Source organism: Mustela nigripes, chromosome 17 (assembly GCF_022355385.1).
Source record: "Mustela nigripes isolate SB6536 chromosome 17, MUSNIG.SB6536, whole genome shotgun sequence".
NCBI lineage: Eukaryota > Metazoa > Chordata > Mammalia > Carnivora > Mustelidae > Mustela > Mustela nigripes.
In genome coordinates, this window is record NC_081573.1 from 16,848,625 (window position 1) to 16,920,247 (window position 71,623).

General features: G+C 38.9%; 4 protein-coding genes across 5 annotated transcripts; 3 read left to right on the forward strand and 1 right to left on the reverse strand.

The window, feature by feature from the left end:
• Positions 1 to 1,821: 1,821 nt before the first annotated feature.
• Positions 1,822 to 24,005, reverse strand: ZNF461 (zinc finger protein 461). Of its 2 annotated transcripts, none has more exons than XM_059382925.1 (5): positions 23,804 to 24,005; positions 22,710 to 22,794; positions 14,774 to 14,900; positions 13,811 to 13,906; positions 1,822 to 3,897 (listed from the first exon to the last, which is right to left on the reverse strand). In XM_059382925.1, the coding sequence occupies exons 2-5, from the start codon at positions 22,716 to 22,718 to the stop codon at positions 2,507 to 2,509; spliced, it is 1,623 nt and encodes a 540-aa protein (XP_059238908.1). In that variant the 5' UTR covers positions 22,719 to 22,794; positions 23,804 to 24,005; the 3' UTR covers positions 1,822 to 2,506. The 2 variants fall into 2 exon arrangements, with proteins under 2 accessions (XP_059238908.1, XP_059238909.1); XM_059382926.1 differs by having other exon boundaries at positions 14,774 to 14,921.
• A 531-nt stretch (positions 24,006 to 24,536) lies between these two features.
• On the forward strand, positions 24,537 to 38,551 carry LOC132005948 (uncharacterized). Its single transcript, XM_059383468.1, is given in 15 exon segments — positions 24,537 to 24,566; positions 26,360 to 26,389; positions 26,392 to 26,531; positions 26,533 to 26,550; positions 26,552 to 26,786; positions 26,788 to 26,884; positions 26,887 to 26,924; positions 26,927 to 27,114; positions 27,116 to 27,223; positions 27,881 to 28,460; positions 28,462 to 28,716; positions 28,718 to 28,854; positions 28,856 to 28,929; positions 28,932 to 29,362; positions 38,246 to 38,551. Coding segments are annotated over 15 exon segments (2,667 nt in total).
• Positions 38,552 to 38,641: 90 nt separating this feature from the next.
• Positions 38,642 to 60,407, forward strand: ZNF567 (zinc finger protein 567). Its single transcript, XM_059383536.1, has 6 exons — positions 38,642 to 38,751; positions 39,283 to 39,340; positions 40,105 to 40,436; positions 53,851 to 53,977; positions 54,236 to 54,322; positions 58,040 to 60,407. The coding sequence occupies exons 3-6, from the start codon at positions 40,413 to 40,415 to the stop codon at positions 59,758 to 59,760; spliced, it is 1,959 nt and encodes a 652-aa protein (XP_059239519.1). The 5' UTR covers positions 38,642 to 38,751; positions 39,283 to 39,340; positions 40,105 to 40,412; the 3' UTR covers positions 59,761 to 60,407.
• A 6,036-nt stretch (positions 60,408 to 66,443) lies between these two features.
• LOC132005986 (small ribosomal subunit protein uS10-like) lies at positions 66,444 to 66,996 on the forward strand. The gene has a single exon (XM_059383555.1). The coding sequence runs from the start codon at positions 66,582 to 66,584 to the stop codon at positions 66,939 to 66,941; it is 360 nt and encodes a 119-aa protein (XP_059239538.1). The 5' UTR covers positions 66,444 to 66,581; the 3' UTR covers positions 66,942 to 66,996.
• The last annotated feature ends 4,627 nt before the right edge of the window (positions 66,997 to 71,623 follow it).

The window sequence follows — 71,623 nt, forward strand, 5'->3', positions numbered from 1 at the left end:
AATTCACAAATATGTGAAAATAATAAATTTTCAGGAGTACACACTCTTGAACAATCAATGGATCAAAACAGAAACCAGGGGCACCCAATGGCGCAGTGGGTTAAAGCCTCTGCCTTTGGCTCAGGTCATGATCCCAAGCCCCACATCGGGCTCTCTGCTCAGCAGGGAGCCTGCGTCCTCCTCCCTCTCTGTCTGCTTCTCTGCCTACTTGTGATCTCTGTCTGTCAAATAAAGAAATAAAAATCTTAAAAAAAAACAAAAACAGAAACCAAAGAGTACATCAAGAAAAATGAAAATGGAAACAAATGTATGGTACAAAACAAACACAGGTCTAAGAGAGGAGTTTACAGGGATAAAAGCCTATATTAAGGAAAAAACAAACAAACAGACCTAAGTACCTAACATCAGACCTCAATGAACTAGAAAAAAAGAACTAAACCCAAAGTTTGCATAAGGAAGGAAATGATAAACCTAGGAGCAGACATAAATGAAGGAGACTTAAAAGACAATAAGGGGGCACCTGGGTGGCTCAGTGGGTTAAAGTCTCTGCCTTTGGCTCAGGTCATGATCCCAGGGTCCTGAGATTGAGCCCCAAATTGGGCTTTCTGCTCAGCAGGGAGCCTGCTTCCCTTCCTCTCTGCCTGCCTCTCGGCCTACTTGTGACGTCTGTTAAATAAATAAACAAAATCTTAAAAAAAAAAAAAAAAGATAATAGGAAGATGTGGTCCATATATACCATGGAGTATTATACCTCCATCAGAAAGGATAAATACCCAACTTTTGTATCGACATGGACGGGACTGAAGAGATTATGCTGAGTGAAAGAAGTCAAGAGAATTATCATATGATTTCGCTTATTTGTGGAGCATAACAAATAGCACGGAGGACACGGGGAGTTAGAAAGGAGAAGGGAGTTGGGTGTAACTGGAAGGGGAGACAAACCATGAGAGACTGTGGACTCTTAAAAAACAATTTGAGGGTTCTGGAGAGGAGGGGGGTGGGGGATGGGTAAGCCTGGTGGTGGGTATTATGGAGGGGACGTATTGCATGGAGCACTGGGTGTAGTGCATAAACAATGAATTCTGGAACACTGAAAAGAAATTTTAAAAATAAATAAATAAATTTGTAAAAAGACAATAGAAAGGATCAATAAAACTTAAGAGTTGGTTTTTTTTTAAAAGACAAAGTTGAAAAACCTTTTGCTTGTCTGACTTAACCAAAAATAGAGAACTCGAATAAATAATATCATTAAAGAGAGTTCAAATATCGCAGAGCTGAATATGAAGGATTTGGAGCAGAAAGGAAGTAAGTTTGTAATTGGCACAATGTTTGTAAATCCCTGAATAATATTGAAAATAAGTGAAAGAGGGCTAAATTTGGAATAACAATGAGAATTTCATGAGTAAAAGATTATGATTAATCCACTTTCATCCAAAGAATTTTAAAAGTTAATCCCTAGATTGCTTCTCGGCCTTTTGGCTAAGATCGAGTATAAAAGTTAATCCCTAGAATATATAAGAATTGACAGCTATGGTTGACCTTGGGTAAGTAAACCACGTGGCTATAGAACCAGATATTAAGGAAGCTTCAATTTTTACTTGTTTGATTACTTTTGAATTTTGTAGCATGTGCTTTTATTACCTAAACTTTTTTTTATTTGACAGAGAGAGAGATCACAAGTAGGCAGAGAGGCAGGCAGAGAGAGAGAGGGAGAAGCAGGCTCCCCGCTGAGCAGAGAGCCAGATGTGGGGCTCGATCCCAGGACCCCAGGATCATGACCTGAGCTGAAGGCAGAGGCTTTAACCCACTGAGCCACCCAGGTGCCCCCTAAATTTTTTAATTAAAAAAATCAATGTAACATCAAAACATACTTACACTGTACATGGGTGGTAATCTACCCAACGGAAATGAAAGAATGATGTAAGAATGTTTTTTAGTCATTTGTGATAAAAAATAGAAACAACTGAATGTGTAGAGCAGGAAATGGCTTAAAATACAGATATATATTCCATACTAGAAATATTCTGAAGCTTTAAAAACAGTGAGTTAGATCTATTATGTATTCACCTGAGAAAATGTTTGCAATTATTTGTGCAAAAAGAAAGCGCCATGAAATATAACATTCTAGGTGGTATAACCTTCCACTGACATCCAATAAACCCTTCATCCTTGCAGGTATGCTTGAGCAGGAAAGAGCTACACACCCATACTAGCTATCTCAGGGATTTGTGAAATGAGAAGAAACTGTTTTGATTTTATTTCTGCCACATTTCACTAGTTTCAGTAAAAACACTACTTTATAAAATGATCTCCAATACTGGGTGTTATAACAACCCAGAAACAGCAATTGAACCAGAGCAATTAAGAATTTTTACCTGTTAATTACTTTTTCATTTTTCCACTTGAAGTTTTTTCCCAAGGATTACTGAAATAAATCAATACTAATAAATTCGGTTATTTTACCAACTTTTACATTAAAGGAAAACCAATATTTCTAAAAATGATATCATGATGTTAGACTAGGATGGGGAGAAAGGAGAGGAAATCTTACTGGCATCTCAACAGTATGAAGTCCCTGATGTAGATTAAATTGCAAGCCATGATTAAAGGCCTTTCCACACTCGTAAGGTTTCTTCCCAGAATGAATTCTCTGATGGTGTGAGAAGCTTGAATGATAGCTAAAGGCCTTCCCACATTCCTTACATTCATAGGGCTTCTCACCAGTATGTATTCTCTGATGTTGAATAAGGTGTGAATGAAGTCTAAAGGCCTTACCACATATCATACATTCATGAGGTTTCTCACCAGTATGAATTCTCTGATGTCTTTTGAGGTGTGAGCCCTGTCTAAAAGACTTCCCACATTCCTTGCACTCATAGGGTTTCTCACCAGTATGAATCCTCTGATGTAGACTAAGTTGTAAGCCATCACAAAAGGCCTTCCCACATTCACTACATTCATAAGGTTTTTTGCCAGAATGAATTTTCTGATGGTGAGAGAAGCTTGAGTGATAGCTAAAGGCCTTCCCACATTCTCTACATTCGTAGGGTTTCTCACCAGTATGAATTCTCTGATGTATGGTAAGGTGTGAGCGATGCCTAAAAGTCTTCCCACATTCTTTACATTCATAGGGTTTCTCACCAGTATGGAGTCGAAGATGTTCAGTAAGTTGAAAGCCACGAATAAAAGCCTTTCCACATTGTTTACATTCATAAGGTTTTTCACCCGTATGAAGTCTCTGATGTTGAGTAAGCTGTGATCGCTGCCTAAAGGCCTTCCCACATTCCTTACATTCATAGGGTTTTTCACCAGTGTGAATTCTCTGATGCAGAATAAGTTCTGAGCCATAATTAAAGGCCTTTCCACATTCTTTACATTCATAGTGTTTTTCACCATTATGGATTCTCAGGTGTTGTTTAAGTTGTGAACAATGAAGAAAAGCCCTCCAACATTCCTTACATTCATTGCCCTTGCTACTATTTTGAATTCTCTGTTTAGTAAGATACAATGTATTAATAGTTTCTGCACATTCCTTACATTCAGAAAGTTTTTCTTTAGAATGAGTTCTTTTGTGATGACTAAAAAATAAATGGTAACTGAAGTTTTTTCTACATTCTTTACATTCAAAAATTTTCTCTCTATTATAAAATTCCTGAGTGAGTAAAGTATGTTGGTTAAATATAGGCATGGGTTCATGGTTGATAACGAATTGCCTGAAATAGCCCTCCTGTTCCTGTTGTGTCTCAAAGTGACTACTGCATTCCCAAATATTTCTGAAACTGGACTTCTCAGGGATGTGACTTTTAAATTGTTCCATGACAGCCCATTGGGATGGCTCTGTCTCATAAATGTCTCTTTTTGGAGATAACTTCTTGGTCTCACACCTGGACACCAACTCTGAAAGATAAGAAACACATTTTAATTGCTGGCTTTGTGTTAGAAAATAAGTATCATATCTATAGTATAAAAGAGAGGTAACTGAAAAATAATTCACATAAGAAATGAAAGGCTTGGAGAGCTCTTCAATACCATCGTGCAACTGAATGAAAAAAAAAAAAAGGGTAAGGAGAACACAGAACACAGAGAAAGGAGAGCTCATAGGAGAAGGTGAGAGTTAAATAACAAGTCAAGTCAGGGGGTGTGAATTTTTTTTTTTTGAAGATTTTATTTTTAAACAATCTCTACACCCAAGATGGGGCTTGAACCCACAACCCTGAGACCAAGAGCCAAACATTCAACTGACTAAGCCAGACAGGCGCCCCAATGGTTCTGAAAATGTGATCTACCTCAGAGTTTGTTGCAATTATGGATGTTTAAGAAATATTCTGAATCAAATCAATCAGTATCTACCACAGTCAGTGTAGAATGAGAATAATTTAATAAGCATGTACAAGAGTGTATTTTAACAATTTCCACCAGGCCAAAGAATTATGATATGGAGACTGCTAATTGCCCACAAATGTATATTGTATATTGACTGAACCCAGTTTTTTAGTTGAGAACAAGGCTGCTCAATATAAACATTGCATTTCCCAGACTCTTTTACAGAATATGCGATGTAACTAAATTCTGTCTTAAAAAGACAGAATACTGTATTATATATAATACTGTATTATACAGTAGCTTCTGAAAGGTTATAAGCCAGGTGGCCCATGACCTATGTCCTTTATTCTCCCATTTCCTCAGACTGCAATGTGGATGTGGTGTCATGGTTTTGCAGAGCAGAGCTTACACTTTAGCCTGGACTTCAATGCAAGAGAAAATTAATCTTCTATATAGTTTAGCCATTATTATTTTTTTTGTCTCTGTCACATGCAGCCAAAATTATAACCAAACCCAAATAGCTTCCTATGGAACTGAAATTTAAAAATCCAATTCTTTGTCATGAGAACATAAGGCCCTCTGGTACTTATAAGGCCTCATTTTGAGTCCATTTCTGTTTTATTGGTGTGCTACAATACTAACCTCCTTTCAACCATTAGGACATGCCAAAGTCATTCTTTTTTTTTTTTTTTTTTTTTTGCCAAAGTTGTTCTTATCTTAGAGCTTTTAGGAGGCTGTTTCAGAAGAAAAAACTTTAAGATTGACAGCTGTATAAAGCATTCTGTTCTAACATAATTTATTTTTCTATTAGTTTTCTATTTTCATAGTGATGGACTTTCGGGCTGTTTTCAATTGTTAGCTACTGTTATTAGTACTGCTATGAACATTCTCGTAAATGAAATTGTTGCATCATGGGATATACATTTGTTCAGAGTTCGTTGACACTATCCAATAGTTTCCTCATTTTCTCATCAAACTATAAAAAAGTTCCAGTTCTTCACATCCTCACCAGCACTTGTTATTGTCAATCTTACATTCATTCAGGCATCCTGGCAGATATGTCATGATACTGCACTATGGTTTGATTTGCAATTTCCCTGATGACAAGTGAGGCTGAACATTTTTTTGTACGTTTATTGGCCAACTGCATATCTTCTTTATTTTTTTAAGATTTTATTTATTTATTTGACAGAGAGATCACAAGTAGGCAGAGAGAGGGGTGGGGGGGAGAAGCAGGCTCCCTGATGAGCAGAGAGCCTGATGCAGGGTTAAATCCCAGGACCCTGAGATCATGCCCTGAGCTGAAGGCAGTCACTTAACCCACTGAGCCACCCAGGTATCCCTGCATATCTTCTTTAATAAAGAAGATTGGGAACTCAGGTCTTTTGTCCATTTTTACTGATTTTGTGTATGTGGTAAAGCTCATATGACACAAAATCTACCAGTTTCATGATTTGGAAGTGTACAACTCAGTGACTTGTTAAAGAACTCAAAACCAAGACATCCATTTCTAAAAACTAGATAAAGTCTTTAAAATAAAATTCATATTATGGGCGCCTGGGTGGCTCAGGTCATAATCTCAGGGTCCTGGGATCGAGTCCCGCATCGGGCTCTCTGCTCAGCAGGGAGCCTGCTTCCTCCTCTCTCTCTCTCTCTGCCTGCCTCTATGCCTACTTGTGATCTCTCTGTCAAATAAATAAATAAAATCTTTAAAAAAATAAAAATAAAAAATAAAATAAAATTCATATTATATATTGATGATAAACACCATTTCAAAAGACTAGATTTTTCATTTGAAACCATGGAGATCAAAAGGAAACAGCACAATAATTTTCAAGTAGTAAAAGAAAATAACTGTTAACCTCAAATGCTATACCCATTGAGACTGTTCTTTTTCTTCTTTTTATAAAGACTTAATTTATTTTAAAGAGAGTATGTGAAGGGGCGAGGCAGAGGGAGAGAAACTCAAGCAGACCCCAAGTTGAGCGCAGAACCAATGTGGGGCTCAGTCTCACGCCTGAGATCATGCCAGAGCTGAAACCAAGAGTCAGACGTTCAACCGACTGCACCACCCAGCTGCCCCTCATTCAAACTATTCTTAAGGAATAAAGAAGAAATACAGGCATTCTCAGATGAAGGAAAACTATAACAGAATTTTGTTGCACACATGCCCTTAAAGAGTGGCTAAAGGAACCTCTTCCAAAACAAAGAAAATAATAACAGAAGAAGGCTCAGAACTTCAGAAAGGAAAGAATAATAGAATGAGCAAAAAGAAAAAAAAAATACCAGGCTACCCTTTACCCCATGAGTTCCTTTAGTCCTACTTTATGGTAAAGCAAAAATTTTAACACTACCTCTTGTGGTGATCAATGTATATAGAAGAAATACTTAAAACAATCATACTAAAAGTGTGGGGAAGATAAAGGGATCTAAATGGATGTAAGGTTTCTATACTTCACTTTAAGTGGTAAAATATCAAAACCAGCAGGCTGTGAAAGGTATGTACATATATGCTAATACTCAGAACAAACAATAAAATAAAAATAAAAAAACAAAAACAACATATTAAAAAGCATAAGTCAAAATGGTACTCTAGAAACCTCTGAGTAACTCATAGGCAAGAAACAAGAAACAGAAGAACAAGAAATGGAAGAAAACAACAAAATGGCTGGGGAGCCTGAGTGGCTCAGTCAGTTAAATGTCCGTCTACCTTCAGCTCAGGTCATGATCTTGGGATCCTGGGATTAAGTCCTGTATCAGGCTCCCTGCTTAGCAGGGAGTCTGTTTCTCCCTCTGCCCCTCCCCCCACCCACACATCACTCCCCCTACTTGCACTCTCTCTAATACTCAAATAAAATCTTTAAAAGAAAACATAACAAAGAAAAAGGTAGATATAAGCCTTCATATATCAATAATCTTTTCGATAATTATTTTAAAGGTAAATTTAAAAATACTTCACGTATTTTATTATTTTATTATATACCTTTAAAGTACTTCACAATACCTTTAAAATACTAAATCACAATTAAAAGACTGACACTGGCACAATGGACAGTGTGACTACCAACACTGTGACTATAAGAAACTCACTTCAAACATGACATAGGTAGGTTGGAAGCAGGAGTGGAAAAATGTGTATCATGTACACCTTAATCAAAAGAAAGTAGAAATTTTTAAAAAAGTAGAAATAGCTATATTAATATCAGATAAAATAGATTCAGAATAAAGAAAACTAGTAAGTACCACTGACAGAGTTTCGAAATACATGAAGCAAAAACTGATAGAGCTGAAAAGAGAAAGAGACAAAGCACTATTATACCTGGTGATTCAAATGCCCTGCTCTCAGCAACTGATACAACTACCACACAGAAAATCAGCAAGGATATAGAAGAACTGAATGGAACATGTCACCCAACAACAGCAGAATACACAATGTTTTCAAGCACACAATGAACATTCCCCAAGACAGACCTTCTTTTTTTTTTAATGTCTCATTTTGAAGCTTTTTAAAGTTTATTTGACAGAGAAGAGACAGAGTGAGAGAGGGAACACAAGCAAGAGGAGTGGGAGAGGGAGAAGCAGGCTTCCCACTGAGCAGCGAGCCTGATACGGGGCCAACCCCAGGACCCTGGGACGATGACCTGAGGCAAAGGCAGACACTTAATGACTGAGCCAGCAGGCGCCCCAAGGCAGAGGGGCAGAGGGAGTGGAGGGGCAGAGGGAGAAACAGACTCCCTGCTAAGCAGGGAGCCTGATACAGGACTCAATCCCAGGATCCCAAGATCATGACCTGAGCTGAAGGTAGACGGTCGTTTAACTGGCGCCCCATTCTAAGTTGTAAAGCAAATCTTAAATTTAAAGGAATCAAAATCACACAGAGTATATTCTATGATGTATAGTAAAGAATTTAAACTTCACCAAAGAGAGATCTGTCTTTTGTCTTCATCTCCAGGGAGAAAATCTCTACATCTTTGTTTAGGACCATAGCTACCAGACAGTCTAACAATGGGATTTATGATGTAGGCTTTGAGCTGTGTGGTATCAATTCTCACTGAGCAGCGAGCAGAGAGGCAGGAATCTAAAGGTATCTAAAGGTATCAGCTCTACCTCTTGAGAGGCTGAAAATAGAAAGGCCAACCACTTGGGCAGCCAAACCAGAGCCCAATAAAGTTCTGGACACCAGTATTCAGGTTAGTTTCCCTCTCTGGCAATGCTACATGGTATAGTTACACACAGTTGATGGGAAAAGTTAGTATTGTCCATGACTACACTGGGTGAGTGCAACTGGAAGCTCCATGTCTGGAAATATCCTGGGCTCTACCTGTAAGGGCCTGGTTAGCCAGAGGAACTTAGTTGCAAACCCCAGATATAGGGGCAGGCCAGGTCGGATGGAGACATCCAATCAGTGGGGCGCACATATGTTTACTGTGGAGAGTAGTAGGAGGAGTCAGAATAGCCGTTAGAGTAGTAGGGGGAGTCAGAACAGCCGTTGGAGTAGGAGGAGGAGTTAGAAGAGCGTTATTATAGCTGTTAGGAAAGCCATTAGAATAGCCGTTAGAATAGCAGTTAGAATAGCCGTTAGGATAGCTGTTAGAATAGCTGTTAGAATAGCCGTTGTTATAGCCCTTAGGGTACTTTGGGAGAGTCGGAGCGTCGTGGTCATCATGGTCGTTGGGTGCGTCGTGATCATCCTGGTTACCGTAGTCGTAGGCAGTAGCGCCACGGTGAACAGCCTCGCCGTCAACAGCCTCACCGCCAGCAGCCTCGCCACAGTGAGCAGCCTTGCCACCACTGAGCCGCGGCCCGGCCACAAGTGGCCTCGCCCCCGCCAGGCCCCAGCCACACACCCCCAGGCCGAGGCGCCAACGCAAGCGGCCTCGCTGGAGTGGCATCATTATGGGGAGCGGCCCTTTCCGGGGAGTGACCTCGTCAGCAGTGGCCTCCTCCTGGGAGCGGCCTCCTCCAGAGTGGCCTCTTGAGAGCGGCTCCGACCTGGGAGGGCCTCGTCCTAGGAGCGGCCTCCTCTGGAGTGGCCTCATCTGCGCAGCGGCCTCGTCCAGAGCGGCCTCATCCGAGCGGCCGCCTTGGGAGTGACCTGGTCGGTGTCATCGTCATTGTCTCTTCGTAAGAGATGGCCCCTACCAGTCAGTTTGATTTTTGATGCTTGGCTGAAATAAAGCTTTGTTTGATTTTTGCTTTGTGTCAGTCTCGTTCCTTTGATCACGGATCCTAACATTCTACCCATGTGTTTCTTCCCTTGGCTGACTTTAATCTGTATCCCTTTGCTGTAAAAAACTTAACTGTGGGGGCGCCTGGGTGGCTCAGTTGGTTGGACGACTGCCTTTAGCTCAGGTCATGATCCTGGAGTCCCGGGATCGAGTCCCACATGGGGCTCCCAGCTCCATGGGGAGTCTGCTTCTCCCTCTGACCTCCTCGCTCATGTTCTCTCTCACTGTCTCTCTCTCAAATAAATAAATAATCTTAAAAAAAAAAAAAAAACAACTGTGAGGATGACAGCTTTCAGTGAGTTCTGACTTAAGTGAATTATCTAAGGGTGGTCTTGGGAACCTCTGAAATTGCTGTTGGGATCAAACATAAGGGAAGACTGTGGACTGTTCCCTCTTTCACATGAGACCATAATGGAATTAAAGTATAAATCAATAAAAGAAAGGCAACAGGAAAAACTCCAGACATCTCCGAATAACACACTTCTAAGTACTCTATGGGTGAAAGAGGAAGTCTCAACAACAACAAAAAAATTAAGGACTATGAGGACATACATATATGGATTATATACATATATACACACAATTATAAGGTTAATAACCTATAACCGGGGTGCCTGGGTGGCTCAGTGGGTTAAAGCCTCTGCGTTTGGCTTGGGTCATGATCCCAGGGTCCTGGGATCGAGCCCTGAATCAAGTTCTCTGCTCAGCGGGGAGCCTGCTTCCCTTCCTCTCTCTGCCTGCCTCTCTGCCTACTTGTGATCTCTGTCTGTCAAATAAATAAAATCTTAAAAAAAAAAAAAAAGAAACATATAACCTTACATTCACAACCTTGAAAACTTAGAAGAAATGGACCTAATTACCTGAAAATCTGAAACTACCAAAACTTAGCCAACATGAATAGGTCATCTGAGTAGTTTGGTAACTATTACAGAAATCAAATTTGGGGTGCCTGTGTGGCTCATTTAGTTAAGCATCTGACTTGGCTCAGGTCATGATCTCAGGGTCCTGGGATTGAGCTCTGCATCTGACTCCACACTCAGTGGGGAATTTGCCTGTCCCTCTCCTTCTGCCCCTACCCCTGCTCATGTTCTCTGTCCTCTCTCAAATAAAATCTTAAAAAAAAAAGTAATAAATCAAATTTATAATTTAGAAGATCCCAAAAAAGAAATCTCCAAGTCCACATGGCTTCACTGAAGAATTTTACCAAACATTCCCAGAATCTTGTAACCAGTTTCTTCCAGAAAACAGAAGAGAACACTTTCCAAAGCACTTTATGAGGCCATGATTACTCTGATACCAAAACCAAAGGCAGCATACACAAAATAACTGCAAACCAACACCCCCCATGAACTTAGATGAAAAAAATCCACAATTAAATTTTACCAAACTCAATGATGTATAAAAACAATGATATACAATGACTAAGTGGGATTTATTCCAGGTGTGAAAGACTGATTCCATACTTAAAAATCAATATAATCCATCATATCAACAACTAAGGAAGAAAAAAATCCCATGATCCTATTAATAACCACATGATTAAAACAACTCTCAATGTAAGGGAGATAAACCGTAAGAGACTCCTACTCATAGGAAACAAACAGAAAGTTGCTGGAGGGGAGGAAGGTGGAAGGATGGGGTAACTGGGTGATGGACACTGGGGGGGGTATGTGTTTCAGTGAGCACTGGGCATTGTGAAGATTAATGAATCACAAACCTGTACCCCTGAAACAAATAATACATTTTATGTTAATTAATTGAATAAAAAAAAAAAAACTCTCAGGGCATTAGGAAGAGAAGGGAACTTCCTCAAATTCCTAAAGAGCATGAAGGACATGTACAAAAAACCTAGAGCTAATATATTTTATGATAAAACACCAAATCCTGAATGTTTCCCCCCTAAAATTGCTAAAAAGGATGTCCATTATTACCACCCTTATTTAATACAGGCCCTTGCAGTTCTAGCTATTCCAATAAGGCAAGAAAATAAAGTGCACAGTTTGGGAAAAAAGGAAATAAAACTATCTATTTGCAAATGATATGACTGACTATAATAATGAACCTACAAGGAAATAACTGAGTTGAATAAGGTCACAGAATATAAAATCAATTGAACTTCTGTACATTGACAATACACAACAACCAAAATAAAAAGGCAATACCATTTATAAATGCTCCTGAAAAATGGAATACTGAGGTAAAAAAATTAATAAAATATGTATAAGATCTATATGATAAAAATTATAAAATGCTAATAAAAGAAATTTTTATCATATAGATCTTATACATTAATCAGAGAGAGAGAGGACGAGAGCAAGCACAGGCAGACAGAATGGCAGGCAGAGGCAGAGGGAGAAGCAGGCTCCCTGCCGAGCAAGGAGCCCGATGCGGGACTCGATCCCAGGACACTGGGATCATGACCTGAGCCGAAGGCAGCTGCTTAACCAACTGAGCCACCCAGGCGTCCCGATAAAAGAAATTTTTTTTTTTTTTAAATCTTTCATTCATTCATTCATTCATTCATTTATTTATTTATTTATTTGACAGACAGAGATCACAAGCAGGCAGACAGGCAGGCAGAGAGAGAGAGAGGAGGAAACAGGCTCCCCGCAGAGCAGAGAGCCCGATGCGGGACTCGATCCCAAGACCCTGAGATCATGACCTGAGCCGAAGCCATCGGCCCAACCCACTGAGCCACCCAGGTGCCCCCCGATAAAAGAAATTTTTAAAAATACTTGAAGAAACATGCTGTGTTCATGGATTGGAAGACAACAGAGTAAAGATGCTAATTCTCTAACTTCATCTATAGGTTTACATAATTCCTATGAAAGTATGAGCAACCGTTTTTGTAGACACAGACAAGCACTAATACTGATTCAGAGATATCATCAAAGACCTCTAATCTGTAGTATGACCCTACTCTTGGCCTCCAGGACCCTGTACTTTCCTAGAGGACCTCTTTCCATCCCAATCAACCTTCTGCTATCCTTTTTTTAAAGATTTTATTTATTTGAGAGAGAGAGAGTATGAGCAAGGGGCAGAGGGAAAGAGATAAGCAGACTCCACAGGGAGCAGGGAGCCCACTGTGGGACTTGACCCTAGGACCCTGGGATCATGACCTGAGCCAAAGGCAGACATGTAACCTGAGCCACCCAGGCACTCAACCCTCCACTATCTCTACTTTGTCTATGTAATTTTCTTTAAGTTCCCCAATTTCTAATTGATCTTAATTTTTCCTAATATACCATTAGAACATATGTTCTTGATCCACTACTATGGATCAAGGTAAAAAAAGGTATTCCTGTCACCTCATAAAGCAACTCGTAGGAATTTTTTAAAAAATTAATAAACACTGTTGATTGTGTCCTTTGATAAACAGACATTTTTAGGTTTGGTATAATCCCATTTATCTATTTTTGCTTTGGTTACCTATACCTTGCTTGGTGTTATAGCCCAGAAATCCCTGCCAAATCCAATGTCATGGAACTTTTTCCCTATGTTTTCTTCTAGTTTGGGGTCTTACATTTAGTTCTTTGATCTATTTTGAGTTAATTTTTGTATATGGTATAAGGTAAGGATCCAACTTTGTTCTATTGGATGATCTTGGCACCTTTGTATAAAATCATTTGGTCATATATTTGGGAGTTTATTTCCAACCTTTTTATTCCATTCCATTTTTTAAATTATTTATTTATTTATTTAGAGAGAGCGTGCACATGTGTGGAGAGGGGCAGAGGGGGAGAGAGAGAAAATCTCAAGATGCCATGCTGAGTACGGAGCCCAATGTGGGGTTCAATCTCACAACGCAGAGATCTTGAATATCAAGAGAGTTAGAATATCAACAGCTGAATATCAAGAGAGTGACTAAGTCACTTAGATGCCCCTATTATATTGCACTGGTCTGTATGTCTGTCTTTATGCCACTACCGAACTGTTTGAATACATAGTGTTGTAATAAGTTTTGAAATCAGGTTTTCCGGGGCACCTGGGTGATTCAATGGGTTAAGCCTCTGCCTTTGGCCCAGGTCATGATCCCAGGGTCCTGGGATCGAGCCCCACATCGGGCTCTCTGCTCAGCAGGGAGCCTGCTTCCTCCTTTCTCTCTGCCTGCTCTATTTGTGATCTCTCTCTATCAAATAAATAAATAAAATCTAAAAAAAAAAGAAATCAGGTTTTCCCTAATTTGTCTAAAATGACCTTATCCCTAATATTCTGACCAATTGAAATAGCTTCCTGCCTCTAGATCATTGCTTACTCACCTGGGCACCGTCTTCCTGTCATTTCCCTCACAACCATCCAGGGTTCCTTCCCTTGCTCTAATGAAGAGATCACAGCCGGCTTAGATATAGAAAGTCCTGATTATAAGAAAAAAAATGGAGATGAAGGAGAAATCAAAGTACCCAAATACCATGATTCATAATTGGTTAATAAATAAATAAATAAATAAATAAGAGCACAAAATGTGTATTTGATAGTCTACAGACAAAAAAAAAAGAAAGAAAAAATTAAATACTCATATTCCGGTAAACTCAAGATAAAAAACAAAACAAATAAATAGGTGATAAAATGCTATTTAAATTAGTAAGCTTTCGGTCTCCACTTTACTATTTGGAGAAAACAACCTCCTGAGTATGCTTATTTCAGATACTTTTCAATGTTAAATGAAAAGTTCTTAGCATATAACTAACTACCAAAGCCAAATTGTTTAAAAGAAAGCACATTTTTTGTAGGAAATGGAATATTGTTCATTTAAACACTAAATAGTAAGTGGTATTTCTTGACCTAGTCCATCAGTTTCATCACTGAAAGTTAAAGAGCTTCACACCCAGACCCCATATATATAGTTTTAACCTACTCTAGTGCACCCACAGGTTTAGCACAGTGTAAATGAAAAAAAAGATGAAGTGGTTTCTTTGGCCATTAGTTAACAATGAATTTATTAATATTAATATTAAATAATCAAATAATCAAGCATAAGTTTTAATGGCACAGAATTCCAATTCAGTTCTTTAATCGTCAAGAAGAACATCAATTATAAGGACCAGAGGAAGGGGTGAGGATGGGAAAAATGAAGATACACCCCCATCTAAGGGTGCTCATTCCTATACAAAGAAAAAATTCATCTAGTCATTTGAAAGGTGGCCCTGGCCCTAAAATTCATAGTAAAGGAAGCAGAAATTCAAAGAAACAGATTCTAAATTATAAGAGGCAGATGAACTTACCCAGTGAAACTAAGTTGCTATAGTTCTCCAACATCACATCTTTGTACAAATTCCTCTGCGTGGGGTTCAGGCATTCCCATTCCTCCTGAGAGACATCTATAGCTACATCTTTGAACATCACCAACCCCTAAAATGACAGAGCACAGTACTGTTTTTGAAATGATAAGAGCTATTTTTCAAAAGGAAGAAGAGGTGCTAAAAGAAAGCAGGAAAGAAAGGAACAGCATATATATATAGTATATAGTGAGTATACAGGGAAAGGTTGGAAGCTTGTGACCTGGGTCAAAAAGGAATTTAGTGGAAATGAGCTCTTAAAAATTCAATTTCTGCAGACACATTCTCTTGTATAGAATGGAAAACTTAATCAGTCATCTAGAAAGTTAAAAAAATAAGTAGAAGTTTCCAACAAAGTAAAATAGTTGGAAATTTTATAATCTTTCCAGAATGTCTTATGAAAACCTCCAACTTGAGAAAAAGGACTATTATGTCATAACCATTTTTACTTTTCAAGCAAATTCTTTAGTAAATACCCAGTGCAGACTGTATATTCCAAGGATAGACAGAATAACAACTCCCATCCCATATGCTCTTCTTCCATGTAACCTTGACATACCCCCACACCATTGATATAAGGTCTATGTCCTCGGCCCTTGAACATGATCCTGGGAAAACAGCTGTGACTTACTCAACTTATAAAGTATAACAGAAATGACTATGTGACTTCTGAAGCTGGGTTATAAAAATATCTCTCCACCCAGTGAGAACACCCTACACCAATTCTTAACAATGTCTATTTGGAAAAGTCAAAATTATGGAAAAGTTCAAAGATTTCCCATGTCTGATTCAATTAACCCTCCCTTACAACACCATTTCCTGTGAGGACATCTCATGTGGGTGGCTGGTTTTTCTCCTACAATCTTACTCTGTCCTCAAACTCATTCTGTCCTCTCTTCTCATTGCTGTTGCCAGCAACTGTCCCTCCCCTAAAATCTAATGTCATCATTTCGTCAGACATGCATTATCTCTACCTACTGCAGTGCTTTGCTAACATCTAGATTTTCCCCCCTCAAGAATTTTAGCTCCTGGCTCAGTGCCACCATCTCCCAACACTACTCCTATCTTAATTCTCAGTGATTTCAAATATCTATATAAGGATTCCATCTATTAACCTGCCCTTCCAATTCCCTCACCTCCTCTCCAATGATCTTGTCTTCCACTCTAGTTCACGCTTTGTATCACTATCTAAGACCTCATCACTAATAGTAACTTCGACATCTCCAACTGTCTTTCTCTCTGGTCACCTTTATATTGTCACTCACCATACTCATACCTCTTCTCCACCTCTTACCCAACTTAAATTCTATATTCATCTAATCCTCCAACTTGATAATGACTCCTAATGTGGACTTCCTTTTCATACTTGCTAAGCAAAGCCTGAATCCTATATAAATCTAACTCTCTTCCTATTCTCACTTTATCTATATAGCCGAATATGAGTAGAGAAAACCACCAACCTTAATGACAAGTTTTTATTTTTATATTTTATTTTCCTTTCTTAAATGGTTCAGAAAAAAAAATAGACATTCAGATGTCTTACACCCACTCTTGTCCTTTCCTTTTTTCCTCCACCTCCTAACCCCTTATAGATGAGCTATTTTATAAGTTTCTTTGTGTGTCTTTGCAATGTTTTTAAGCAACTATCTATATATTCTATATATATTATATATATTACATATATTATACATATTACATATTTATATATATTAAGTAAATATATGTATATATCTTTCCACACTTCACACAGAAGGAAACATACTATAATATATACACTGTTCTATGCTTGATTTTTAAATTCTAAAGTTAATGGTTTCCTTATTTTTCTATAGGTACATATCCTCCATTTTTTATCATAGTTTATTTAACCAGACATCTCTAGATGAACACTTGGTTGTTTCCAATCTTCTGCTCTAACAAACAATAGTATAATGAATAGTCCTATAAATATGTCACTTTGTATACATACAGGCATATCTGTACCAGAAAGCCTCAGAAATCAGATTGCTAGGTCTAAATGGAAAATGCATTTGTAATTTTGGTAGATCCTGTCAAGTCGGCCTCTACAGCAGCTGGACCACTTTGTCAGACACCAGCAATATATGAAAATACCCGTTTCCTCAGTCAAGGCAGCAAAGCATTTTGTCAAAACATTTTGTTTTTATCAATTTAATGTGATCGCTTCTCAGCCTTTTGGCTAAGATCAAGTGTTATCAATTTAATGTGATAAAGAAATTATATGTCAATAGAATTTTAATTGGTATTTCTTGAATTGTGAGTATTTTTTTTTTTAGGGTCTTTCATGTTTCTTTTTCTGTGAAATCTCTATTCATGCCCTTTTGACTCTTTTTCTACTGGGCCCTTGGTCTCATTTTAAAATTTCTAAGTCTTGGGATGCCTGGGTGGCTCAGTTGGTTGGATGACTGCCTTCGGCTCAGGTCATGATCCTGGAGTCCCGGGATCGAGTCCCACATCGGGCTCCCAGCTCCACGGGGAGTCTGCTTCTCTCTCTCATGCTCTCTCTTACTCTCTCTCTCTCAAATAAATAAATAAAATCTTAAAAAAAAAATTTCTAAGTCTTTATAAGTTAGATGATAAGTTCAGTGTCTGTATGTGAATTGTAAATACCTTTCCCATTTTGTCATTTCTCTTCCTACTTTGCTTACCAATGTTTCTTGCCATGCAGTTTTTCATTTTTATGTAATCAACTTTGTTACTACTTTCTCTTTTAGTTCCTAGAGTTCTGAGTCCTAGTTAGAAAGTCCTACCTCACGTCAAAGTCATGAAGGAGTACTCCCATGTTTTAGTCTAGTAATATTATGATCACATTTTTAAAAATTAAATAATTCAGTTTAACTAGAGTTTATTTTATATGGTAGATGAGTAAAGAATGGGCTTTGTTTTTTGAAAATGGCTCTAGTTACCCAATACTATTTGTCAGTAGCCTATCTTTAACCAAGGAGACAAAATAATTGTTATACAGAGAACTGTAAGATACTGATGGAAAAAACTGAAAAAGACACAAATAAATGAAAAGGTTTTCCCATGAGGAATGGAAGAATTATCAGTGGTAAAACAACTGTATAACTCAAAGCAATCTACAGTCAATATAATCCTTCAAATCCTAATGGAATTTTTTACAGAAATACAACAGATAACACTAAAATTGTATGAAACCATCAAAGACCTCAAGTAGCGAAAGCATTCTTCATAAAAAGGAACAAAGCTGAGACATCACATACCTTCATTTCAAACCACATTACAAAGCTATATAATTGAAACAGTATGGTACTGGCATAAAAACAGACACAAAGATCAGTGAAACAGAATAGGGAGCCCATACATAATGCTAATTAATTTATGACAAAGGAGCCAAGAATATACAATGGGGAAAGGACAATCTCTTCAATAAATGATGCTGGGAAAACTGGACAGCCACACGACAAAGAATTAAACTGTACCACTATCTTATACCATACATAAAAATCAACTCAAAATGGATTAAAGACTTGAATGTAAAACCTGAAATTATAAAACCTCTAGAGGAAATCATAGGCAGTAAAGGTACTTGGCAATGACTTTTTGGATATGATACCAAAAAAGCAAAGGCAACAAAAGCAAAAATAAACAAATGGGAATACATCAAACCAAAAATCTTCTGTGAAACCATCAACAAAATGAAAAGGCAACTTACATGGAGAAAATTTTTGTAAATGATGTATCTGATAAGGGTTTAGTAACCAAAATATAAAGAACTCATACAACTCAACAGCAAAAAACCCTAAACCATCTGAATTATAAATGGGCAGAGGACCTGAGTAGACCTTCCTTCAAAGAAGACATAAAAATGTCCCACAGGTACTAGAAACAATCTAAGTGTCTTCCAGTGGATGAATGGATACAGAAAATATGATACACATACACAAGAATATTATTCAACCATTAAGGAAAAAAAGGAGGAGCATTTGGGTGGCTCAGTCAGCTAAATGTCCAACTGTTTTGGTTTTTTTTTTTTTAATTTTTAAGAGATTTTATTTATTTATTTGACACAGAGTGAGCACAAGTAGAGGGAGCAACAGGCAGAGGGAGAGGGAGAAGCAGGATCCCCAATGAGCAGGGAGCACGATGGGGGGGCTTGATCCCAGAACTCTGGGATCATGACCTGAGCCAAAGGCAGATGCTTAACTACTGAGCCACCCAGGAGCCCAAAGTGTCTGATTCTTGATCCCAGCTCAGGTCATTATCTCAGGATCCTGGGATCAAGCCCTACGTTGGGCTCCTCACAGGGGAGTCTGCTTGTCCCTATCCCTCTCCTTCTGCTCCTCCTCTTGTTCATGCTCTCTCTCAAATAAATTAAAAAATAAATAAAATAAGATCTTGAAGGGAAAAAAAAGGGAAATCTTACATTTCCAAAAACCTGGATGGACCCCGATGGCATTACAATAGGTGAAATAAGTCAGACAGAAAAAGACTTATTTGTGAAATTTAAAAACAGAAAACAAAATCAAACTCATAGATACAGGGACGCCTGGGTGGCTCAGTTGGTTGGACGACTGCCTTCGGCTCAGATCATGATCCTGGAGTCCCGGGATGGAGTCCCGCATCGGACTCCCAGCTCCATGGGGAGTCTGCTTCTCTCTCTGACCTTCTCCTCGTTCATGCTCTCTCTCACGGTCTCTCTCTCAAGTAAATAAATAAAATCTTTAAAAAAAAAAAAAAAAAACCTCATAGATACAAAGAACAGACTGGTGGTTGTCAGATGGTGGGGGAGGGTGGTGAAATGGATGAAGCTGGTCAAAAGATATAAACTTCCAGTTATAAGATTAATAGTCCCTAGGGATATTATGTACAACATGGTGACTACAGCTATTAATACTGTAGTCAGTTGAAAGTTGCTAAAAGACTAGATCTGAAAAGTATTCATCACAAGAAAGAAAACTAACTACGTGTGGTAATGGATATTACCTATACTGCAGTGATCATTTTGTAACATATTCATATACTAAACCACTATGTTGTGCATCCAAAATTAATATAATGTTACATGCCAATTATATCTCAATTAAAAAGTCAATCTTTAGCCTGCAGTTTTGAGATACCACTTTTATCAATATTAAATTACCATACACAGCTATGGGCTGGATGGTCAGCATGCCACAGATTGCTAACCTCTGCTCTAGATTCTCAAAGGCAGAGATCAAAAGACTGGATAAAAAAGCAAGACCAGGGACATCTGGGTGGCTCAATGGGTTAAGCCTCTACCTTCAGCTCAGGGCATGATCTCAGGGTCCTGAGATCAAGCCCCGAATCAGGCTCTCTGCTCAGCGGGGAGCCTGCTTCCCATCTCTCTCTCTCTCTGCTTGCTTCTCTGCCTACTATGGGACCTCGGTCTGTCAAATAAATAAATAAAATTTAAAAAAAAATCAAGACCAAACTTTATGCTGTTATATGAGATACACCTAAAGTAAGTTAAAATAGGGACACTTGGGTGGTTCAGTCGGTTAAGCATCTGCCTTTGGCTCAGGTCATGATCCCAGGGTCCTGGGATCAAGTCCCTCATTGGGCTCCTTGCTCATTGGGGAGCCTGCTTATCCCTTTGCCTGCTGCTCCCTCTGCTTGTGCTCTCTCTCACTCTGACAAATAAAATCTCAAAATAAATAAATAAATAAATAAACCTTAAAAAAAAAAGGCTAAAGAAAGTTAAAAGGATGGAAAAAGAGGGGCACCTGGGTGGCTCAGTGGGTTAAGGCCTCTGCCTTCGGCTCAGGCCATGATCTCAGGGTCCTGCGATTGAGCCCCACATCGGGCTCTCTGCTTGGCGGGGAGCCTGCTTCCTCCTCTCTCTCTCTGCCTGCCTCCCTGCCTACGTGTGATCTCTGTCTGTCAAATAAATAAATAAAATCTTTTAAAAAAAGATGTGGCTCCGTTAAGCGTCTGCCTTCATAAATTTTTAAAAATCTTAAAAAAAAAAAAGATATGCCATGAAATAACAATAAAAGAAAGCTGAAGCAGTTATATTAATAAACATAATGCAAGAAAAAGAATATTACCACTAGGAACATTTCATAATAAAGGTGTCAATTCATCAAGAGGATATAGGAATTTGGGGGTACTTGGCTGGCTCAGTCCGAAGGACATGCAACTCTTGATCTCAGGGTTGTGAGCTTGAGCCCCACTCTGGGTATAGAGATCACTTAAAAATAAGTAAACTTTTAAAAGAAGGACATAGCAATCCTAAGTATGCATGCACCTACTAACAGAATTTCTAAACATAAAGCAAAACGGACAGAATTGTAACAGACAAATCAACAGCTGTATTTGTAAGTTTCAACAGTCCTCTCTCAGTAATTGATAGACCAAATGACCAAAAAAAATCAGAAAAGATATAGAAGTGTTGAGTACTACTACAAAACACTTGACCTAACTGATAAACACTCTCCGTCAGTAGTATAACACAGCTTTCCCCCTCCCCCAAATGCACATTGAGCATTCGCCAAGATAGTCCACATTTTGGGCCAAAAATAAGTCTCAATAAATTTAGAAGGATTGATATTACAAAGTATGTTCTCTGACCACAAAAGAATTGAATAAATTAAAAGCGAATTCTCAAAAAGATATGAAAAAGTCCCTCAAAATTTGTAAGTTAAAGGGGCGCCTGGGTGGCTCAGTGGGTTAAGCCGCTGCCTTCAGCTCAGGTCATGATCTCAGGGTCCTGAGATCGAGTCCCACATCGGGCTCTCTGCCCAGCAGGGGGCCTGCTTCCCTTCCTCTCTCTCTTCCCTTCCTCTCTCCTACTGTGATCTCTCTCTGTCAAATAAATAAATTTTTAAAAATCTTAAAAAAAAAAATTTGTAAGTTAAAGAATGCTCTTTTAAGTAGCCCATGGGTAAAAGAAAAAAGGGAATCTTGAGCTCAAAAAAAAAAAAAAAGAAAAGAAAAGAAAAGAAAATTAAACCCAAAGTACACAGAAAAAAAGTCAAGAATAAGATCAGTAATCAATGAAATAGCAATCAAGGCAAGGGCAAACTGGAGAGAAAAATCAATAAAACTAAAAGCTAGTCTTTGAAAAGATCAATAAAATTGATAAATTGCTAGTATACTGATTAAGAAAAAAGACATAAATTATTAAGATCAGGAATTAAGAGGGGAGTATTACTATAGACCTGACAGGCATTAAAAGGATAATAAGGAAATATCATAAACAACTTTATACTAACAAATCTGGCAACTAAATAGAAATAAATGAATTTCTTGAGAGACACAAATTACTAAACTGATTCAAGAAGAAATAAGACTGGGGTGCCTGGGTAGCACAGTCGTTTGAGCCTCTGCCTTTGGCTCAGGTCATGGTCCTGGGGTCCTTGGAGTGAACCATGCATCAGTCTCCCTGTTGGGCTCAGGCTCTGGGCTAGGTGGGGAGACTGCTTCCCCCTCTGCCCCTCCCCGCCGCTTGTGCACTTGCTCTCTCTCTCCCTCTCTCTTGAATAAATAAATAAAATCTTCAAAAAAAAAAAAAAAAAAGAAAGAAAGAAAGAAAGAAAACTCCCAAAAGCCCTGTATCAATTTAAGCAGTCTCCCCATGAAGAAAACTCCAAATTCAAATGGTGTGTTCACTTTCTACTGATGCTGTAACAAATACAGTAGCTTAAAACAACAAATTTAGTATCTTACAGTTCTGTATGTATTTCGTTGACTGCTTACTGGAACACTGGGTTAGAAAGGAGAGGAGCAAAAAGGGAAGACTTTAAAATTCTGAAACCACCACTTACTCACTAATAAGTCTGTATGATAGTCAGGCAATAATATCAGTATTAAGAATGCAAATATTCATATGACTATAGGAAAAAAAGGACATCAATTAGAAACAAAAAAATCAACTTACATGGGCCATGTTTTTAAGATTCAATGTATTAGTCCTCTTCTTAGTTCCACTTTAGAAGAAACTCTCAGCGCAAAGAAAAATATTGCTGGATGAGAGGGATTTAAAAAAAAAGACATGAGATGATCCTGCTTCTTAGCTCCCAAAGTGCTAATATAGAATGACATTTTTCTCCCCTCTTCATGTCTACTCTGTCCAGTCCCCACAGACTTCTTAGACACTGATTCTGGATGTGCAACAGTGCTATTCTTTCCTCCTACTCTAGGTGTTTCTAAGGTGAATGGCAGAATTAGTGAGGTAGAGAAGAACTATGAGACACCAGGCCTTTCCCAAGTAATCTGTAAAATCAATGTGGAGCTAAACTCACAACCCCAAGATCAAGAATCCCATGCTGTACTGACTGAGCCAGTCAGCTGCCCCCAACCAGGCCCTTCTTAAAGCTCAAACTTTGTGTGACCTTGTGTGTGATGTGGAGTAGACATTGTCTGTGACCATGGTAGTAACTGTGATTCTATGATACTTGGTGATGTGTTTGAGCTCTACAGATAACTGTTGGGGATGAGGGTTAAGTGCGCATAAGGGGAGTTGTGATTGGGGAGTGGTTGTTTTGTATTACTATATAGGTGTCTGGGTCTTAGGCTGTGCGATTATGATAAACGTGGGTTGGATTACGTCTTTTTGGCTTTGTGTTGTATGAATCTACAGTTGGATACTGGAATGTCTCCCTAACTGCCTGATTATGTGAACCTGGGAGTAACGCTTTGTGTAATTGTGCTTTTTTTCATTTACTCAAGTATCTGAGGCTTACAGAAATAGCCACCCGCAATCATGGTCACAATCACATACAAACTCCATTCACACAAATGGTCACGCAGACAAGTACACGGTCACAAAAGCACGCTCCCGAATCCAGTCGCTCTCAAGACTAACCGCCAAATACACTTAGTCCGGAGACAAAATCATTAGTCCGGAGACAAAATTCCCTTCACGAGCTTACAACCATCCAATTTACCCTCCCTAGAGCAGCTCCCGCACTTCAGAGGCCTAACACTCCAGACACTCCTCTTGCCAAGGCCTGGAGCTCCAGGAGTCCTTACCTTCAGCATCCTCAGGAAGGGCTCTGGTCCAAATTCTGATTCGCATTCCACGAGAGACCGCACACCTAGTCTTGCACGCTCTGCTGGTTGGGTAGAAAGCTCTCACCAGTCTCAGCAGCCGACCACTCTGCCAACGTTTCTACCGGAACTAGCTTTGAACCGCTGTGTCCTCTGGGAAACGTAGTCCGAAAGGAAAGCACGCGTGAGCTGAAAGAGGTAAATCCTTCGCTGCATTTTGGGATGCACCTGCGCAGTTTCACTCCGAGCTTGGAGTGACTCTACAACCTCTCCCCTTCCACGGCTCAGACCCGAAATTTGGGTCCGATTTGGGGACCTCGGATTTCTCTGAGGGCGGATTTCAAGCCTGGCACCGTAGCTGTCCCTACTCCCTCAAGGTGGACGCGCACGTGCTGTAGTTTGATAATTGTTATTCGATGCGGAGGGATCCGGCCTTCGTTTGTAAGGTGGCAATGTGAACTGTGTTTTCTGAGTCCGAAGATGCGAGTGGCCAAGGACGAATTTGATAGGCAGGGAGAGGATGTGAGGGAGAGGATGTGTGTGTTACACCGACTGTGTCCTGAGTGAGGAAACAAGTTTGTGAAACGTTTTTGAGACCGTTTGAAATAGTGGTCGGGCTGTATACCCGTATGGGACCGCGCGCAGTGATTGTGAAGTGATGTATTAGAACGTGGCTTAGGCGCGAGGGGCATTTGAAACCTGTGATTGATTACGCATGCTTGTGGGTGGCGCGAGTGTGCGGGCAGTGAGTTTGTAACGTTCTGTAGGAGGCTGTTTGCGCTGGGTCTACCTATGACTAGCAGGAGCGGTTGGATGTGTAAGTGTCCCGCCTTGGGAAGGGAGGAGGCTGGTCTCCCTGATGGACGAAACCGATCCCTGGGCCCGGGGAGCTGATCTGAATCTTACGTGTATGCGTGGAAGAGGAGTGAAGCAACATTGTGGGGTCTAAGTGTGTATGTATGAGAAACCAGAACTGAGAAGGGTGGAAACTAATACAGATTATCTGCCAGAAGAGGCAAATCTCCTATCTCAAAGTGCCATGTGAAGAAATTTATCTGTGAGAACAAGTGGTTGTGTTTCTGGATCTGTTTTTTTTTTTTTTTTTTTTTTAAGGTTTTATTTATTTATTTGACAGACAGAGGTCACAAGTAGGCAGAGAGGCAGGAAGAGAGAGAGGGGAGGAAGAGGCTCCCTGCGGAGCAGAGAGTCATACGTGGGGCTCGATCCCAGGACCCTGGGACCATGACCTGAGCCGAAGGCAGAGGCTTTAACCCACTGAGCCACCCAGGCGCCCCTGGATCTGATTCTTGATCACATGTATGAGTTGGTTTGCACTTGATATTGTCCAAAGTGTTGAGTGAGATATCCAAAGTATGGGAAAGTGGTCTGTGGCTGTACCCAAGTCTCTGCATGAATTGTATGACAGTGCAAGGGCAGGTGATTAAACGTTGTGACTTTGAGGTTGATGTATGTAGGTGAGAGATCTGGTAAATTTGTTTGTGTGTGTTTGAGTGTAGCTTATGCAAGTTAAAATCTGGATGGAAGATAATGTGTGTGGTTGTCATCTGGATGTAGTAACTATATGAGAGACTGCAATATTATGAGTGTGAGATTGAGTCCTCTCAACCTCTTCACTTACCTCTAAAAAGACGATAATAGTTAAGCTTCCTGAAGCGTAGGTTTTACTTAAAAATTAAGTTTCCAATGGAAATTTTTTTAAAGATTTCATTTATTTATTTGATAGAGAGATCACAAGTAGGCAGAGGCGGGGGGAAGCAGGCTCTCTGCTGAGCAGAAAGCCTGATGCGGGGCTCGAACCCAGGACCCTGAGATCGTGACCTGAGCTGAAGGCAGAGGCTTAACCCACTGAGCCATCCAGGTGCCCCTCCAGTGGAAATTTTTAAAAATTTAAGTATAACTTAAAATGTGGATTTTAAAAATATGAAATAACATTGCAATGAATGCAAAATGACATGAAAGATTTTTTTAAATATCTGTTACAGAGAATATGGTTAGTACACTTTGGTGGAAGTGAAATAGATGAGAAGTCTAAATCTTAGTTGATCTGTGTAAGTGAAAGAGTTCTAGTCATGTGAACAAAAGTCTAACTTGAATAATAAAAAGTCATGGACTGTCAGTCAATTCTCAGACTCGACCCAGTATACAGACTCAGAACACCTTGAATGAAAAACCCTGCTAAACTGCCGAAAATTTATGCTGGTAATTTCCCCCCTTGTCTTCCTAAAGGAACCCACAGCTTTTACCAGGGAGACCAAACTTTGAGGAAAAGGAAAAAATCAAACCGTGGACACTGGCTTTGAGCGGACACTAATTCCAGGAGACCCAAAACCTCACTGGTCTACCACTCAGGGTAGAGGCTTAAGGAGGTCTGTGATCAGTGTTAAGGTCCATCTCACAGCAGACCCAGCACTTGCCTGAATCCATCCTGTGGTTTCCCCCCCAGTTCTGGAATGGATAATTGAAACAGACATACTCAGCACTGTCTCTCTGGCTGCTGAGTGAGGAAAGGACAAGTAGAAACTACCAAAACTACCTCTACCTAAAAATAAATAATAGACCAAAAGAAATACTGCATTCCTGGAGGGACTGCAGAGATTAGTGCCACTACTAAGAACATATAAATGCAGGGGTGATGAATTCCCAGCATATCCCCATTCAACTTGCCTATATGGCCTCTGCAGACAACAGAAATTTTGGAGAATGACAATGGGTTAAGCTGGTGGTGACTCCAGCTGCAGCTGTTTTACCAGATGTGTTTTCATTACCTAAACAAATTAACAAACTAACATATTTCCTTGGTATCTGCCATGTGAGTACTGCTCTGTTTATTTTCCCTCTCCATCCCTGTTAATAAAGACAACCAGAACCAATTGTTTTCACTTGGCAAAAACAAGTAAATAATTTCAGTATCCTACCTCAGGGGTACATCAGCTCCCTGGCCCTATAATTTAGTTTCCATGTATAATAACTTAGTTCACAGGGATCTCCGTTCTCTTTCCCTTCCACAAGATGTCATATTGGTCAATTTCATTGATGACATTATGCCATTGGACCTTGCGAGCAAGAAATGACAACTACTCTATAGATTTACTGATAAGACATCTGGATGTCAGGGTTGGGAAATAAATCTAACAAAAACCTAAGAGGCCTTCTATTACCTCAGTGAAACTTCTAGAGATCCAGTGGTGTGGGGCATGTCATGATATCCCTTCTAAGTTGTTGCATCTGGCTCCTCCTACAACTAAAAAAGAGGCACAAAGCCTAGTGGACCTCTGGATTTTGGAGGCAACCTCTTCCTCATTGGGGCATGTTACTTCCCACTTACCAAGTGATGTGAAAAGCTGCTAGTTTTGAGTAGGACCCAGAACAAAAGAGGGCTCTGTGACTCTGCAACAGGTCCAGACTGCTAGGCAAGCACTTTGCCTCTTGGGCAATAAGGCCCAGTAAATCCAAGAGTGTTGGGGCGCCTGGGTGGCTCAGTGGGTTAAGTCTCTGCCTTCAGCTCAGGTCATGATCTCAGGGTCCTGGGATCAAGCCCTGCATCGGGCTCTGCTCAGCAGGGAGCCTGCTGCCTCCCCTCTCTCTGCCTGCCTCTCTGCCTGCTTGTGATCTCTCTCTCTGTCAAACATTTTTTTTTTTTTTTTTTAATCCAAGGGTGTTTGAAATATCAGAGGCTGGTAATGATGTTGTCTGGGGCCTTTGGCAGGACCTTACCGATGGGTCACAGTGCAGGCCCTTAGGATTTTGAACCAAAGCCATGCCATTCTCTGCAGTTAACTACTCTCCTTTTGAGAAACAGGAGAACAGTAGCTGAAGCCTGCTACTGAGACTTAGAGACTAAACACTAAACCATGGGCCACCAAGTTAACATCATAAACTGGGTATAATCTGACCTAGCTATTAAGCTAGGTGTGCAGAGCAGCACTCATAAAATGGAAGGGATGTTTAAATGATTGGGCCAAGTATGCCCTGAAGGCACTGGTCAGAGTTTTAAGCAGTGCACCTGGGTTTTTGTTGTTTTGTTTTCCTGCTTGGAAGAAGAAATGGTCAGATGTACGATTCACAGGCTGTGGCCAGTGGTTTGGCTGGGTGGTCAGGAGCTTGGAAGGAACATGATTGGAAAACTCATGTGAAGGAAGTCTGGAAAAGAGGTATAGACCTCTCTGCATGGGTAAAAGTGAAGCTCTTTGTGTCCCATGTTAAATGCTCAGCAGAAGAGGATTTTAATAAAGTGGATAGGATGACCCAGTCTGTGGACACCATTTGGTTCTTTCCTCAGCCACCCTATCATCACCAATGGGTTCTTGGACAAAAAGGCCATGGTGGCAGTGATGGCCATTACCCATGGGTTCAGCAACACAAGTGCCCACTCATTAAGGCTAACCTGGTTATAGCCACTGCTGAATGCCCAATCTGCCAGCAACAGAGACCAACACTGAGTCCCCGATATGGCACCATTCTCTGGTGGCAGGTTGATAACATTGGACTGCTTCCATCATGAAAGAGGCAATATTTTTTTCTTTCTAAATAGAACAGACACTCTGGATACAGATTTGCCTATACCGTACATAATGCTTCTGTCAAAACTACCCTCAGTGGACTTACAGAATGCCTTATGATAGTGGTATCATGGTATTCTAAACAGCATTGCTTCTGATCAAGGAACTCATATCACAGTAATTGAAGTACATCAGTGGGCCCATCTTCATAGAATTCACTAGTCTTCCCAAGTTCCCCACCTTTCTGAAGAAGCTAGCTTGACAGAATGGAATGATGTTTTACAGACTCAGTCACAATGCCAGCTAGGTGGCAGTGTCTTGCAGGGCTGGGGGATGGTTCTACAGAAGGCTCTTTATGCTCTGATATCACCATCCAGTATTTGGTGCTGTTTTTCCCATAGTCAGGATTCATAAGGCCGGGAATCATGGGGTAGAAATGGGAATGACACCACTCACTATTACCCCTGGTGACCCAACAGCAGAATTTTTGCTTCCCCTCCCCACAACCTGTGCTCTGCTGTACAGAGGTCTTAGTTCCAAAGGGAATGCTTCTACCAGGAGATACAATGATACCATTTAACTGTAAATTTAACTGCTACCCAACCACTTTGGGTTTCTCATCCCTCTGAATCAAAAGGCAAAGAAGGGATTAAGGGTACTGGCTATGGTGATTCATCTTAACTACCAAGGGGAGGTTGGACTCCACAATGGTGATAAGGAGGAGTGTATCTAGAGTACAGGAGATCCTTTGAGGCTTCTAATATTGCCCTGCCCTATGATTAAAGTGAATGGCAAACTACAAACTATAAAGGCAGGATTATTCAAGGGCCACACACCCAAGAATGAATTTTATGTCACTCCACCAAGTAAAGAACCATGACCAACTGAGGAGCTTACTGTGGGCAAAGGGAACATGGAATGGGTGATGGAAGAAGGTAGTTATAAATGCCTACTACAACTATGGGACCAGTTTCAGAAATTGGACTATAATTGTCATGAGTGTTTATTTAGTTGTGTGTTTGTATGTATGTATATAAATCTTTATTCCTTTTTTATATCATTATCATGTGATATAAGATGTATTGACCTTATAGTATATAAGTATTATTAACTTTACATCGTAATACTTAAGTTGTGGGATATAAGGGAGGAAAGTAAACACTATGCAAGACTTTGCACCCTCTTCTGGGGAAAGGATTCGTGTATTTTTTGGTTGTATGCAAGATAGTTGTATTATGTTAGGTGGAAGTATGTCCTTGTTACTGTTTTTTTTCAGATATTAAGTATCGTTTAGGGAGATGCATATAGGTGCCAAGTTGGCAAGGGGTGGACTTATGAAGCCTAATTTTATGTAATATGGCTGGGCCATGATGCCCAAATATTTGGTCAAATATCATTCTGGATGTGCCTGTGAAGGTGTTTATTAGATGAGAATAACATTTAATTTAAATTAAAGATTACCCTCCAGAATGTGGGTAGGCCTCATCCAATCAGTTGAAGGCCTTGATAGACTAAAGACTTCCCTCTCCCAGAGCAGAAGGGAACTCTGCCAGCAGATAGCTTTTGAACTCAAACCTCAACTGTTCCCTGAGTATTTAACCTGCTGACCTGACCTACAGATTTTGGACTTAACAGGCTTCCACAATCTCATGAGCCAAGCCAATTCCTTAAAATCTCTTTCTTAACTCAATACATAGACACACAGAGACACACACATATATCCTGTTGTTTCTGTTTCTCTGGAGAACTCTGACTAATACACTATTATAAGGACATGTATTATCTAATTTAATTCTCATGAGAACCCTGTGAGGGAAGTATTACCATTCTCAGCATACTGCTTAGGCAAAGTGAGGCATCAGGGCTGAAATAAGTTGTGAAATGTCACAGAGTTCCTGAGAGATGAAACTAGAACTTGAGTTCCAGAGTCCTCAATCTTTAACACTGGATTCTACTATTTTCCAACTCCTTTCCAACATTCTGCTGTATTTCACTAAGCCATTCCTGATGAGTATATCTCTTTGACAAATTGAGGCCAATATCATGATGATTATAGTGTGGTCTATCATATCTTAATTAACACATTGTTTATTCTGAAACTTTTTTTAACTAATTATTATCAAAAATTCTTTTTAAAATTATTTATTTGAGAGAGAGAGTATGCACACACAATGCAGGGGGGAGTGCAAGGGAGGAGAGAGAGAGAGAGAAAAGCAGACTCCCCGCTGAATAGAAAGCCCAACTCAGGGCTTGATCCTAGGACACTGGGCTAATGACCTGGAGCCAAAGGCGGACATTTAACCAACTGAGGCACCCAGGTGCCCCCATCATCAGGAACTCTTCAGTGAACATCCTTGTAATACTTATTTATTTTTAATTCTTCCTAAGTATCCTAGATGTAGGATTTCTATATAAGACATTAGACATGCCTACAGTATACAAGAAGCTGTGCCTATGTGCTTGGATGAAGCACAGATGAAGAAGATATAATTGCTACCTTTATGCTGTTCATAATCCTGCAGGGGAAATAAAAGTAAGTCAAAGGTAGAACATGACAAAGACCTCTGGAGAAGTACAATGATAAAACCACAGGAGTTCATAATAAAGAATTCTAACTATAGCAGCATTCCAAATTATTGTGAATTCATAGGAACTCTGGAATGTGAACTTTCCCTAGTCAAGTTTATGCCCTAGAGTTTTATTTCTCTTGATGCTGGATCCAAAGGGAAACTAATGGAGCAAGGTGATTCTCTCACTAGTTGCAGGCAGGGCATTTTGGTTAATATTTCAGAAGTGAAATAAATTCTTCCATCAAAAGACATAAAACAACTAGACCAGGATTTGAGCCTCTTAGCTCTTCTCTAGGCAGAAAACCCCTACGTATGCTTGGAAATAAACTATTAGAAGGACATAAGAGAAATCATTCATAGCTAACTATATTTAGAATATGTTGAGCTATAAATCTAACCTAAAGACCCACAACAGGGCTTTTTTTTGCCTATTTTTGAAGAACTTTCTTTTAATAAAATTTCTTAAGACAATCTAAAATCAAGACATTCTTGGTTCCTGTAAAGAAAATAGGAAGTATACTTAAACTTAAATTTATGGAAGTTATGGAAGTATACTTAAACAAAAAAATCAGTGTCATAGACTAGAAACCAATAATGTTAGCTTTTAGAGGTATAAATTGAGATATTTTTCTTTCTATTGCTGATGTCTGACATTCTATCCATCTGATATATATGACCTTATGGTAAATGGTTATACATGTTGTATAGTAACCTGCTTAAGCCACGGTCATATATTTTTGAATTTTTCTCTATTTTTTGGTTATTCCTCAATTTAATTTTTAGTGACCACTTAATACCTTATTGTGAGGAAGTTCTGGAATTTATTAAATTTGTATATTCTTGCTGGACTCAGAAAGCTTAACCATACCAGAGAAATTCCTTCTACATCCTGCCTAGTTCCTGCATCTGGCCAACCTTCTTCATTCTTCCAGGGTCATATGGGGCTAGGGTTTGTGGAGTTGCAATGTTTTTGTCATTTGCAGTACTATCACTCCCAAAGATGTCCATCAAGTTCTCCAAGGTGAAGAGTGAATCCCTCAGCCCTGTTCAGAAGGATATAACTACAAGGATGGGATGTTGGAGCCTGATTTTGTGGATTAAAATATTTTTGCTCATTATATCCTCCTTCAGTATGAATCTCAGGAGAGCCTTTGAAGAACTGATTTGGCATCTGTATAATTGTAAACTGCATTTTGTATTTACTGAGGCTTCCTTTTCTTGATATCTAAGGTGATTTGATCTTCCTCTGGCCCTTCTATTTTCTTCTCTGATTGGCAGCACCTCGGCAGACTCAAGTCCCATTTCATTTCTTATATGTAGTATTTATATCTCTAAGCCAGATGTGATTTCCTTATTAGAGGGAAGGAGACAGCCCTGAATGGTAGAGAAACCAATGAGTAAACAGACTCCAGGAAGAGGGAAGCCATTGCAGTTAAAAGCCCAGATGATGTGAAAAGCTAGAACTTAAAGATATTTGAGCAGCTTTCTTTAGCCTGAATATTCAAAGATACATCACCATCATCCCCAAGCAGAAGAGACCTCAGGAGAAAGTAAACTTGCCAACACCTTCATCTTGGACTTCAGCTTCCAGAACTGTGAGAAAATTAATTTTTGTTGTTTAAACCATCCAATTGGTGGTATTTTGTTATGATAGCCCTAGCAAACTAATCTAGGAATATTAGCCCTTTGTTTGTGATACATCCTGCAAATATTTTTTCCCAATTTGTAAGTTGTCTTTTGATTTTTGTAGTCCTGATCTTTGGGTATTTTTTCTTATTGCATCCGTTTTCTGAATCACAGTAAGAAAGTTCTTTCTTGGGGTGCCTGGGTGCCTCAATGGGTTAAAGCCTCTGCCTTCGGCTCAGGTCATAATCCCAGGGTCCAGGGATAGGTCAAGGCGGGCTCTCTGCTCAGCAGAGAGCCTGCTTCCCCATGCCCCCCCACCCACCTCTCTGCCTACTTTTGATCTCTGTCAAATAAATAAATAAAATCTTAAAAAAAAAAAAGTTCTTTCTTACATTGAGGTTAAAGAGGGATTCACCAATGCTTTCTTCTAAGACCTATATGATTTCATTTCTTATGTTTACATTCCTAATCTATTTGGAGTTTATTCTTGTGGTATGATAATGTAAAGATATAATTCTATTTTTGTCCAAATGGCAAACCAGGAAACTTGTCCCAGCTATGTGCTTATATTTTAATTTTTTATATCACTGTAGATTTACATGCAGTTGTAAGAAATAATATAGAGATCCCACATAACCTTCATCAGGTTTCCCTCAATGGTTATTTCTTGTAAAATTGTAATACAATATCATGACCAAGATATTGATGTTGAAACAGTACACAAAACTTGTATCTTTTGCCAGTTTCACATGCACTCATTTGTGTATCTATGTGTATATTTAGTTCTATGCATTTTTTTATTTGTGCAGAGTCATGTGAAAACCACTACCACCATGATTCAGAACAGCTCTATCCCAAGGATCTCTTTTGCTATGCTTGTATAGTCAGAGCCACCTCCTCTCCACCCAGTTCCTAGCATCTTCTAACCTGCTCTCCATCTCTATAGTTTTGCATTTTAAGAATGTTATATAAATGGATTCATTTATACAACATTTATATAATTTACAAATTATAACTTTTATGAGATTGGTTTTCAGTTAGCATAATTCCCTTGAGATCACCCAAACTGTTTCAGTGGTTCGTTCCTTTTTATTGCCAGTGTTTTTCTATGGTAAAGATAAACCCCAGTTTGTTTAACCATTTACCTGTTAAAAGACATTTGGGTTATTTCCAGTTTTGGGTTATTACAAATCAACTATGAACATTCACATATAGGTGTTTGTGTAAACCTATGTTTTCATTTCTCTGGGAAAAATGGCCAAGATGACAGTTGGCTGGGTTGTATGGTAAGCTATGCACTAACTTTTACTGTGAAACTTCACTTAATTCATTTTTGTTCATTCCCAGCTCTTTGGATAACATTATCCACAGGATAATCCACATTATCTATAGGAATTTATGTTTGCAGCATCATTGGTCATAAGGGGAATGCAAATTAAATATCAATGTACCACTACACACCCATTAGAATGGCTAAAATTCAAAAGACTGACAATAATAATGCTAATCAGATAAGGCAACTGGAATTCTCATACACAGCACATGGGAGCATAAAATGGAACATTCACTTTCAAACACTATTTTGCAGTATTTGTTAAATATAAACATTTACTTTCTAACCTAGCAATTCTATTCTTGGGTACATAACACAGACAGCTGATTTCACATGCATGACAAAGACTGACACAAGAATGTTCTTAGTAACTTTACTCATAATATCCCAAAGCTGGAAACTCAAATACTCCATCAACAAGAGAATGGATAAATAAATTATGATACATTCAGACAATATAATACTATACAATACTATGTTAAGTTACAAGCTACTGCTGCATACAGCATGGGTCCTGTTATTGATACAATGTTGAACGAAAGAGGCCAGACACAAAAGTACATACTGCTTGATTGCAGTTCTGTAAGGTTCAATTATTGTGACAGAGCCCAAAATAAAGGTAGGGGGGTGCCTGGGTGGCTCAGTGGGTTAAGTCTCTGTCTTTAGCTCAGGTCATCTCAGGGTCCTGGTATCAAGCCCCGCATTGGGCTCTCTGCTCCGCGGGGAACCTCTTCCCCTTCTCTCTCTCTCTGCCTGCCTGACTACTTGTGATCTCTCTCTCTCTCTGTCAAATGAGTAAATTTTTAAAAAAATCTTAAAAAAATAATGGTTAACTTAGAGGTACAGTGATTGGGAAGAGTCATGAGGGAGGCTTCTGGGATGTTGGAGTTTATCAAATGGTGAGTGTAAGGTTTATAAAATAAATCATTAAGCTATGGTTTTAAGATCTGTGTTCTACTTTGTTCAAAACTCTTACTTAAAATGGAGGAAAAGATATTATACACGCTCAGTAAATGGTGGGTCTATGTTTTGAATCCACATTTCTCTAACTACAAAATCAGTTCATTGAATTCTGGTTTTTATCCCAGACTCCCAGATTTTATTACATTAAATGAAACCTCAGCATAGGTAATTAAACAAAGACAATTTCCACTAAAGGTAGATTTGAAGGACTGATAATACTCTATATTAGTAGAATAGACACTTTTCATGGTATGTTAGTGAAAATTTAAGCAGGGCATTTGATGAAGGTATATAAGTCGATTTTAACTTTGAAAGCCTCATTCTCAACAATGTTTAAGACTTTAAGATACACATGTTCACAAAAAGGAGTGTGCCATGAAGTGCTATATGGAGAAAAGCTAGCAAGAAGTTAAATATCCTTCAATAGGGAAATGTCTGGATCGTATTGTAGGCAAAACATTGTAACAGTTTGTAATTTGATGACATGATAAAGCTGTTCACTATATTTTGCTAGATGAAGGTAGATTACAAAACAGTATTGTGGTGTGATTCTTTTTTAAAATAATAAATCCTACATGCCTATATCCATGTGTTAATTCATAGAGAAACAGATGAAATGACTTGGAATAAAATGTTCAAAGAACCTCTTTCTAAATGAGCTTTATTTTAAGCTTTTCTGTATTTTCTAAATTTCTGAATTAAGAATGCATTAACTTTACAGCCAGAAAAAAATAGAGCTAATCCCTCCCTCTTTGAAAGCAGAAGAAATAATAGAAGGAGATATGTGTATGGAACACAGAGTAGAATTCTGTAGTGGGATGAATTCTCGCTTTAAGTGGTCTGAACTTTCTTCATAGTTATGAAGCCTTTCAGAATTCTGCTACCTTAAAGGTAGTCTTAAATTTTGAAACCTAAGATTTTTTTTATTTAAATTCAGTTAGCCAAGGTATAATACGAAATCTAGGATTTTAATACACAATGGATTCCTCTTGCTGCTTGCCTCTCAATTACCTCAGCTCAGATCTCAAATTGCCAATCTCTCCTCCAGCCATTGCTCCAGTAAGGAAATCACACCTGCCTTGGAAATTGATTAATACTAAGCCCTGCACATAGGAGAAGAAATGCGACTTAGGTCTGATGTGGCTGCAGAAATTCAAACCATTCTTTTGATGAGCAGGCAGAAGAGGAAGTAATCTGAAGGACTGGGATGATGACACTTTAGAAAACACAGCAGAGATGCCCATTTCTACCTCCAGGAATTGATTAAATCAGCCCTTCAGAAAATTAGCTAAGTACCCTAACAAATCCCAGTGAAGGAACTAAGATGGCTCCAGAATGCAGATTTTTTTTAAAAAGATTTTATTTATTTATTTGACAGAGAGAAATCACAAGTAGATGGAGAGGCAGGCAGAGAGAGACAGAGGGAAGCAGTCTCCCCGCTGAGCAAAGAGCCCGATGCGGGACTCGATCCCAGCACCCTGAGATCATGACCTGAGCCGAAGGCAGCGGCTTAACCCACTGAGCCACCCAAGCGCCCCCAGAATGCAGATTTTGAATTGGAAAGGGGAAAGGAGATTTTGTAATCATGGAGACCAGTTAATTAGTTAAATAAATGTATATAGATCCTATCTCACACCCTTGAGCAAATTACTCTGAGTGGATTGAGTCATCTATACTCCACTCAGCAGAAGTCAATACCCCATTCCTAAGTCAATGGACCCATGAAATGATAGGAACCCATGTCCTGTTAAGGTTCTGGAAGGGAATGTAAAGTTGGTGAAGACATGGAAGCTGGACAGTAAGAAGGAGTTGCTCAGCTTTGCTGAGCAAAGCTGATAAATTATAAAATATCCATGTAAAATAATACCAAGATAAACAAACGCAAAGCTGTAGAATAACTAAGGATATAGAAAATTTTCAAGATATAATACCAGTAGAGAAATCACTTTACAAAACAGGTTGACCAATACAATTTTATCAATATGGAGTGATAGATTTTTAAAAAGTTAAACATCTTTTTCACTTATCTGTTGCTATGTAACCATCCCCAAAGTTTGTGGCTTAAAACAAAAAGCATTCATTAGCTCATTATTCTGGGGTTGGCAAATTGGGCTTGGATTGGCTGAGCAGTTCTACTAATTCCACTCATCTCGACAGCAGCCAGTGGCTTGGTGGGGGCTGGATGGTCTAATATGGTCTCAGTGAAATATCTGGCAATTGCTGCTGAATGTCACCTGGGCTTCTGTCTCCAGGTGATCTTTTGTCTTTAATCAAGCTAGTCATAACCTTCTGTTTGAAGTGGTCTGAGGGCAGGAAGAGGAAAAGAGCAAAAGCTGCAAGACTTCCTAAGGCTTTATCTTGAAAGTCTTAGAACGTCACTTCTACCACGTGCTGTTAGTCAAAGTATATCACAGGGTCCTGCCTAACAGTAACCTACCATTTCAGGAGAAGAACAATTATTCCCTTTTCTGAAAAACAGAACAAGGGCCACAAAACCCCCAACCTTGAGGTTGGTTTCAGATATGCCCAGCAATGTTTTCTTTTATTCAGAACTCTTCATTTAGAGAAGAGCACTGAAGGGGAAGGGGACAAAAATCATCAAACACCAGACCTTGGAGCACAGAGTAGGGAAATTGGAAGATATTCTTCAACACCACACAGTCTCTTGCCATCTATCACACACAGAAGTAAAGGGGACATGGGGAGTACTGCTAATCATTTTTAATATCAAAGGAAAAAGCCAGGGTGACTGACATCCAGGGCTGAAACTTTCTCTAAGTTCACATCAAGTTTCCTGGGGAGAGAGCTTTGGGAAGATGTGGTTCTGAAACCATGGACCTTGACCTCAACTCCCAAGGGTGATCCTTTGAGGAAGGAATCTTACTCCTAGGTTCTCCAGATGTCTTCCTAGGACTTTGCCTAAGGGACTCTTCGAATTCTAAAGTTCATTCCAAAAACAGGTTTGTGCTTTTTTGCTTGTATGTAACATTTATACTACCAGTCAAATATCTGACTCCCTTTTGGTGACCTTTTCTCTGCAGCTGGGGTGCATGGCTCTAAAGCAGGAAGAAAAAAGGGAACGCAGGCATACACCCCCAAGAAAGGATAGAACCTAAAACTGACCTCTAGATGGGCAACATCATCTTCACTGATAACCCCACTGTGTTAAGCGCGAAGCTAGGCACTGGAGGTGGTTGTGCCCTGACAAGGCAGCTCAGGCCATGCTTCGGTGCATCGCGACTCTAGTCAAACAGGCATTGCAGTCTTCACAAGCATACACACACTCTCTGTGAAGTCTTCAACAGACCCCTCAGTCCCGATTTTAAACCCAGAACTGAAGACATAAAGCTCTGTCATCACACAACCAAACTCGTACCGGTCAGAGAATTAAAAGCCTCTCCCGTCACACTAGGAAACAACTTATGATGGTCGGTCTCAAACCCCACAGTGTCACATGCCTCACATCACAGTCGACTGGTCACCCACAATGTCCTGCATCCGATTAGGGACACACACGCATGTCTACACCTGTCACGGCCACATCACCGTACATACTCGCACTCGGCTTCGTCACGACCACAAACGCGCGTACAGAGGCTTGAGACCCGGGCTCCACACACCCCGTCAGCACTGTGGAGGCGATGGGCTTCCTCACCGTGAGCGACGGTTGCCACTCGGAGCGCGACGACTTTCAGGTAGTCGGGCGATAATGAAATAAGACCCTTGATCAAAGTTCTTTTTCAAAAGCTGCAAAGGGGCTGTGGGAAATGTAGTTCAAGGTCGGAAAAGCCCGTATGTCGAGAAGGCGCGCACGCGCGCGCTCCCGGGCTTTCCCTCAAAGACCAAGCCGCGGAGACACTTGGGAGGTACAGCCCGCGCAGGAGTACGCAAGCGCGGACAACTGACCAGTGGTCGAAGGTGAGGCTGGTGGGTCCTACGGAGGCGGAGAAGGCGGGTGATGGCGGGACCCGGGGGAATGCCGAGGAGGGAGGCGGGAACCTGGGCTGGGAAAAGCGAGGAAGGAAGAGGGAACCTGGGCCAAGAAGGCCGGGGAGGAAGGCGAGAGTCTGGACCCTGCATAGAGCGAGGAAGGAAGCGAGAACTAAGCAGAAGGAACCAGAATCCAAGGCCGAGGAACACGGAGGAGGGAGGGGATAGGGAGCCTGGGCCGGGGAGCGCCCTAGAGGGAACCGGTAGTCTAGGATGGACAGCGCCGAAGTGGAAACTAGAAGCCCGGGGCTTCTGTGAGTTTGGGGAGGGCAGGAATTTTGTTTTTTTCCCCCATGAGGAAACCCCAAGTCTCGAAGTGCGGCCTGGCACACAAGGGCGTTCAGTTCATGTAGCTTTTTGTGGCTTTCCTTGTGTGGTTTGAGCATGTGTTCCTTGTGACGTTGTGGAACCGGTTGTGAAAGTGATAAGGTCTCGGTGTGTGTCTGATTTTTCAAATAGGTTACGAGTCGATTTGTATTTGAGACTGCATGCGACTTTGGAGAGACGACAGTAAGGGGTATGTGAGTAAAATTTCGTTACTTTGTGTAGAAGTCTGTTATGGGCTCTGAGATTATCCGTGACGTGTGTCTATGGGATCGTGATTGTTCGTGGGTGATATAATTGTGTCTTTGTCTAATTTTTTAAAGTGTTTTGTGTGCACGGTCCGCGGCAATTCATGAATATTGTCTATTGTGTGACTGAGATGGAGCGCTTGAGAAACTGGATGCATGACCAGTTAAATATGTTTAGATTATCTGAATATTGGCCTTTTTATACGCTTGTAAAATTTTACCCTGTGGCAATTAGACAATTGAAATAGAGATTTTTTTTTTTTTAATGGAGAAAAAGAAATAAAAATAATTTTCAGATGGTAGGATTGTATACTGGGAAACCGCATACTGACTAATAACTTGTATGTTCAAATGAGTATACCATTTGGGAGTACACACATAAAAAATTTCTCCCATAATTGCCACTCAAAGTTGCTATTTGGATGAATCTTTTTATTCCCCTACTGCTGGATGCATTCCTAGACAGATTCAATAATTTCAGTCATTCTGAAGACTGAATCTGTTGAACATTAAAATGTAAGATTAGTCTCATCTTTTGATAGCTATTTTGTTAAATAAGATGTTTACTATAGAAATCAATACTTGAACATGTTTTAAAAGTAAAAACTCTCCCTCCTGCTGGAAGCCTGCCAGGGAAAAGAGTACATGATCAGTTAGTTTCTTCTTTAATTCCTCAACCTCTATTTTGTCTCTTCTTTACCCCCTCTAGGTGGGTAGTCTCTAGCTGGAATGGATTGGGAGCTGGAAAACAGGAAACAAGTCAGAAGTCAGGGACAAGAAGAGGCTAACATGATTGGTACCATTATAATTTAGTGTTAAGTCAGCTCTTAACCTGAGAGAACCCACTGCTGGGAACTTCCAGATACACTTCCCTTCTCATGGGTACAGCCACTTCTCCAGCTGTCTCCTCAGTGTTTCCTCTGGGCATGCAGTAGTCCACCTGCTCTGGTGGGTCTTGTCTCTCCGGTGAGTCCTCTTGGACAAGAGGATCCAAGCCAACCCAAGCAGTCTCCATCCATGGGTTGCCCATCTAGAGCTCAGGTGAGAATTAACTCTCTCAGTCACTTTGCCGTCTCAGATCCTGGAAATATGTACATTTCCCCCCAAATTCTCTCACCACTTTGGTTTCCAGTGGCATCAGCCTCTGAGGAGCCTCTTGTTTTCTTCCCCTGGAAAACTATGCCCTAAAAATAATTTTTACCCTCCTAGACATTTCCTTCTTTCAGCCTCTCCAGCCTCTTGAAGTCGGGGTTAAATTAACTGGAGCAAAACCTTACGTTTTTTACAAGATTTTATTTTAGAATGAGGGACACTTAGAAGCTTGTTTTGCTCACCATCTTTGGGACATCTGCTGAGACTGAGAGAAAAATTCCTAAGTTACCATGCTGTTAAAAACAATGACAACAATTAGAAAATTCAGAGGTTTGTTGGGAAAAATACAAATCAATAGGCTTTATATGTGTGCTTATATATATATGTATATGTATGTATCAGAAAACTATGGAAAATGATCAGAGGCCATCAAAAATATGAGATAACAAAGGATTTTGTAATCTGTGAAAAAAGAATTAATGTTCCGAAGGGACTCAAAAAGTCAGACTTGAATAAAAGAATAGGCAGACTAAAAGTGATAAAGTGTTAAAACTCCCTTAACATCATGCAGTTCCATTAAAATGTCAGTAAAAATTTTGCACTTTCTAAAATTCTTATGAAAGGGATGCCTGGGTGGCTCAGGCAGTTAAGCGACTGCCTTTGGCTCAGGTCATGATCCCAAGATCCTGGGATCAAGTCCCACATCGGGCTCCTGGCTCAACAGGGAGGCTGCTTCTCTTTCTGCTTCTGCCTACTTGTGCTCTTGCTCTCTGACAAATAAATAAGTAAAATCTTTTAAAAAATAAATAAATTTAAAATTCTTGGGAGAATATAAAAAGCCAAAAATTCTGAAAGAAAATGATAAAGGGGGAAATAACCCTAACCTGACACTAAAATATGTTTTAAAAATGTAGTAACTGCAGAGTCATCCAGATAATTAAGTGAACAGGTCAGTGAAATTAAATATAAAATGCAGATCTACTCAAATATATAAAGGAAATAAAGTATTTGATGGCAGTTTTTTTTTTTTTTTAAAGATTTTATTTATTTATTTGACAGAGAGAGATCACAAGTAGACAGAGAGGCAGGCAGAGAGAGAGGGGGAAGCAGGCTCCCTGCTGAGCAGAGAGCCCGATGTGGGCCTCGATCCCAGGACCCTGAGATCATGACCTGAGCTGAAGGCAGCGGCTTAACCCACTGAGCCACCCAGGCACCCTGATGGCAGTTTTGATGAAGGGAGGAAATATGTTATTGAACACCTGACAGCACTAAACCAGATGGTCAATAATCTGTTATAAGTTATTTTTGCATAGGAAAAACACAAAGTCAGTTGAGAAACTATAAAAAAGTACTTCAAGTAAATACAGTATTTCTGGGGCGCTTGGGTTGTTCAGTTGGTTAAGCATCTGCCTTCAGCTCACATCATGATCCCAGTATTCTGGGATCGAGCCGCACATTGGGCTCCCTCAGGGAGCCTACTTCTCCCCCTCTCTCTGCCTGGTGTTCCCCCTCCTTTTTTTTTTTTTTTTAAAGATTTTATTTATTTATTTGACAGAGAGAGATCACAAGTAGACGGAGAGAGAGGCAGACAGAGAGAGAGAGAGAGGGAAGCAGGCTCCCTGCCGAGCAAAGAGCTCGATGCGGGACTTGATCCCAGGACCCTGAGATCCACCCAGGCGCCCCCCCCTTTTTAAAAAGATTTGTATTTATTTATTTATTTATTTTTAAAGATTTTGTTTATTTATTTGACAGACAGATTACATGTAGGCAGAGAGGCAGGCAGAGAGAGAGGAGGAAGCAGGCTCCCTGCTGAGCAGAGAGCCCGATGCAGGGCTCAATCCCAGGACCCTGAGATCGTGACCTGAGCTGAAGGCAGAGGCTTAACCCACTGAGCCACCCAGGCGCCCCATAAAAAAGATTTTTATTTATTTGACAGGCAGAGATCACAAGTAGGCAGAGAGGCAGGCAGAGAGAGAGAGATGGAAGCAGGCTCCCCGCTGAGCAGAGAACCCGATGCGATGCGGGCTTGATCCCAGGGCTCTGGGATCGTGACCTGAGCCCAAGGCAGAGGCTTTAACCCACTGAGCCACCCAGGCGCCCCTACTGCTCCCCTTCCTTGTGCTCTATCAAATAAGTAAATAAAAATATTTTAAAAAAAACATTTCCTTCATCTTAAAAAGATTTAATAACCAATCTAGAAAATAAAAGTATGATAGAGGAATGAAAGAATAAGAGACCATTCACATGAGAAACTAAGGTTTTATACTTATGAAAAGCTTATTTTCTGTCATAATAAAAACCTAGAACCACAATTTCCTTCTTTTAGATAGGCAAGCATCAACAAGTTTGTATCAGCATTTGTCAGGGTGTGGAGTGACAGGTATTCTCATGTATTGCTGGTGATAGTATAAATGGTAGAGCCTTACAGAAAACAGCTTGGAGGTAGGCTGCTAAGAGAGAAAAGATGATGTTAAAAAGGAGGGGAACTTGCCTGAAATCTAATCTGTTGCCCAAAGGCCTGTATCTCTGGATTTGGGGATAAAATAAGATCTGTTTGTCTCATTCTCCCCCTCCCCCCCATTATTTTGTGGAATGTGCACAGCGGTCAAGGGCCGAAGCAAGGGAAATGGAGGCAAATTCATTGGAGTCCTAAGGCATATGAGAGCTGTAAGGCTTGTATAGTGTCATGTGGCTTCTTTTCATCCTGGCTTTGCCTTCATAGGAACTGCCTCTTTTCCAAAGAGGAATCCAAAGGAAGACTGGTCACATCTTGCAGATCTCAAAACCATGGCTCAGGTGAGGTGATGGTTTCTCTCTCCTTTCCAAAATCGTCTTTTTTTTTTTTTTTTTTAAATGGAGATTTGAGCATTTGCCTTTCTGCACTAGATCCTCCTGCCTATCTTCTATAAAGAAGCGGTCCCCATTACTTCCTGTATTGGCCAGATAAGCCTTTTCCTTCCATACATGCTCCTTCTAATTTTAATCAATGTTCACACATCAAGCGGGTATATCCTTGAACATCTTTCTCAGTCTTCTCCCAGAAGCAGAGCTGGGACAAAAATTCTTTTCCTCAAATGAGAACATATTACTGCATGAACTTGTCTCATTTAGATAAAAACAGTCAAGATGGAGATAGAATTGATAGATTACTATTAGAAAGTGGCAAGGAGTCTTGTTTTGAGGCTTTGAGAATCAAGCGGTGCTGGGCAAGTTGTACAAAACAGAATCTTGCTTTTCTCCTGTTTGATCCTTCAGTTTTGCTTATAACTGCTAACAATTCCTAAAAACCTGGCCTGCTAGTAACACTCCCCCATTATGCTAATGGTGTTGCTATGTTTAAATTTCTTAAATTTTATATTTGGATGCAGGAGAAATAAATGTATATGTTTAGATCACCATATTGAATTACAAGTATAATTCTTGAAATATTCTGTTCTTGGTTTCAAAGATGTTACTCTCTTGGTTCTTTCAGAAAATTCATCTTTAGAGGCACTTGGGTAGCTCAGTTGATTAAGTGTCTGACTTTTGGTTTTGGGGTTATGGGATTGAACCCCTTGTCCCAATCCACTTGGGATTCTCTCTCTCCCCCTCTCCCTTTGTGCTCACCCTCCCGCCCCTCCGCTTACAAGCACATGCTCTCTAAATAAATAAATAAATAAAATCATAAAAAAGAGTGAAAATTCATCTGTGTGTCTGGACCTCTTAAATACTAGTGTTCTCCAGATGCTTTATCAGTTCTCTTCTCTTTACAGCCTCCTGTTTCTATTCACAGTCAACCACTATTCTAATGATGCTCACATAATTTTAAACCTAAAACTCTGTCAAAAGCATATCCAGTCTCCAACTAAATACCACCACCTGCATGTTCCACAGATACTTCAGGCATCTGGCCAAGATTTATCTCATCTCCTGCCCATCCTATTCCTTCTTGTTTTGTTTTCAATCTGCTTTTGGCCCCGGTCCCATACCCACCACTAATACAGTTAGCTTGAGTTAAATAAATGTCTCTTTTCCACTGCACAATTTAGTGATGAATCTTACTCCTTATAACCCAGTTCCTTTATCTCCGCTGATACCTTTATTTTGAGTGCCTCTTGCATACCGTAGACACTTGTTCACCCATTCAACACCTTTATTCCTTTTCCACTTAACACCTTTGCTCACCCAGTACTCACAATGAATCTTTGTGTTTCTATGCTTTCCTGTTTGTGTATGTGTGTTAAAATAGACTTAATATAAAATTTCACCATTTTAGCCATTGTTAAGTTTATAGTTTAGTCCCATTAAGGACATTGACAGTGTTACATAACCAGCAGCAGTATGTATTTCCAGAAGGTTTTCATCATCCTAAACAGAAACTCTGTACTTACAACATTAATCAACAACTGTTCTCTTATACTTTTTATAGCCTCAGACCTAAAGCACAGTAGAAGAATGTGTAAAGACATCCCATTAGGGTGAAAAATGTTAAAATGCTTATTCACAGTTTAAATTCAAAAACAGTCATCATTAATAATAATATAATTTTCCAGGGTGCCTGTGTGGCTCAGTGGGTTAAAGCCTCTGCTTTCAGCTCAATTCATGATTCCAGGGTCCTGGGATCAAACCGCACATCGGGCTCTCTGCTCAGTGGGGAGCCTGCTTCCCTTCCTCTCTCTGCCTACTTGTGCTCTCTGTCTGTCAAATAAATAAATAAAATTTTAAGATAATATAATTTTCCAATTCATGAATATGATGTACATCTCTTTTTGTTTAGATCTTTAAATTCTTTCAGTAATGCTTTGTTGTTTTGTGTTTACCTTCTTTCTCATGTTTTGATATATCAATCCCTGGGTATTTTTTTTTAATGTTACTGTAAATGTTACTCATGTTTTTAAAAATTGTATTTATTTATTTGACAGAGATCACAAGTAGGCAGAGTGAGAGAAAGAAGCACACTCCCCACTGAGCAGAGAGCCCGATGTGGGACTCGATCCCAGGATCCTAGGACCATGACCTGAGCCGAAGGCAGAGGCTTTAACCCACTGAGCCACCCAGGCACCCCTAGTTCTTATCATTTTTGTTTCCTTTTCCCCCCCAATACTTCAGGTTTAACTAAATCATGTTCAGTTTTGTAGATGGAAGCTTATGAGACCTTACTTTTTTTCTAACCAGAAGGATTTACTGCTATAAATTTCCTTCTAAGCACAAAAAAATTTGAACATATTGTATTTTTATTTTGATTCAGTTGAAAATATTTTCTAATTCCCCTGCAATTTCTTTTTCAACCTATTGGTTGTTTAGAAGAAATGTACTTAATTTCCAAATCTTGGGGATTTTCCATATAGCTTTCTATTATTGGTTTCTACTTTTATTCTTTTCAGTTAGGGAACATATTCTGTTTGATTTCAATCTTAAATTTATAGAGACTTCTATTGTGGCACAGATTATAGTTAAGTAGATGACTGTGCTGTGTGCATGTATATAGAGTATTTATTCTGGTGTTATTAGGTAAAGTATTCTCTAAATAATCAGGTCAAATTGGTTGATTGTGATGGTAAAGACTTCTGTATCTTTATTGATTTCCAGTCTGTTATAGCAATGACTGAGAGGAAAGTTGAAATCTTCAGTTATAATTTTGGTTTTGTCTACTTTTCCTTTTCTATTCCACTAGTTTTTACTTAACATATTTTGAAGTTCTGTTTTTAGGTGCATTCACATTTACAATAGTTATATTCTTTCATGAACTGACCCACACTGTTACTATGAAATGCCTTATTTAATCCCTACTAATAGTCTTTGTTCTGAAATATATATTATTTGATACTATATCCATTTGGCTTTCTTACAATTAGTAGCTACAGTGTACATGTTTTCCATCCTTTTTTTAAAAAAAAGATTTATTTATTTTAGAGAGTGTGAGCAGGGAGAAGGGCAGAGGGAGAGGGAGAAGGGCAGAGGGAGAGGGAGAGAATCCTCAAGCAGACTCTCCACTGAACATGGAGCCTAATGGGGGGCTCAATTCGAGAACCTTGAGATTATGATCTGAGCCAAAACCAAGAGTTGAACGCTCAACCAACTGAGCCCCCCAGGTATCCCTCCATCCTTTTTACTTTAACCTTCCTATGTTTTCATATTTATAGTGCACTTTTTTTTTTTTTTTTTTAAGATTTTGTTTCTTAGAGAATGTGCATGAGCAGGGGGAGGAGCAGAGGGAGAGCAACAGGCTGACTCAGTGCTGAGTAGAGAGTCTGACCTGGGCCTAAGTAGTGCTCAAGTATATGAATAAACCACAATTTGTTTACACTAATTATGTTTTGATAGTCTTTTTTTTTTTTTTTAAGATTTTATTTATTTACTTAAGACAGAGAGAGCATGCACAAGTGTGGGGAAGGAGCAGGAGAGGGAGAAGCAGATTCCCCACTGAGCAGGGGCCCAACATGGGACTCAATCCCTGGACCCAGAAATGACCTGAGCCAAAGGCAGATGCTTAACCAATTGAGCCACCCTGGTGCCCCAAGATATAAGTGTCCCGTAGTTTTCAGAGTAGAGATCTTTTACTCTGGTTAGGTTCATTCCGAGATAAGTTATGATTCCTGGTGCAACTGTAAATGGGATTTGATTCCTTGATTTCTCTTCTGCTGCTTCATTATTGCTGTATAGAAATGCAACAGATATGTTTATGTTGATTTTGTAAACTACAACTTTGCTGAAATCCTATATTCTAGCAGTTTTTTGGTGGAGTCTTTCAAGTTTTCTACATAGAATATCATGTTTGTGAATAGTGAAAGTTTGGGACGCCTGGGTAGCTCAGTTGGTTAAGCAGCTACCTTTGGCTCAGGTCATGATCCCAGCATCCTGAGATCGAGTCCCACATTGGGCTCCTTGCTTGGCAGGGAGCTTGCTTCTCCGTCTGCCTCTGCCTGCCACTCTTTCTGCCTGTGCTCGCTCTTGCTCTTCTCTCTGACAAATAAATAAATAGATCTTTTTAAAAAAAATAGTGAAAGTTTGACTTCTTCCTTGTTAATTTGGGTGCCTTTTATTTCTTTTTGTTGCCTGATTGCTGAGGTTAAAATTTCCAGTACTATTTTAAATAATAGTTGTGAGAGTGGATATCATTGTCTTGTTCCTGACCATCCAGGAAAAGGCTCTTGTTTTTTCCCCGTTGAGGATGTTATTTACTGTATGTCTTTCGTATATGGCCTTTATGATGTTGAAGGTATGTTCCATCTATCCCTACTTTGTTGAGGGTTTTTATCAAGAATGGATACTGTATTTTGTCAAATGCTTATTCTGCATCTATTGACAGGATTGTATGTGTGTTTGTTTGTTTTTAAGATTTTATTTACTTGACAGAGAGATCACAAGTAGGCAGAGAGGGGCGGGGAAGCAGGCTCCCTGCTGAGTAGAGAGCCCAGTGCCTGGCTCCATCCCAGGACCCTGAGATCATGACCTGAACCGAGGGCAGAGGCTTAACCCACTGAGCCACCCAGGTGCCCCAAGATTATATGTTTTTATCATTTCTTTTATTAATGTGGATCCATGTTGATTGATAATGCAATACTGAACCACTCTTGCAGCCCAGGAATAAATCCCACTTGATCATGGTGAATAATTGTTTTAGTGTACTGTTAGATTCCGTTTGTTAGTATCTTGTTGAAAATTTTTACATTCATGTTCATCTGTGATATTGGCCTATAATTATCCTTTCTGGTGTGGGCTTTGGCTTCTGAATCCGGGTAATACTGGCCTAGTAGAATGTGTTGGGGAGTTTTCCTTCCATTTCTATTTTTTGGAACAGTTTGAGAAAAATAGGTATTAACTCTTTTAACTATTTGGTAGAATTCTCCTGGGAAAGCATCAGGCCCTGGACTTTTGTTTGTTAAGAGATTTTTGATTGCTGATTTTGTTTCTTTGCTGGTTATGGGTGTCTTCAAGTTTTCTATTCCTGTTTCTGTTTTGGTAATTTGTCTATTTCTAGGAATTTATGCATTTCTTCCAGATTGCCTTGCTTGTTGGCATATGATTTTTAATAATGTTCTCTTATAATTATTTGTATTTCTTTTGGTTGTGTTGGTTGTGATCTCTCCTTTTTCATTTTTGATTTTATTGATTTGGGTCCTTTCTCTTCTTTTTTGGTAAGTCTGGCCAGGGGGTTATTAATTTTATTAATTCTTTCAAAGAACCAGTGCTTAGTCTGATTCATCTGATCTCCTGGAGGGTTTTTTTGTCTATCATTTCCTTCTGCTCTAATCTTCATTATTTCCCTTCTGCTGCTGACTTTAGGCTTTCTTTCCTGTTACTTTTCTAGCTCCTTCCGGTATAAGGTTAGGTTGTGTATTTGAGAGTTTTGTTTCTGGAGGTAGGCCTGTATTCTGTACTTTCCTCTTAAGACCATTTTTGCTTCATCCCAAAGATTTTGGACTATTTTGTTTTCACTTTCATTTGCTTTCATGTATTTTTTTTTTAATTTCTTCTTTAATTTTCTGGTTAACCCATTCATTCTTTAGTAGGATACTCTTTAACCTCCATGTATTTATAGTCTTTCCAAATTTTTTCTCGTGGTTGACTTCAAGTTTCATAGTGTTGTGGTCAGAAAATATGTATGGTATGATCACAGTTGTTTTATACTTGTTGAGGCCTGTTTTGTGATCCAGTATGTGATCTTTTCTGGAGAATGTTCCATGTGTACTGGAAAAAAATGTGTATTCTGCTGCATTAGGATGAAGTGTTCTGAATATATGTGTTAAGTCCATCTGGTCCAGTATGTCATTCAAAGCCATTGTTTCCTTGTTGATTTTCTGCTTAGATGATCTCTCCATTGCTGTAAGTTATTGTATTTTTATTAATAAACTTCTTTATGTTTGTTTTTTATTGATTTGTATATTTGGGTAGTCTCAAGTTGGGAGCATAAATATTTTACACTTGTTAGATTTTCTTGCTGAATAGACCCCTTTATTATGATATAATGCCCTTCTTCATATCTTATTACAGTCTTGGTTTAAAATCTAGCTTGTGGGTTCCTGGGTGGCTCAGTCAGTTGAGCATCTGCCTTTAGCTTAGATCATGACCCCAAGGTCCTGGGATCAAACCCACTCTCTGATCAGAGGGGAGCCTGCTTCTCCCTCTCCCTGCCACTCTGACTACTTGTGATCTCTGTCTTCCTATTAAATAAATAAAATCTTAAAGATTTTTTTAAAAATCTGGTTTGCCTGAAAAAAGTATGGCTACTCCAGCTTTCTCTTGATGTCCATTAGCATGATAAAGGGTTCTCTGTCCCCTCACTTTCAATCTGCAAGTATCTTTACTAACCTGTTTTTTAAATCCATTTAAATATATTCTATATTTTAAGGCAGTTTTAGGTTCATGGCAAAATTGTATAGAAAGTACAGAGTTTCAGGGTGTCTAGCTGGCTCAGTCCATGGAGCATGTGACTCTTAATCTGGGATTGTGGGTTCAAGCCTCAGATTGGGTATAAGATTACTTAAAAATAAAATCTTTTTTTTTTCCAAAAAGTACAGAATTTCCATTTATCCCCTGTCCCCACACATGAATAATTACCCCATTATCAACATTTTGCTCTACACAGTGATACATTCATTACAGTGAATTTTTTAAAAATTAAAATTAAATTAATTAAAATTTAATTTACATTAACACATTATTTCCCTAGGTCTACAGTTTACATTAAGATTCACTCTTGGGGGACGCCTGGGTGGCTCAGTTGGTTAAGCAGCTGCCTTCAGCTCAGGTCATCATCCCAGTGCCCTGGGATCGAGTCCCACATCGGGCTCCTTTTTCCGCGGGGAGCCTGCTTCTCCCTCTGACTCTGCCTGCCACTCTGTCTGCCTGTGCTTGCTCTCACTCGCTCTCTCTCTGACAAATAAATAAATAATATCTTTAAAAAAAAAAAAAAAAAGATTCACTCTTGGTCTTACATATCCATATACAGTGGATTTAAACAAATATACAATGATATATCCACCATTATAGTACTATATAGAATAGTTTCACTGTTCTAAAATTCTCTGTGCTACACTCACTTATCCCTTCCTCTATTTTTTTTAATTGTCTCCATAGTTTTGCATTTCCAGACTATCATAGTTGGAATCATACAGCCTTTTCTTTTCTTTTTTTTTTTTTTTAAATAATTTTTTAAAAAGATTTTATTTATTTATTTGACAAAGAAAGATCACAAGTAGGCAGGCATTGGGGGGGCAGGGAACAGGCTCCCTGCAGAGCAGAGAGCCTGGTTCAGGGCTTGATCCCAGGACCCTGAGATCATGACCAAGCTTAATTCAATGAGCCACTCAGGTGCCCCTCATACAGCCTTTTCTGATTGGCTTCTTACACTTACTAATGTGCATTTCAGGTTCTTCCTATTTTGGGATGAGGTTTTGTTTTGTTTGTTGTTTTTTAAGATTTACTTATTTATTCATTTAATTTAGGGGAGGCAAAGGAAAGGGAAGAGGGAGAGAGAGAATCTCAAGCTGAATCCCCACTGATCTGGGAGTTTGAAATAGGGCTTAATCCCATGACCCTGAGATCATGACCTGAGCTGAAATCGAGTCACATACTTAACTGACTGAGCAATCAGGTGCCCCAACTTGTTTTTTATTCATCTGTTTATATATATGTTATATTTTATGTCATTCAAATACATTTTAATAGTTTATTTTCATTCATGTATTGACTTTGTAGTTATATCTATATTCATGCCCAGGTTTTCATTATGTTGAATACTTTTAGAATAGCTGCCTTGGGGCACCTGTGTGGCTCAGTGGGTTAAAGCCTCTGCCTTCGGCTCAGGTCATGGTCTCAGGGTCCTGGAATCGAGCCCCGCATTAGGCTCTCTGTTCATCAGGGAGCCTGCATCCTCCTCTCTCTCTCTCTCTGCCTGCCTCTCTGACTACTTGTGATCTGTCAAATAAATAAAAAACTTTAAAAAAATAAAATAAAAAGAAGAATAGCTGCCTTGAAGTGTTTTTTTGTTTTATTTTTTTTGCAAAATCCAACGTAGGGGCCCATTGGGGATTTTACTTTCTCTGACTGGCTTTTTCTGAACATGGGTCATACTCCCCTTCCTCTTATTTTGTTTTTTTTTGTTTGTTTGAATGCTTAGTAATTTTTTTTTTTTTAAGATTTTATTTATTTATTTGACAGAGAGAGATTACAAGTAGGCAGAGAGGCAGGCAGAGAGAGAGAGAGGAGGAAGCAGGTTCCCTGCTGAGCAGAGAGCCCGATGCGGGACTCGATCCCAGGACCCTGAGATCATGACCTGAGCCGAAGGCAGTGGCTTAACCCACTGAGCCACCCAGGTGCCCTGCTTAGTAATTTTTCTAGAAACCTGGATATCATGAATAAAACAGTAATGTGATTCTGTTATTTCTTTTTTTTTCCTGAGGATTATTGGGTTTTTTTAGAACAAAAATTGTTTTTGTTGTAGCAGACAGCTGATTTGGTTGAAATCGAACTTTTTTTTAAAGATTTATTTGAAAGAAAGAGATCACAAGTAGGCAGAGAGGAAGGCAGAGAGAGAGGAAGGGAAGCAGGCTCCCCGTTGAGCAGAGAGCCCGATGTGGGGCTTGATCCCAGGACCCTGAGATCATGACCTGAGCTGAAGGCAGAAGCTTTAACCCGCTGAGCCACCCAGGCGCCCCTGAAATCGAACTTTAAACTCTGCCTCTACCCCCAAGTGTAAAGCAGCTGATAGATCAGCTCAGTTCTTTAAGCTTCTACCTACTGCTTTGGACCCTAGGCCCCTAAGGGGAGGGGAGGTAGGTTCTTTTCATGTTCATGTACCTTAACTCTTATTAAGGAATTGGTATTTATACTTATATTTTAGGTTTTATTTTCTGTAGGTCTCTTTCTTCCAGTGTTTTTTACCCCTCATTTCCTGCTGCTTTGTGAGCTGCAACTTCAGACACCTCCATCCTGTAAGACTTCAGTTTTCTTTTGCTTGAGCTGTAAGGTTATATAATGCTGTTAATCAAAAATGCAGAAATCTCAGAATCTCACTAGGTGCAAGTTTTTCATAACTCTTTTCTGGCATCTTTTTGCTAAGTCCTCTGTGACTTCCCCAACAATTGCTTAGTTTAACTACCAACCTGGAGTTCTGGTAGTGTTTATACTCTCATTTTGGTTCTCATCATTTCTGTAGTTCTCTCACTTCAAGAATTTATTTCCATGGGCGCTTGGGTGGCTCAGTGGGTTAAGCCTCTACCTTCCGCTCAGGTCATGATCTCAGGGTCCTGAGATTGAGCCCCGCATTGGGCTCTCTGCTCAGCAGGGAGCCTGCTTCCCCCCTCTCTCTGCCTGCCTCTCTGCTTACTTGTGATCTCTCTCTCTCTGTCAAATAAATAAATAAATCTTAAAAGAAAAAAAAAGAAGTTATTTCCAGTGTGACTCAATTGGTCAAGCATCCTTTGATCTCAGCTCAGGTGTTTATCTCACAGTCATAAGTTCAAGCCCTGTGTTGGGCTCAACACTAGGTGTGGAGCCTACTTTAAAAAAGAAAGAAAGGAAGGGAGGAGGGAGGGTGAAAAAGGAAGGAAGAAAGAATGAATTTATTTCTAAATCTCCCACTTATCTGCCAGCTCCAAATTCTGTCAGATATACATGTTGTCTTAATTATAAATAATTCTTATTTGAGGGATCGTTTTCTTGACCAATTTATTCTATTAGTTTTGGATGCCAGAAGTTGTTCCCATGCATTTTAAAATAGTATTCTTCCTGCATAACATAATCTTGACAGGGAAAAATTTTACCTTGAGAGTTGTGCTCCCCTTGTAATATAAAGCATCTTGTATATTCTTTTGTTGTTATACCTATAGTACCTGTAACGCTTTCTAGCATTTATGTTTATACATACTTTCTTAAAGATATGTGTTCCTTGAGCGCCTGGGTGGCTCAGTTGGTTGGACGACTGCCTTCAGCTCAGGTCATGGTCCTGGAATCCCGGGATCGAGTCCCGCATCGGGCTTCCAGCTCCATGGGGAGTCTGCTTCTCCCTCTGACCTTCTCGTTCACGCTCTCTCTCACTGTCTCTCTATCAAATAAATAAAAAAAGTCTTTAAAAAAAAAAAAAAAGACGTGTGTTCCTTGCTTTGAGGCTATATAGGGACTGTGCCTTATATGTCTTGGCATTCCAGTAAACTAATGAAGTTTTAGGGTACAAAGTGACTTCTATTTTGAGAATTAATTATTAAATAAATTCAGTGACAGGTACGTCTGCCTTCACTTTTGTTTACCTTACTATGTAAATCACAAAATAAAAATGATTGACTTTTCTTTATATTCATATGAATGCCCCAAAGGAGCAGGATCAAAAGTAGTCCACAGTATCTGGTCAGCTTACTCTGATCATAGTTCCAATTCATTGCAGGCATCAGTGTCATTCAAAGATGTGACTGTGGACTTTACTCGGGAGGAGTGGCAGCACCTAGATCCTGCTCAGAAGACTCTGTACATGGATGTAATGTTGGAAAACTATTGCCATCTCATCTCTGTGGGTAAGAAGAACTCTCTTTGAAACTTTCAGTAGCATACATTTCCTTTCAAAGGGCCTGAATTATGCGTTGAATTTCAGGCTTAAGAGGTGATGAATTATTTGTTAACAGAAAGGATAACTGTGTACTTTCCCAGAGCAAGATGTTAAGTTTACTCTTACATGAAGAAGTATCTTAATTTGCAGTCCTGAAAATGTACTTGTAATAATTTTTCAAGTGCATTAAAGCCTAAGCAACTTAATCCAAATTTTTCTTTATCAGGGTGTCACATGACCAAACCTGATGTGATCCTCAAGTTGGAACGAGGAGAAGAGCCGTGGACATCATTTACAAGTCATACCTGCTTAGGTGAGTTTCTCACTCTTCAGGTAGATGAAATCTAGTAGAGAATAAATTTTAAAATGGTCACATGGTGGGTGGCACCTTTGAAATATTTTGTCTTTTTAAAGGCTTCTAACCTTCTAAATGATTATCATGCCTGCAAAACTTAAACTTTCAAATATCACTTTCCCAACATAATATTCTTTTCTAGTTTGCTTGATGTTATCAAGTTGCCACTCAGTCAAAATGTACTATAATCCTTCCTGTAGATCTTTTTTGAGATTTGTGTCTTTTTCTAGCCTTCTCAGTTCTTTATCTTCTTGCCATTGTATATATTTCTTTTAGGCATTCTTAAATCTATTTTTTTTTAAGGTTTTATTTATTTGACAGAGACAACGAGAGAGGGAATACAAGCAGGGGAAGTGGGAGAGGGAGAAGCAGGCTTCCCTCTGAGCAGGGAGCCTGATATGGGGCTCGATGCCCCAAGACTCTGGGATCATGACTTGAGCCAAAGGCAGATACTTAACAGTTGAGCCACCCAGGTGCCCCTTAAATCTATTTTTAAAGAACAGAATGTTCTTGGCTAATGTTTTTCTTCTCATTGCTTTCTATTATTTTCTTTTTCTTTTTATTACCTCAGATTTATTTTCTGTGCTAAGTCTAATAAGCTCCCCTTCTCACCACAAATCTAGCTGTTGGTTTTGAAACTTATTTGCCTTGGCCCAGATTGATAACTCCACAGTTATCATTTTTTCCAGTAAACTTCTGTGGTTCATTTTATATGGCTGATCATCATTCCTGAAGTCAGCCCTTAGTATGGGTAAAACATTAACTTATTCTTATCCTGATTCCCTTAGTGATTATTTCCAACTTGGCCTCTTTTCTTCATTACTAGCCATATTGCCTGGAACAATACCTGGCATATAATTGTCACTGATACATATATTTTTTTTTTTAAACAATTCTTTTTTTTTTTTTTTTTTTAAGATTTTTATTTATTTATTTGACAGAGAGAGATCACAAGCAGGCAGAGAGGCAGGCAGAGAGAGAGGAGGAAGCAGGCTCCCCACTGAGCAGAGAGCCCGATGTGGGCCTCGATCCCAGGACCCTGAGATCATGACCTGAGCCGAAGGCAGCGGCTTAACCCACTGAGCCACCCAGGCGCCCTGATACATATATTTTTAAATGTATATTTTTTCACAGTACTCTCAGTCTTATTTCTCCAATTTGACCTCAAGGGATCTGCCTTTAAATTATAGTAATCTCATCCATTGTGAGGACTAAAGCTCTTTATGTAGATGTCAACACTGAGATACTCAGCACATTTCTCCCACCCTCACTGTAGTACTTTAGGATTCAGCACTCTGATGTTTCACCTGTTTGGTGACAATATGTTGAAATGAAAATCATGAACTTTCCTAGCTTTTAAATTCTTTCTCATTATCTATTTCTAAATTATTTTATTTCTACAATTGATATCAGCTTTTTCTGACTCTATCATCATCTCTTGTGAGTCACTTCACAATTTGTATTATGTTTATCAGCCTGTGAGATAGACATCTTCCCATATTTTCATTTTTGACAGATCTCATACAAAATGATGTTACCTTACTTCATGTCTTGACTACAATAATTACATCTTGGCTTTGCTATAATTTTGTCTTAACCCTTTTAATTTATTATTCCCTATTACTAAATGAAATTGAACTTATCATTTAAAGACTACTAAAATAAGCCTTCATTTTGTCTTTTCAACTTTATTTTTCTCCCTTGTGGAAAACTTGATAATTTCCACTTGATCTAGTCTCCTCAGTATTCTCTACACATCTTGTGATTTGTCAAGATGTCCTTTTCATTGTGTTTTGAAACACAATGAAATATCTTTTAAGTTAAGGCCTGAGATTTTTGTTTTCTCCATACGCTGTTTCTTAATTACACCACATCCTCTTTTGAATTCCCATGCTACCAACTAACTAAACCACAACTCTTGGATATGATTATGTAATTTGATAACTGATTATACAATGGTTTATGTTTAAGGATTCTTTCCTTAAGAGGATAAGATCCTCTGTTCGAATCTTTCTTACTCTAGTATATAATATGTTAAGTATTCAGTAGATGCTTCATTAACTGTGGAGCTATATAGAGGAGGTATGTTCTCCTCCATTCAGAAAGCTTACACTGGTGAGTTCTTTTCAGATGTACCTGCTCAGGCCATCACAGTATAGATTCTGTTTGAAACGGTTGAATTCTGCCAAGCACTACCTATATAGGTAGGATACACAGTGTTAATATACACTCAGAAGAGTTAAAGGAGATAACCAATAAAGTATTCTTTTCTATGAAAAAGGATTACTATCAAAATCTGTATTTTTCACAAAACATTTATGACTTGATTAAGCTTGTAAAAATATTTGTTAAAATTGACTTTCCTAGACTATGACCATTTTCAGGTTATAAAGAAATAGTGCTTAAAGTGGTGGGGGGATATAAATGAAGGAATTTTGATATAATTGAAAGGTAGCATTTTCTTGAAGATTATCTAAATATGAGTAGAAATAAGACTGGAAGGCAAGCCACCTGATTAAAAGAACATGAGCAAAGCATGTGATAAGAGTAAGTGAGAGGGGCCCCTGGGTGGCTCAGTGGGTTAAAGCCTCTGCCTTCGGCTCAGGTCATGATCCCAGAGTCCTGGGATCGAGTCCCATGTTGGGCTCTCTGCTCAGCAGGGAGCCTGCTTCCTCCTCTCTCTCTCTGCCTGCCTCTCTGCCTACTTGTGGTCTCTGTCAAATAAATAATAAAATCCTAAAAAAAAAAAAAAAAAAGAGTAAGTGAGATACTTATAATGCAATAAATATAAGACCTTACTGTTGTTATGTGTGAGATTTGGCAGATATGTGGACAATTCTGAAAATGTGTTTGGATATAAAACGTGAATCTAGGTGATTTAAAGTCTTGTTTACAGAGTTTCCTTGTATGTTGGTGTTGAGGGTAATGGACTGAAGAAAAAAACCGAGGTTTAACATTGTTCTACTGAATGTGGGTGATTGCAAAGTAACAGAAGTCAAATATAGCTACAAAATTATAAAAGAAATGAAGGTTAAAGTTAATGATTTAGAATGAGAATGAACAATCTAATCTTGTCTACCATATGGAAAACTGGAGTTCAGATAATTTACTGTATCAGGGAAAGACTTGCAGAAGTCTTTCTTTAAACCTGAAAAAATTAGTCTGCAAAGAGGAATAGTTATAATTGATGATCATGAGATTTTTGTTATTAAACCATCCTAAAAGGATAATAGCAATATGAATATGCCAGTAAATATACCCCTACTCAGTTTTATAGTTCCTATTGGAAGTATTTTCTCAGCTCTTCTCTTATAAGAGAAAATGATTCCCAGCTATATGGAGGATAAGAGCCTAGGCTATAAGATTGTCTTTCTAGGGTCACCTGGGTGGCTCAATTGGTTGAGAGTCTGACTCTTGATTTTGGCTCAGATAATGATCTCAAGGTCCTGAGATCAAACCTTGCATTGGACTTTGTACTCACTGAGAGTGCAAAAGTTACTAATGTACATTGCTTAATTTTTAATTTTTCCACACTGAGGCAGAGTTTTTATTTAGGTTTTGTGTCTTTTTCCAAAAGTACTTTGTCGTGGGGTCTTTCTTGATCTCATATGCTAGATCTTTCCATAGCAAAAATGTGAAGATTCGCAAATTGTTATTAACTATTTTCTTTTGTAGAAGAAAATTGGAAAGAGGAAGACTTTTTAGTGAAATTCAAGGAACACCAAGATAAGTTTTCTAGATCAGTTGTATTCATCAACCACAAAAAACTGACTAAGGAAAACAGTAATGCATATGAAAAGACATTTACTTTAAGCAAAAACCCTATTAATTCAAAAAATCTACCTCCTGAATATGACACTCATGGAAAATTTTTTAAAAATGTTTCAGAATTAATCATCAGTAATCTAAGTCCTGCAAGAAAAAGACTTAGTGAGTATCATGGATATGGGAAATCACTCCTTAATACTAAAGCAGAGACAGCTCAGCCTGGAGTCAAATCCCATAATCAACGTGGCAGGGCTATTAGTCATAATGAAGTACTTATGCAGTACCATAAGGTGGAAACTCCAGCACAGTCATTTGGATATAATGACTGTGAGAAAGCCTTCCTTAAAAAGGGAGGATTAATTATGCATAATAGAACTTACAGAAGGGAAAACCCATCTGAATATAATAAAAGGAGAAGAGCAACCAATATTGAAAAAAAACATACATGCACTGAATGTGGGAAGTCCTTCTGCAGGAAGTCAGTATTGATTCTGCATCAGGGAATTCACACAGAGGAAAAACCCTATCAGTGTCATCAATGTGGAAATTCATTTAGAAGGAAGTCTTATCTCATTGACCATCAGAGAACTCACACAGGAGAAAAACCCTTTGTTTGTAACGAATGCGGAAAGTCTTTTCGCCTAAAGACAGCCCTCACTGATCATCAGAGAACACATACAGGGGAGAAATCATATGAATGTCCACAGTGTAGGAATGCCTTCAGATTGAAGTCACACCTCATTCGTCATCAGAGAACTCATACAGGAGAGAAACCGTATGAGTGTAATGACTGTGGGAAGTCCTTCCGCCAGAAGACAACACTCTCTTTACATCAGAGAATTCATACAGGAGAGAAACCCTATATTTGTAAAGAATGTGGGAAGTCCTTTCATCAGAAGGCAAACCTTACTGTACATCAGAGGACTCACACAGGGGAAAAGCCCTATATATGTAATGAATGTGGAAAATCTTTCTCTCAGAAGACAACCCTTGCTCTTCATGAGAAGACTCATAATGAGGAGAAACCCTATATTTGTAATGAATGTGGGAAGTCCTTCCGCCAGAAGACAACCCTTGTGGCACATCAGAGAACACATACAGGGGAAAAATCCTATGAATGTCCTCACTGTGGGAAGGCCTTTAGAATGAAGTCATACCTCATTGATCATCACAGAACTCACACTGGAGAGAAACCATATGAATGTAATGAATGTGGGAAGTCCTTCAGTCAGAAGACAAATCTGAATCTACATCAGAGAATTCATACAGGGGAGAAACCCTATATTTGTAATGAATGTGGGAAGTCCTTTCGCCAGAAAGCAACTCTGACTGTACATCAGAAAATACATACAGGACAGAAATCTTATGAATGCCCTCAGTGTGGGAAAGCCTTTAGCAGGAAGTCATATCTCATTCATCATCAAAGAACTCATACAGGAGAGAAACCATATAAATGTAATGAATGTGGAAAGTGCTTCCGCCAGAAGACAAATCTCATTGTACATCAGAGAACTCACACAGGGGAAAAACCCTATATTTGTAATGAGTGTGGTAAGTCCTTCAGTTACAAGAGAAACCTCATTGTGCATCAGAGAACTCACAAGGGAGAAAACATAGAAATGCAATAAATGATGTGACTTCTTTGTAAAGCCTTCCCAAGTTATTGTAAAACTTTAGTTTAAAAAACAGCATGCTAAAACATTTTAAAAAGGTAATTTTAATCACAAATGTAATAATAGTTAAAGTACCAACTACATAACTACTGTTTCTAGCATATATAATGGGTATGATCATTTGTTATTAAATTCTATCAGAAATGAAGCTAAATTTTAAGTTTTCAAGTTCTGTTGACTCAGTTTATTTTTTTAAAAAAGTACTTACATAATACATGAAGACCAAGATACAAAATGGTCATAATGTCAGTTTCTATAAAAGAAGGAAAATATGAAATATATTTCTCCTTATGCTCTGGAATAAAAAACAATTGTTACTTCCCCAAAGATCACCATGTACCTGGCTTAAAATATCATAAAGTAGTCTTTGCATGTCTTTAAACTTTATGTATTTTTTTAATCATGTATCATGAATTTTTTTGTGTCTTGTTTCACTCAACATTTTTAAGATTCATACATTATTGCATGTGGCAGTAATGTGTTCATTTTCATTCTGTTTACTCTTCCATCTTACAATATACCACTATTTATCCTTTTGATGGATATTTGTATTTTTTATAATTTTGTGTTGTAATAAAAATGTTGCTTAAATGCTATAAATATTCATTTGTGTGTATATTTCTTAATCTTATATTAAGATGAATTACTCAGACCAAGGGTGTATGTAAGTTTTTTCAGCTATGGTAGATAACTGCCAAATATCTCAGACCTTTCTTACTATGAGATGATTCACTTGGAGAGTAACAGCTCTGATTGTAAGCAATGTGGAAAAGGTCTTTAGCAGTCATCCAGCTAGAGAATTATTTTTAAAAATCCATATAATTGTTTTAATTTTAAGACTGTTAATCATGAATATATGAGTGTAATAAATTTAAAAAGACTATTTGGCTGTGGCTTAAACTTACACAAAACCAGAGAATTTGTATTGGAGGGAATCCTATAGTTGTCATTATTATAGGGATAATTTTAGCCATAACTTACACCTTATTCAACATCAAAGAATTCGTACCAGAGAAAGGGAAGTTAAGAAGTGACATAGATGAGTAAAATTTGGGAGAGTGAGTCACTTAGACAGAACTATGAAATAGATATATAAGTAAGCCTTTATACCTCGATCTCAGGAAATGTGGGTATCTGAAATTCTCAAAATCCCTGGAGGGGCACCTGAGTGGCTCAGTTGGTTAAGCCTCTGCCTTTGGCTCAGGTCTCCTCCCAAAGAGCCCCCAATTGGGTTCCCTGCTCAGCGGGGAGCCTGCTTCTCCCTCTCCTCCCCACTTGTGGTCTCTGTTGCTCTCGCTCTCTCTCTCAAATAAATAAAATCTTTTTTTAAAAAAATCACTGAAGTGGGGCTCCTGGGTGGCTCAGTGGGTTAAACCGCTGCCTTCGGCTCAGGTCATGATCTCAGGGTCCTGGGATCGAGTCCCGCATCGGGCTCTCTGCTCAGCAGGGAGCCTGCTTCCTTCTCTCTCTCTTTCTCTCTGCCTGCCTCTCAGTGTACTTGTAATTTCTCTCTGTCAAATAAATAAATAAATAAATAAATAAAATCTTAAAAAAAAAAATCACTGAAGAGATTGTGATGTTTGAGAATTGGAAGTCTGCTAAAACAGTAACATCTATAGCATCCTTTCTGTGAAAATAGTAAGCACCTTGAACAGTGTTACTGAAGGCCCCTGGTTGTAACATACTTATTTTATACATTGTTACTGTGTATAATAAAATGCAGTGGAAATCTAAATAAACTTCCCCTGTCCCCCAGTTGAGGCTGTCTACAGAAAGGGACACCAGTTGCCAGTGGATAATAAATGGAAACATGCTGAACAAGATAATTGGAGAGAAAAAAAAGTGGGTAATAAGGGAAATCAGACATGATACAAATTCAGACTTGAAAGGATCATAAAAAATATAATGCCTTGTCTGGCCAAACAGAACACTGTGGAATTTAGCCTTTACTAGTAGCTATTTATACTTGGAGGGATTTGGGATTTTTTTTAAGGCTTTGGGTGTTGTTGTTGTTGTTGTTGTTGTTTTAAGGTGGGCAGTTTGAACATACTAGAATAAAAAGGATCTATAGAATAGATTCTATAGAAAGGACCTATAGAATAATAGGATCTATATTCATAAATACGAGAATCTAATAATTGTCTCATTTGAATAAATCTATATTTGTATGTGAATAAATACTGTTATATGCTAACAATTAAGGATATAAGCCTATCCTTTTTCTTGGGTATATAGTGAGTGGGGAGGTACGGTATAACTGAATCTGGTCTACCCTCAACCGACCAAAGATGTTGGGAATGTGTGAGTCACTTTCTCTTGGATATTCTACTCTCATTTGTTTCTTTTCTGCTATGCATTTCTGTGGCTGTCATAAAAAATAGAAATTATCTAGCATTCCTACATGTACTATAATGCCTCTTGGTTTACTAATTATGTCCTGAAATAGCCATGTTTTGTTTGCAGTAGAGCATTATATGCATATACTTATTTTCTTGCTATACATGGTACATAATATTCATGTTTTAATAGGTCTTGTGTATGCGGTACTAGAAAATCTTGTGTACTAATGGACAGTGTTTTGAACTCACAGATGACAACGCTGCTTTCCTACCTAAGAGAATTTCCAGTATAGGAAGTTATACAAACAAGTCAAAAGTATTTGTATAGTAATCATTGGGAATCTCTACATATTTACGCTTTTAGCTATTTCCCAAGATCTCCCCCAATTTCTACTCTCCTATCATAGTTACTATACCCATCAAAATATGTATCACTTATAGTAGGGGATGGAATGGAGTGTTATTAGAAGAGAGAGACACATTACTACTGTATTCATTGTCATGAAAACTTTAAAAACAGGCCAGTCCCAGACTCCTTTGGCATCCTAGGACAAACAGCAAATATCCTAAAATTATATTTCACATTTTGCATTTCCCTTAATCCTAATCCTACAGTAAGCCCTCTTCATGCAAATCCCTAGGATGTAAATATCTTGTGTTGGCTAAGGAGAGAAGGAGCAAAAAAGATACTATGCAAATGTTTGGTCATAAAAAGTTACCCTACTTAAAATGTTCTTGCAAAAATTTAATGAAGTGGCAGATGCCAAGTTTTCTGTATGATTTTTCTCTTTTTAAATTTATAATTTTTAACTTTTCCATTTAAAATCAAGTCCATTCGGGGCACCTGGGTGGCTCAGTTGGTTAAAGCCTCTGCCTTCCGCTCAGGTCATGATCCCAGGGTCCTGGGATCAAGCCCCGCATCGGGCTCTTTGCTCAGCGGGTAGTCTGCTTCCTCCTCTCTCTCTGCCTGCTTCTCTGCCTACTTGTGATTTCTGTCTGTCAAATAAATAAATAAAATTTTTAAAAAAAATCAAGTCCATTCAATTTAATTTTATAAGTATGCCACTTTATAAATATACAATTTCTTGGTGTTTTAACCAAATTTGTGATTTTTATGGTAGCACCAGGACATTAACATATTTTGGTACCAGGAAATGGGGCTCTGCTAAAACAAACACCTAAAAATGTGGAAATGAATTTCGGCAATGGGTAGAGGCTGGAAGAATTTTAAGCCACATGATTAAAAAAGCCTCTATTGCTTAATCAGACTGTTAGGTTTAGGGATGGTAAGGTATAGGCTCAGGAAGAAAAGAGCAAGATTGAGAAAGCTATTTTCTTAACGGATACATATATCTTCATGAGTAGAATGTAACTACAAATATTAACGTGTAATAGTGTTTCTATTCCTCAATAGAAACACTAAAATGGCTCAAAAGAAAATGAGAAAACTATTACTGGAAACTGGTGGAAAGATGATTCATATTATATAGTAAAAAATTTGGCTGACAGGGTGCCTAGGTGGCTCAGTGTTGGTTAAGCCGCTGCCTTTGGCTTAGGTAATGATCTCAGGGTCCTGGGATCAAGCCCCCCGCATCAGACTCTGCTTAGCAGGAAGCCTGCTTCCCCTTCTCTATCTGCCTGCCTCTCTGCCTGCCTCTCTACCTACTTATGATCTCTCTCTCTCTCTCTCTCTGTAAAATAAAATCTTAAAAAAAAAAAAAAAACTTGGCTGAATTGTGTTTTATAGTTTTGTGAAAGGCAAATTTGGAAGTGATAAATTTGAATACTTGGCTGAGAAAATTTCCCAGGAAAATGTTGAAGGTTAGGCCTGGTGTATATTTGCTGCTTATAGTAGAATGTGAAAGAAAAAAGAGAAATAGAGAAAGGAACTAGTATGCAGAATGGAAACGAAGTTTGATTATTTAGGGGAATTCTCAGCCTATCCAAACTGCAAAGGATGCCGAAATTAGGAGATTAACTGGAGAAAGCTCTGGAGAGACTGCGTACCTGAACAACTTTTTTCTTCTTTTTTTTTTTTTAAGATTTTATTTATTTATTTATTTATTTATTTATTTATTTGACAGAGGAAGCAAGCAAGCGAGACAGCAAGCACAAGCGGGGGGGTGGCAGGCAGGGGAGAAGCAGGCTCCCCGCCAAGCAAGGAGCCTGAAGTGGGGGCTCAATCCCAGAACCCTGGGATCATGACCTGAGCTGAGGGCAGCTGCTTAACTGACTGAGCCACCCAGGCACCCCTGAACAACTTTAGCTGAAGAGATTAGGTATGTGACTCATAGATCCAATCAACCATCTCAGAAATGAATAGAGATGGTTTCCCAATAGTGATGTTTTGGAGATTTTTTTTTTTTTAAAGATTTTATTTATTTATTTGACAGAGAGAAATCACAAGTAGATGGAGAGGCAGGCAGAGAGAGAGAGAGGGAAGCAGGCTCCCTGCTGAGCAGAGAGCCCGATGCGGGACTCGATCCCAGGACCCTGAGATCATGACCCGAGCCGAAGGCAGCGGCCTAACCCACTGAGCCACCCAGGCGCCCCATGTTTTGGAGATTTTTTTGTTTGGTTGGTTGGTTAGTTGGGTTTTTTGAGTGTGGGCAGTTTGTCCTGCCTCCTAATTGTGAGGATTCCTTTGACAAATGAAGACCTACAACCTACAAGGTCTTTCCAAATTTTTTATCAGCAGAAACACTGCTAGCTTGGACTGACAAAAACAGAGACAGGATGAAATAACAAGGCTGTCAGGTTTTCAAAATTCTACAGGCAGGAAATGGGCTGATAGAGACACTCAACTATAAACATGCATTACCCTTCAAGAAAAAAGGAAGAATGACCTTGGAGCCATGGACTTTGAGGGCAGAGAACACCTTGGAGGGTAGAGTCTCAGAACACAAGGGAATTTGCTCTGCTGGGTTTTGATCTTTCTTGGAACCATTGATTTTCTTATGTGTTTATTGACCATATAATTACTTCGGTGGAATGTCTGTTTATATCTTTTGTCTGTTTTCTAATTGGGTTATGTTTGTGTTGGGGGAGGTTGCTGTTAAATACTGAGAGTTCTTTATATATATTAGATATCAGTCCTTAGCAAGATATGTGATTTGCAGAGATTTTCCTCTAGTCGGTAGGTTGTCTTTCCATCCTCTTAACAAAGCCTTTTGCAGACCAAGATTTTAATTTTGATTAGATATAATAATTTATCAGATTTCTCTTTTATGAATCATGCTTTTGGTATCAACTCTAAGACCGCTTTACCTAGCTCTAAATCCCCCAAATTTTTCCTTTGTTTTTTCCCACAGGTTTTATAGTTTTATGTTATACATTTTGAGTTGTTATATGATTGTATCAAATATGATATGATGGAGATATTACTATTGAGTTATAATGTATAATACTGAGGTAGAGGATTTTTTGTTTGTTTTTGTTTGCCTGTAGTGTCCAATTGCTCTAGCACTATTTGTTGAAAAAGCGGTCTTTCCTTCACTGAATTTGTTTTATACCTCAGAAATCAGTTGCACATGTTTATGTGAATCTAATTCTGGCTCTTTGTTTTGTCTCATTGATCCAAGGGCCAGTTTCTGCTTTTATTATTGTATACTGTAAATCTTGATATTGGGTTCAGTGATTCCTCCCACTTTGTTATTCTTTATCAAAATGACTCTATATATTCCAGCTCATATGTCTTTTCATTTAAATTTTAGAATAATCTGACCTTAAAAAAAAGAATAATCTGGTTTATATTTACCAAATGGACAAAATAATGGCCTCACGAATATACCCACATCTTTCTTAATCCCTGGAACTTGTGAATTTCTAGGTTATATAGCAAGGGATTGCAGATGGAATCAGGTTGCTAACCACCTGTCTTTAAGTAAATTATTCTGGATTATTCACATGGGCATGATATAATCACAAAGGTCTTTTTATTTATTTATATTTTTTTTAAAGATTTTATTTATTTATTCGACAGAGAGAAATCACAAGTAGGCAGAGAGGCAGGCAGAGAGAGAGAGGAGGAAGCAGGCTCCCCGCTGAGCAGAGAGCCCAATGCGGGACTTGATCCCAGGACCCTGAGATCATGACCTGAGCCGAAGGCAGCGGCCCAATCACTGAGCCACCCAGGCGCCCACAAAGGTCTTTTTAAAGATGGAAAAGACAGAAGAGGAAGTTAGAATGATGCATTTTGAGAAGGACTCTATCTGTTGTTGCCTGCTTGGACGATGGAGACCAAGAGGGCAATGCACCAAAGAATGCAGGCAGGCAGCCTCTAGAAGCTGGAAATAACAATAAGAAGAAGAACTAGAGCTCTTTGAGGAAGACGCGGTCGCAGGTTCGGCGGTCCTTTGGTGGCCCTGCTTCTGCTCCTGACTCACCGCTGTTCGCTCTCACCGAGGAACAAGTCGGTCAGGAAGCCGCGCCGCAGCCATGGCTTTTAAAGACACCGGGAAGACACCCGTGGAACCGGAGGTGGCGATTCACCGAATTAGAATAACTCTCACCAGCCGCAACGTAAAATCTTTGGAAAAGGTATGTGCTGATTTGATCAGGGGCGCCAAGGAAAAGAATCTGAAAGTGAAAGGACCAGTTCGGATGCCTACCAAGACTCTGAGAATCACTACAAGAAAAACTCCTTGTGGTGAAGGCTCTAAGACTTGGGATCAGTTTCAAATGAGGATCCACAAGCGGCTCATTGATTTGCACAGTCCTTCTGAGATTGTTAAGCAGATTACATCCATCAGTATTGAGCCAGGAGTTGAGGTTGAAGTCACCATTGCAGATGCTTAAATCAACCTTTTTAATAAATTGATAATCTGTTGTTAAAAAAAAAAAAAAAGAAGAAGAAGAACTAGAAAAAAGAGGAGGAGAATAGAGAAGATAGAAGGTCCTCTGTGAGCTTCTAAAAGGCCATAAAGGAGTGCAGCCTGCCTACACCTTGCTTTTAGCCCAGTGAGACCCATGCTGGACTTCTAACATATAAAAACATATAAAACTATAAAATAATAAATTTGTGTTTTAAGCCATTTGTTATACCAGCAATAATACATTTACAAAAAAAAAATCTTGCTGGATTTGGATAGGAATTGCATTTAAACCTCTATACCAGAGTTTGGAGTAAATTAACATCTTTACTGTCTTCCAACCCATGAACACACTGTGTATACATATTTTGATCTTCTATTTCTTTCATCATCGTTGTATAGTTTTCAGCAATAAAAGTCCTATATATGTTTTGTGTTACATTACTATGTATTTTTGAGTGACGATGAGTACTATATATTTTTTTAATTTTAGTGTCCATTGCCAACATATAGAAATACAACTGATTTTTCTATGTTTGTCTTCTACTTTGTGACTTTCTGAACTCAGTTTTTAGTTCTAGAAATTTAAAGACTAATTGAATTTTTCTACATGGATAATTATGTTATCCGTAAACAGGACAGTTTTATTTCCTATATAGGCCTTTTATTGCCTTTCTTTCCCCCTATTGCATACACAAGAACTTAAGGATTATGTCAAGAATAGTGAGAGGAGAAATTCTTGCTTCCTGATCTTCAAGCAAAAGGATTTACTATTACACCTTTAAGTATAATACTAGCTGTGATTTTTTCTGTAGATACTTTTTATCAGTTTGAAGACTTTTCCCTCTATTCCTGTTTTTCTGAGTTTTTACCATGAATCAGAGTTGAATTTGGCCAAATGTTGATTTGTGATTTTTTTTCCTTCTTTAGTTTGTTGAAATGGTAGATTACCTTAACTGATTTTCAAATATTGAACCAGCATTGAATCCCTGGAGTAAACACCATTTGGTCATGTAAAATTCTTTTTACATAATACTGAATTCTCTTTGTTAATGTTTAAGGATATTTTTGTGTGTCTATATTCATAATATATAGCGGACTGTGTATTTTTTCTTTTATACTGTCTGTGCCTTCAGCATCAAGGTAATACCAGTATTCTGTTTTCTGGAAGAGACTGTGTTCTTTAAACATTTGGCAAAATTCTCAAATGAAATTATCTGACCCTGGAGGTTTCTTTTTGGTGAATGTGTTATAGATTACAGATTAAATTTCCTTAACAGTATTTTGGCCATTCACATTATTTCATATTGGGTACATTGTGGTAGTTTTGTGATTCAAGTTCATCTAAGTTGTCATATTTATGTGTAGAATTGTTAATCAGTATTCTCTTATCCTTTCGATGTCTGCAATGTAGTGATATCTGCTATTTCACATGGGTATTGGTAATCTGTGTCTTTTGGGTTTTTTTGGTGGTGGTGTTGTTTCTAGAAGTTTGTCAATTTTATTGATCTTCCCAAAGAACCAGCTCTTAATCTCAGTGATTTTTCCTATTGTTTTTTTGAAGACACCTTTTTAGTATTAGTATATATATATATATATATATATATATATATATATATATATATATGATTTTACTTATTTATTTGACAGAGAGAACACAAGCAGGTGGAGGTGAGAGGGAGAAACAGGCTTCCTGCAGAGCTGGGAGCCCAGTGCGGGGCTTGATCCCAAGACCCTGGGATCATGACCTGAGCCGACGAAGGCAGATGCTTAATGACTGAGCCACACAGGTGCCCCATCCTATTGTTTTGATGTTTTCTTTCTTTCTTTCTTTTTTTAACTTTAAAGATTTTATTTATTTATTTGACAGAGATCACAAGTAGGCAGAGAGGCAGGCGGGGGTGGGGGGGAAGCAGGCTCCCTGCTGAGCAGAGAACCTGATATGGGTCTCAATCCCAGGACCCCGAGATCATGACCTGAGTGGAAGGCAGAGTCTTAACCCACTGAGCCACCAGGCACCCCCCTTTTTTTTTTAAGTGAGTTTTCTTTCTTCTTCTTCTTTTTTTTTTTTTTTTAAGATTTTTTATTTATTTATTTGACAGAGAGAGTGATCACAAGTAGGCAGAGAGGCAGGCAGAAAAAGAGAGAGGGAAGCAGGCTCCCTGCTGATCAGAGAGCCAATGCAGGACTTGTTCCCATGACCCTGAAATCATGACCTGAGGTGAAGGCAGAGGCTTAAACCCACTGAGGTACCCAAGTGCCTCTGTGTTTTCAATTTCATTGATTTCTGTTCTTACCCTGATTTGTTCTTTCTTCTGTTTATTTTCCATTATTTTCCATTCTAGGTCCTGTTTTGGGAAGTTAAATTAACAATTTGAGAATTTTCCTCTTTTCTAATATATGCACTAGTGCTATGAATTTCTCTTTATCCTGCTTCATCTGCCTCCTACAAATTTTGATACATTGTTTTCTTAATTTTCATTCAGTTTTATTTTCATTCATTTCTTTTTTTTTTTTAAGATTTTATTTATTTATTTGACAGAGAGAAATCACAAGTAGATGGAGAGGCAGGCAGAGAGAGAGAGAGGGAAGCAGGCTCCCTGCTGAGCAGAGAGCCCGATGCGGGACTCGATCCCAGGACCCTGAGATCATGACCTGAGCCGAAGGCAGCGGCTTAACCCACTGAGCCACCCAGGCGCCCCTATTTTCATTCATTTCAATGTCTTTTTTCTATGAATAATTTCAAATTTTCTTACTTAGAAAAATTAAATACCAAAGCAGTATTTTACAACTGCATATGGTTCACTTATTTATCAATAGAGAGTATTCTTTCTGATGAAAATACGATTTTCACTGACATCTCATTTTTAAAATTCAGGTAAGTATCTTTGGTTATCATTCACTAAAATAAATATTGGTTTTTACCATATACCAATTTACATATGTAGCATTTATTTCCAAAATTAGGTTCCCAAACCATAACAGTTCAACATGTTTTTGAGACTTCCTCTTTGACCCATGGATTATTTAGAAGTATATTTTTAAGATAGGCCACTCATGGTTTTCTTTGATTAATGTTTGCATGATATACCCTTTCTGTTCTATTACTTTCAACTTTCCTGTATCTTTATATCTGAAGTGTGTTTCTTGGTGACAGCATATTTTTTAAAATATTTTTTTAATTGTGGCAAAATATACTCAATGTAAGATTTACCACTTTAACAATTTTTAAGTGTACAATTCAGTGGCATTAAATATATTCACACTGTTTTGCCACCATCACCGCTATCCATCTCCAATATTTCAGCATCCCTAACTGAAACTTGGTATCCATCAAACGTTAACTCCCTATTACCATTTCCTCCCAGCCCGTGGTAACTACTATTCTACCTTCTTTCTCTATGAACTTGACTGTTCCAGGTACCTCATATCATGGAATCATATATTTGTCCATTTGTGTCTGGCTTCTTTCACCTAGCACAGTATTTCCGACCTTCATCCATGTTGCATGTGTCAGAACTTAATTCCTACTAAAGGTTAAATAACACATCCATTGTATGTATATACCACATTTTATTTTCCCATTCATCCAATAATTGACATCTGGGTTGCTTCTACCTTTTAGCTACTAAGAATAATGCTGCCGGGACGCCTGGGTGGCTCAGTTGGTTAAACAGCTGCCTTCGGCTCAGGTCATGATCCCAGTGCCCTGGGATCGAGTCCCACATCAGGCTCCTTGCTCTGCAGGGAGCCTGCTTCTCCCTCTGACTCTGCCTGCCACTCTGTCTGCCTGTGCTCGCTCTCGCTCTCTCTCTCTGTGACAAATAAATAAAATCTTAAAAAAAAAAAAACTATCATATTAAAAAAAAAAAAGAATAATGCTGCCATGAACATTGACATAAAAGTATCTGTTCTAGGGGCGCCTCAGTGGATTAAAGCCTCTGCCTTTGACTCAGGTCATGATCCCAGGATCCTGGGATCAAGCCCCGCGTCGGGCTCTCTGCTCCGCATGGAGCCTGCTTCCTCCTCTCTCTCTCTGCCTGCCTCTCTGCCTACTTGTGATCTCTGTCAAATAAATAAATAAAATCTTAAAAAAAAACCTATCTGTTCTAATCCCTACTTTAAATTCATTTGTAATTGTTGTACTGTATGATAATTATATATTTAATTTTTTGGAGGAACTGCCATGTTTTCTACAGCTTCACCATTTAAGAGTTTCTCCACATCCTTGCCATTGATTATTTTCTTTTTTTTTTTTTTAATTATAGCCATTTCAGTGGTTATAAAGTGGTTGTCTCATTGTGGTTTTGATTTGCATTTTCCTAATGACTGATGATACTGGTTCCCTTTATGCTTGAATGAGATAAATAGATAGATAGATATAGGTATATATTTTTCTGTTTGGGGTTTTTTTGTATTTGATTTTGTTTTTGCTGGATAGAGGATTTGGAATTTGGAATTCATTCCTTCACTGCTTTAAAATGTACCACTTCTTCTGGCCTCTATGGTTTCTTATGAGAAATCTGTTTTGTTTGGATTTCCCCCTCCAAATGTAAGGTGGTATTTCTCTTACTTTCAAGATTTTTATTTAGTCCTTAGTTTTCAGAAGTTTGACTGTGATATACCATGATATTGACTGGGGGTGGGGGTTGGAGAGGAGTCTTGTTA

What these genes read in the sequence shown, in the direction of transcription:
- ZNF461 (XM_059382925.1), bottom strand. An exon ending in TAGCAACTTAGTTTCACTGG is followed by an intron (nt 13,907 to 14,773) that starts GTAAGTTCATCT and finishes TCTTATAATCAG; the next exon opens with GACTTTCTATATCTAAGCCG. An exon ending in GACAGGAAGACGGTGCCCAG is followed by an intron (nt 3,898 to 13,810) that starts GTGAGTAAGCAA and finishes CTTATCTTTCAG; the next exon opens with AGTTGGTGTCCAGGTGTGAG.
- ZNF567 (XM_059383536.1), top strand. Translation starts at nt 40,413, where the DNA reads ATGGGTTGCCCATCTAGAGCTCAG. An exon ending in TTGCCATCTCATCTCTGTGG is followed by an intron (nt 53,978 to 54,235) that starts GTAAGAAGAACT and finishes TTTCTTTATCAG; the next exon opens with GGTGTCACATGACCAAACCT. An exon ending in TACAAGTCATACCTGCTTAG is followed by an intron (nt 54,323 to 58,039) that starts GTGAGTTTCTCA and finishes TTTCTTTTGTAG; the next exon opens with AAGAAAATTGGAAAGAGGAA.
- LOC132005986 (XM_059383555.1), top strand. Translation starts at nt 66,582, where the DNA reads ATGGCTTTTAAAGACACCGGGAAGACACCCGTGGAACCGGAGGTGGCG.